The 60,948-nt window shown below is 34.6% G+C and overlaps 3 protein-coding genes, 1 non-coding gene and 1 pseudogene across 4 annotated transcripts; 1 reads left to right on the top strand and 4 right to left on the bottom strand.

The window, feature by feature from the left end:
* Positions 1-3,781: 3,781 nt before the first annotated feature.
* On the bottom strand, positions 3,782-5,744 carry LOC105784815 (trans-resveratrol di-O-methyltransferase). The gene is made up of 4 exons (XM_052622521.1): positions 5,730-5,744; positions 5,452-5,475; positions 4,413-5,201; positions 3,782-4,230 (listed from the first exon to the last, which is right to left on the bottom strand). The coding sequence occupies exons 1-4, from the start codon at positions 5,742-5,744 to the stop codon at positions 3,913-3,915; spliced, it is 1,146 nt and encodes a 381-aa protein (XP_052478481.1). The 3' UTR covers positions 3,782-3,912.
* Positions 5,745-10,133: 4,389 nt separating this feature from the next.
* Positions 10,134-14,426, bottom strand: LOC105784816 (trans-resveratrol di-O-methyltransferase). Its single transcript, XM_052622078.1, has 4 exons — positions 14,101-14,426; position 11,494; positions 10,793-11,277; positions 10,134-10,610 (listed from the first exon to the last, which is right to left on the bottom strand). The coding sequence occupies exons 1-4, from the start codon at positions 14,392-14,394 to the stop codon at positions 10,293-10,295; spliced, it is 1,098 nt and encodes a 365-aa protein (XP_052478038.1). The 5' UTR covers positions 14,395-14,426; the 3' UTR covers positions 10,134-10,292.
* A 23,666-nt stretch (positions 14,427-38,092) lies between these two features.
* On the top strand, positions 38,093-39,218 carry LOC105778232 (probable O-methyltransferase 3; annotated as a pseudogene).
* A 6,832-nt stretch (positions 39,219-46,050) lies between these two features.
* LOC105778231 (probable O-methyltransferase 3) lies at positions 46,051-47,912 on the bottom strand. Its single transcript, XM_012601893.2, has 2 exons — positions 47,069-47,912; positions 46,051-46,886 (listed from the first exon to the last, which is right to left on the bottom strand). Exons 1-2 carry the CDS (start codon positions 47,846-47,848, stop codon positions 46,569-46,571), a joined length of 1,098 nt encoding a protein of 365 aa, XP_012457347.1. The 5' UTR covers positions 47,849-47,912; the 3' UTR covers positions 46,051-46,568.
* Positions 47,913-51,237: 3,325 nt separating this feature from the next.
* On the bottom strand, positions 51,238-51,344 carry LOC128034218 (small nucleolar RNA R71). The gene has a single exon (XR_008190349.1). It is a non-coding gene; the product is annotated as a small nucleolar RNA R71 (small nucleolar RNA).
* Between the last annotated feature and the right edge of the window lie 9,604 nt (positions 51,345-60,948).

The following is a 60,948-nucleotide window of genomic DNA, read 5'->3' as shown; positions in this document are numbered from 1 at the left end:
AATCAGCAAGCTAATTTATCAAATATAACTTGATATTTAACATTTTCAAAGAGTTTTTTGAGTTTAGGACCTGCTTCTTATTTTTCGCTTTCTCGCAGCACACTAGTGAATCTTCCAATTTTCCTTAATAATTCCTTAAACGAACCTAAACTAAAATTCAGTATAAATTGAATCAATTTACCATTAAACCATCCCCAAAACACCCACTTATGAGTTCAAACCAATCGTTGAAATTATAACTATTTTATGAATCCAAACTAGTTAGATTCCTTACACTGTAGCGATATGAACTATGCATACAATCATTCTTCGGCTTTACAAATGATTTGGGGTGTTTAGGTCAGCACATAATTCAATAATCTACTGGAAAATAAGTAGCTAATTGATAATTAAATTCATTCATTTAATCAATTCATAACCTTTACTCAACAACTATGTCGAAATAACGAACTAGTTATCCTTAATTATATTTACACTTCACGATTTGTGGGATCCGATTGGCTAATTCATCAAGAACATCTCTTTATAGTAAACATGTGATTAAACACTGATTAGGAGGGTTCAAGAATGCAATTTAATGCTGGAAAAATATGGGCAAGACCCAAGACACAAAACAGCCCCCTTTCTTACACATAGGCGCACGCACCACCACCTATGGTGGCCAAAATTGAGGTTGAATTTTAAAATGGTTTGAGATCTCATTAAAACCTGGAAAAAATACCTTTAAAAGCATTTAAAATCCCCTAAATTCCAAATTTGGAAATTTTGGTTTTTAATTGACAAGATTAATCAAGAAATTGAAGAGAAAATAGATCTTACCCAAGCTAGTTGAGAGAAACGGCAATGACACTTTCTTGGCAATATTTGGGATCGTTCTTGGGGTTCAAGATTTTAGATTTTGGGATGATTTAGATGAGGATAAATGGAAGCAATATAATAAAGAAGATTGTGTCCAATCTTGACGCAAAAAGAAAAAGAAAGAGATGATAAAATGTGAGGTGTAGGTGACGACATTAATGGAGGAAAGGAAAAAAATAAAATCAATGAAAGGGAGAGGAGGAGATGAATGGCTAGGGCAATGAGGAGGAGGATTAAAGGCTGATTATTTCTGAAAATTAACATTTATACCTAGGGTTACAAGGCTTGGGTGGCACACACATTAAAAACAAGGGATTTTTTGCCAAAAATTAAATTATTCTGTAAGGAAAGGGATTCAAACTTGAGACCTCATTTAATTTCCATACTTTCTCATATTTCTTTTAACCATTAGGCTTCTTCTTCATTCTTGAAATAACTTTGCAATATTTATTTTAAAAACAAGACATGTCACAAACTAAGGTTTAAGGCAAAATTTGCTAAATAATAAAAATTGTGAGAGAGAAGGGACTTGAACTTGGGTTTCAAGGAAGGTTTCACTAACACTTATCCAATAAACCAATACCTCATTTATTTCCTAAAAAAATACATAGATAATCTCAAAAATTAAGGCATGACCACTCTCTCTCAATTCACAAACCTGATTTTACTAACCCCCGATTTTTTGGATCTTACATTATTTGCATATGTATGCTACATTTTTTAGGTCTAGAGCAGGGGTATCGATAGTCAAGCTTAAAAATCAATACCTCTATTTTTTGAAACGTGCAAGAAGTCAGATTAGAGATTTGGTATCGATACCTTTGCTCGAGTATTGATACTTAGGGTCAAAATATCGAAATTTCATGACAAGTACCGATAATTTGGGACTTTGGGATTTTAGTCGAGAAATAAAATGCAAGTTTGGTATCATTTTTCCAAGTGGTATCGATACCACCTAGAGAAAATATTGATACCCAAGTGTTAGTATCAATACCTATGAACAAGTTTTGGAAATTTTGTTAAATGGACCTTATGCATGTTTAATTATTATAAGACTATTTGGTGTATGGTTAGAATGTAACATTGATACCGAACAAGTTAATTGACTTTAAACCTATACGAATACTAAAATGAAAGACGCTTTGTTTAGAATAAACTTTTACTTATTGTATATGACATGAGACGGTGGTGTGACACCTCCGTATTTGGGCTTGATGACCAAGCCAGGTATAGGGTGTTACAGAAATGCATGCCTGTGGTAAATTCTGATACATTCACTGAGCTTGTTTAAGCTCACACCCTCACTAAATCCTTGTAGATTAGGTGATTATATTATTCGTATGGACTTTTGGAATAAAGGCAATGTGGGTAGAATCTTGGCTAGTTTATTATGATTTTTGAATTCTAAAACTTTGGTTGTTTACTATTATAGTTTTATTCATTCTTTTACGGTTTTGGACTTCGTTTATGGGTATTTCGAAGCATGAGATTGCTGTGGATAATGCGTGTGAGGAAGATAATTTGATTTAGCATGAATATTTCTCTATTGTGGTTGTGATTTGGTTGATTTGCATAGGGGTATCGATACTCGGGGCATAAATATCAATACCTTGATCTTAAAATGTATGTGCAGGAAAACAGTAACTGAATTTGGTATCGATACTTTTTTACAAGTATCGATACTCAAGGTAAAATACTGATACCTTTGTTTATGTATCGATAAAACATTTTGATTCAAAATTGAGTTGAAAAACCAGAATGCTAAAATGGTATTGATTTTCTTATTAGTATCGATACCTGACTTCCCAAAATATTGATTCCTACTATTGTGTATCAATACCTACATATTTTTTTGGAAATTTGCTATATGGTCCCTAAGCATGTATTTAAACTATTTCAAATGTCGTATAATGTTTGTCTAGTCGCAATCACATCTGAAAGTGCTTAAACTAATAAAAATTGTTCTTGCTTGAAGCTATGTGTGCAAGTGGCAAAGTTACGATAATGTTGTAGTGTCATGTAACTCGAGTCTGGCGGTCGGGCTGGGTGAGGGGTGTTACAAAGTCTGAGTGCAATCCAATTCTGCATAAGTATTCATCCAAGAAAAATGTCTATGAGCAACTATTTTGAGTTAAGTGCATGTGTTAAGGCATGGGACTTCGCTCGAGACACCGGTGATAGGTGTGTATCCTTTTTCAAGTGACTCGGGGAGAAACCAAGCCTAAAATAGGGCCATATGGCCAACCACATGGGCATGTGGACCACACGTCCCCCATACGCGGCAATGCCCCCTTGAAACCCTAGGATGTGTCGATCTAATCTGGTTTAAACAATCATGGTTTTTGATGATCAAGAAACAAAACCAAAAAAAATGAAAGTACGGATTAATGATTATGTTATTTGCTTTTGATTTAAATATGAAAAAGGTTCGTGTAGTCTTTTGAAATTTAAAATTGCATCCAATAATTTTTTTGTTTGCAACAAATGTCTTGACAAGTGGCAATGACAAGTGGATCTTTTGATTTACATTTTGCAATGGCAAGTGAGATACATTTCTTTCGTAGCTGCTTTGACAAACATATTTGTAACATCTTAAAATAGGGCTTTGATGTGTCACCCTAAACTCGGCAGGAACGGTCCGACCTGAACTTGGAACGTCACATTAGTCACCAAACTAACTATCCATTTCAAACCACCACAAACACAGTAACCGACCAATCACACCACACAATTAATCATGGAATATTTAATAAAAATCTAATATCTTGCTTCCGTTGCGCTCTGATCAACAATCAACAACCACCAAACTATTAAAATTAGAATTATATGTGCATGGACTGAAGTAAAACAAATTACGGACAAAACAACCAAGTATAAACCTTAAGAGTTATAACAACAAGACAAGTCTATAAGAGTAGGACCATGACAACAAAACGACAACAATTCTTATTATAGGAATAGGCAACAAAGTTAAAATCCCAGCAAACAACTCTAGTAAATGATGTCAACAAAGAGCAATTCTTATTATACTCATAATGCAATAACCAAATGCTCTCAGGGGTAAACCTCAATGAGAGATGTCAAACCCACAATAGGAGTAATTTTGAAAGAACTAAAACCAGCTGCTAAAAATAGTTTAGCCCATTCTTCTTCCCGCCTCTCTTTTCCAGCCACCAATACCAACATCAACATGTCGAAAAAGAGTTGTGTTTTAGTTAAGCTTGAGGCTTCATCATTCACTTGCTTATTCTCCCTCACAACCATGTCAATTATGATCAACTTTCTTCCTACCGTGTCTTGGCTTGAAATGGCCTCTTTACATCGCTTCAAAATTGTCAAGCATCCTTCATCATTCCAATCGTGCAATACCTTCTGTTCAATTATCATTCATAATTAGCTCAAAAAACATAAAACATTAGCCAACCCACAAACTATGATTACCTTTGCCTTCAAATCTTTGAATATTATCATGTGTAATGGAATTTGTTGTGCATTATTTATAAAAGTAAAAATACCAGAAAAAAATAATGCGAATAAATTTAGTAAAGCTTAACCTTTAATAAAATTGCGTCTCCTGTTGGAAATGCCTCAAACATGTTGCCTCCAACATATTTCAAGTTCTTACTCCCTTGCAAGCCAGCAACAATATTAGGAAGATCAAACACAGTGCACTCCATGAGTGGAAATGTATCAGCAATGGCCTTGGCCGTAGTTCCTGTGCCACCCCCAACATCTACGAGGGAGTTCAATCCCTCAAATGCCCCTTTACACTTGTCAACTAGAACACTAGTAACCAATTGAGAATCACTAGGTAAGCCATCATTTATCAAATCTTTTAGCTGAGGGTCATGGGTAAAATAGCCCCACAATGTCTTCCCATATGCAGTAGCAAATGGAGTATGATCATCATTTTGGAACCAGGTCCCTAGAAAACTCCAAGGCTTTGTTATAATAGGATCCATTGTAGCCTTCAAAGTAGGCGTTACGCAGAAGGGATTATTCTTGAGCAAAATACGAGAAGAGTTGGTAAGAACATATCCTTCTTCTTGAGCATCAGTGTCTAGCTTTTGGCGTGCAAAGAAGGCCGAGTGAACTAGAATGCGCATGAGCCTATAAATGTCACATGCTTTAGCAGGGTTGAGCATCTGTAGCGCAGCAACCAGCTCGGTAATAGTCATGGGCTTGCCATGATCATGAATGATATCAAGGATGCCTAAATCAAGTGCACATTTTAGAGACATGAAGCTTACGAAGTTGAAAGCATGTCTCCAAATGTGAGCTTGTGCTTGGAGTGCCTCAATAGCATCCTCCCTATTAGCTGACGTCTTGTTTGTTTTTAAGATCTTTTTGTTTTGAAGTGAATTAGCATACGGCTCAATATGCTATTTATAGGCTATGATACTCCTGTTTGATTGGACAAGGTTCCATATCGGAGCCGACCTCTTAATCAATTTATGCATTTAATGACTAAAAGAAGTGGTTGATTTCATCAACTGCTGTAAAAAAAATAATTAAATCTCCGTGTGATGCCATATTGAAAGTGGACTTTCGATATGTGGCTCCAAGCTAAACTATCAGTACAAAGTACAGTACGGCATCAGTCCTGAGAGCATGGACCTGTTGTGATGCAAAATGATAAACAAAAATCAGAATACATACAAACCGAAAGCTATATAGCTTATGGTCAAACTCATGCAACTTGTTGTGCCCTTCAAAAGGAAAAGGTTTATATCAACATTTTTAATTAAAACTGTTAAAAATTGTAATATTAATATAATGTTAGAAGTTTTGGTCCTAATATAATTTTTTCTCAACCCATAGTAAAATCTCCCCAACATATTTCATGTCTAGAAGTCCCAAACTTTGAAAACCTGACCGCTATACATGCGCAAGCAGATAGCTATTGAGGCAAGTCAACCTATCTCCAGGCCATACAGGAGGACGTGTGTTCAAGTGCGCTGAAATGTATTATCCTCCAACTTATGTATTGAACAAAGATTATGAATAGTTCTAAGTATTATAACCAAAAAAAAAGACATTAGTAACTATTTAAAAAAAAGTTAAAATCTCGAAAAAGTGAATGGCAAAACTGGGAGCCCCCTTGTTAATTTGACAAATGCATTAAATACAATATAATCGCGAGTGAAATATAAGTATAAATATATGTTCTATCAAATACATTATTATAATAGAAATAGGTAAATATATATTTTTTTAAATTGTTAATTTCACAAACTTATTAAATACAATACAATCACAAGTACAATATAAATATAAATATAAATATAAATATATGTTCGATCAAATACAATATTATATGATACACATGACACACGCACAACGAATAAAGAATCGAAAACAATTGGACTAAATCGAAAAGAATATGACTTCACCCCACACATGGCACACGAACTACGTAGGATGAAGACTCATACATCGCAATTACATATGACTTAAAGAGGAAGGACATTGAATACAGTGTTGGCGATCAAGTCTTCCTGAAAGTGTCCCTAAGGTGAAAGGTGTTCATGTTCGATCGAAAGGGTAAGTTAAGTCCAAAATTCATAAAACCCTACCGAATCCTTATGAGAATCAACCCAGCTGCTTATCAATTAGAACTACCACCTGAACTGGATCGAATCCGTGACGTTTTCCATGTCTTTATGTTGAGACGGTACCGATCCAATCCTACCCATATTATTCCAATTAAGGAGATCGAATTGAGACCAAATTTGTGCTTTGAGGAAGAACTAATTCAAATTTTTCATTGAGACGTAAAGGTTTTGAAAAGGAAATAAATTCCTCTTCTTAAAGTATTGTGATGGAACCATAGGCCGGAGGAGACTACATGGGAACCAAAAGTCCATGTTCCGCCAACTGTATCCTCATTTATTTGAACTAGGTAAATTTCGAGGATGAAATTTCTTTAAGTAGGGGAGAATTGTAACACCCCAAAATATATAGGTTTAGAAGTAATAATTAACTAAGAAATGAATCTTAGTCTTAATGGTTAAGAGCTTAGTACACTCCCTAGAGATTCTCGGTTTAATCCACCTCTCTCCAATTTTTTTGTTTTAATTTTTTAGCAAAGTAGAATGAAAATCCCCTAGAATATATATTAAATGGAGCAAATACATTTCAAGAGTGAGCAGCAGCCAAATGGTTAAGCCTTTATATTCCATCCCTTGTTTTCAAGGTTCAAGTCATGCCAAACACCACCCCATTTCATTTCCCCTGTTTAATTTCGACAAGAAGAGTTACTTCCCAAATAATCCCTCATATTTTGAAAAATCTGGGTATTTATCTTTTCCTAATTACATTTGTATTCTTGTTCCTTTTTCAAACCAAACCAAATTTTATTTATTTTCTCTCTATTTAATTCTCCCGTTTTCTTCTCCATTATTCCATTTGTGAATATTTTTCTCCATTGTTGTGAAATATTATTTTCCATCTCGAACCTGAAAACAATCTTCGATCAACCTAGCCTTTCTATCAGTTTAGCGTAACGTCATCAATTTCATCTCTAATCTTGCTAAGGATTGGTAAGCACCTTATCTATAAATGGAACTTCAAAGATTCTTAATATCATTATCTTGAAACTGATTTTTCATCCATTATCAATCTTTTTAATGATTTCTTGTCGAAATTCACGGTAATCTTGATAGACCTTGATAACATTTCTTAATTCTTAATTAATGTTGTTTGAAGGACTCGATTTAGGTATCCAAGACCAGATTTGATCGAAAGGGATGTCGCTCGAGACACGACGACAGGTGTGTGTTCTTTTACAAGTGACTCGGGGCAAAACCAAGCCTAAAATAGAGCCACATGGCCAACCATAAGGGCCTGTGGACCACATGTCCCCCATCCGCGGCCATGCCCCCTTGAACCCTAGGATGATCACCTTTTACATGGCCTAGGACCCCCTACACGACCTCCCAAACAACCTTGTCACCCCTGATGCTTAATTTTGCATGACCCATATGGCCTAGCCACGCGGTGTGCATTCCATCCACACGACCCAAGGCCTCCGACATGATCCGATAACACAGTCGTCTGTACCCTATAACTAAGATTTTACCATTTTGACCCAGAATTCTATGTTTTGATCAGATGAATCCCTAAATAAGTTCTAAACTATTTTTAGTGTTTGAAATTATGCAATTGGGTCCCTGATGATATGAAATATGTTAGAAACCTTGATTGATCGAATTAATGCGGTGTTTATTTGTATATGTATATTTGCATAAATTACGAATAATATATGTTAATATTGTATCTATACTTGTGATCGTATGATCGACGTGACCTATGTTACTATTAATCCGAATACATGAAAAGCATGATTTTGCTACTGATTTGTCATGTATTAGTGCATTAATTGCTATCATACTTGATCTATATTAAATATATTAATTGCTATCATACTTGATCTATATTAAATATGGCGCATTGCATTGCATGGGATGAGACGATGTGATCGGAAGAAGTTTGGCAGTTTATCTGCATTCATCTATTTTGTGTGCATCCACAACCAAAGGCAAATTCCATCTACGGGTATTGCTGTGTATCCATAGCCAAAGGCAGATTCTAGTTGTAGGTTTATGCTGTATAAACTATAGCCAAAAAGCAGGTTTCATCTGCAGGACTTTTTGCTGTGAACCCACAACTAAAGGCAGATTCCAACTACGGGGACTTTTTTTGTGTCCACAGTCAAATGGAAGTTATTATCTGCGAACCAATAGTGGTTTATCCATATCCCGTTGTGTTGGAGAAAGGAGTTCTGGTTAACTCCCATTATAGTGTGTAGTGGTGAGGTAGGATCTATTGTGGTTGTGATTTGGTTGATTTGCATAGGGGTATCGATACTCGGGCATAAATATCAATACCTTGATCTTAAAATGTATGTGCAGAAAACGATGGCGAATTTGGTATCGATACTTTTTACTATGTGCAGGAAAACAGTAACTGAATTTGGTATCGATACTTTTTTACAAGTATCGATACACAAGGTAAAAATACTGATACCTTTGTTTATGTATCGATAAAACATTTTGATTCAAAATTGAGTTGAAAAACCAGAATGCTAAAATGGTATTGATTTTCTTATTAGTATCGATATCTGACTTCCCAAAATATTGATTCCTACTATTGTGTATCAATACCTACATATTTTTTTGGAAATTTGCTATATGGTCCCTAAGCATGTATTTAAACTATTTCGAATGTCGTATGATGTTTGTCTAGTCGCAATCACATCTGAAAATGCTTAAACTAATAAAAATTGTTCCTGCTTGAAGCTATGTGTGCAAGTGGCAAAGTTACGATAATGTTGTAGTGTCATGTAACTCGGGTCTGGCGGTCGGGCTGGGTGAGGGGTGTTACAATGTCTGAGTGCAAATTTAATGGTATCCAATTCTGCGTAAGTATTCATCCATGAAAAATGTGTATGAGCAACTGTTTTGAGTTAAGTGCATGTGTTAAGGCATGGGACGTCGCTTGAGACACCGGTGATAGGTGTGTATCCTTTTGCAAGTGACTCGGTGAAAAACCAAGCCTAAAATAGGGCCATATGGCCAACCACACGGGCATGTGGACCACACGTCCCCCATACGCGGCAATGCCCCCTTGAAACCCTAGGATGTGTCGATCTAATCTGGTTTAAACAATCATGGTTTTTGATGATCAAGAAACAAAACCAAAAAAAATGAAAGTATGGATTAATGATTATGTTATTTGCTTTTGATTTAAATATGAAAAAGGTTTAGGGTTTAGGGTTTAGATGTAGTCTTTTGAAATTTAAAATTGCATCCAATAATTTTTTTGTTTGCAACAAATGTCTTGACAAGTGGCAATGACAAGTGGATCTTTTGATTTACATTTTGCAATGGCAAGTTAGATACATTTCTTTCGTAGCTGCTTTGACAAGCATATTTGTAACATCTTAAAATAGGGCTTTGATGTGGCACCCTAAACTCGGCAGGAACGGTCCGACCTGAACTTGGAACGTCACATTAGTCACCAAACTGACTCTCCATTTCAAACCACCACAAACACAGTAACTGACCAATCACACCACACAATTAATCATGAAATATTTAATAAAAATCTAATATCATGCTTCCGTTGCGCTCTGATCAACAATCAACAACCACCAAACTATTAAAATTAGAATTATATGTGCATGGACTGAAGTAAAACAAATTACGGACAAAACAACCAAGTACAAACCTTAAGAGTAATAACAATAGGAAAGGTCTAGAAGAGTAGGACCATGACAACAACACAACAACAATTCTTATTATAGGAATAGGCAACACAGTTAAAATCCCAGCAAACAACTCTAGTAATTAATGTCAACAAAGAACAATTTTACCACTTCAACTATGTATTTCTCCACATTATTATTCTCATAATGCAATAACCAAATGCTCTCAGGGGTAAACCTCAATGAGAGATGTCAAACCCACAATAGTTGTAATTTTGTAATAACTAAAACCAGCTTCTAAAAATAGTTTAGCCCATTCTTCTTCCCGCCTCTCTTTTCCAGCCACCAATACCAACATGAACATGTCAAAAAAGAGTTGTGTTTTAGTTAAGCTTGAGGCTTCATCATTCACTTGCTCATTCTCCCTCACAACCATGTCAATTATGATCAACTTTCTTCCTACCTTGTCTTGGCTTGAAATGGCCTCTTTACATCGCTTCAAAATTGTCAAGCATCCTTCATCATTCCAATCGTGCAATACCTTCTGTTCAATTATCATTCATAATTAGCTCAAAAAACATAAAACATTAGCTAACCCACAAACTATGATTACATTTGCCTTCAAATCTTTGAATATTATCATGTGTAATGGAATTTGTTGTGCATTATTTATAAAAGTAAAAATACCAGAAAAAAATAATGCGAATAAATTTAGTAAAGCTTAACCTTTAATAAAATTGCGTCTGCTACTGGAAATGCCTCAAACATGTTGCCTCCAACATATTTCAAGTTCTTACTCCCTTGCAAGCCAGCAACAATATTAGGAAGATCAAACACAGTGCACTCCATGAGTGGAAATGTATCAGCAATGGCCTTGGCCGTAGTTCCTGTGCCACCCCCAACATCTACAAGGGAGTCCAATCCCTCAAATGCCCCTTTACAGTTGTCAACTAGAACACTAGTAACCAATTGAGAATCACTAGGTAAGCCATCATTTATCAAATCTTTTAGCTGAGGATCATGGGTAAAATAGTCCCACAATGTCTTCCCATATGCAGTAGCAAATGGAGTATGATCGTCATTTTGGAACCAGGTCCCTAGAAAACTCCAAGGCTTTGTTATAATAGGATCCATTGTAGCCTTCAAAGTAGGCGTTATGCAGAAGGGATTATTCTTGAGCAAAATACGAGAAGAGTTGGTAAGAACATATCCTTCTTGTAGAACCCAATTTTGCCCAGACCCGTACCCAAGAACCAAAACCAATTAACAAATCCCACTACCCAAACATAAAATCCAATTACAACCCAAACCCAAAACCCAACAAATTAAACCAAGCCCAAATACCCAACAAGCCCAAAACCTAAACTATTTTCAGCCAAAAAAAAAGACCTAGCCGCCGCTCCCTATCCCTAGCTTCAGCCACCAACCCTCTGCCACCTCCTGTCACCGCCGCGCCGCGCTGCACGTCACGTCACCACCTGCTCCACCTGCAAACACGCAAGCAAAGAAGGACAAAACAGCAGTAGAAACAATAGAAAAATTGTAAAATGGCTATTTAAAAGCCATTGAAACAGATCTAGGGGGATTTTTTTTCTTTAAAAAAAAAAACGCACACAAGTGAATCGAAACTCAGAAACCAAATTCTAAAGGTTGATTTCTTTTCTTTTTGCAAACTGTTCTTTTCGTTTTTTTTTTTTGCTATTCTTTCTATTTACTTTTTTTAAAAAAATCTTTTTAAAAAAGGTTACCAAATAAAAAAAAGAAAAAGGAAAGAAATACCTGAATCGGCCCTTGAACGGCCGGCGATGGTCCATTGCCGTCGTCGGATTCGGGCTCGAGAGGTTGCCAAAGACCGTGTTTTCTCCTCGACTTCCCTTTTCAAAGTTCAGGTGCTCTGAATATGCCTCAAATGCGCGGATCGGGGATGCCGTCGCGCGGCGCCGGCCTCCGGCCATGGCGGCGATTAGGAGCGGCCAAGAAAAGGGGTTGAGGGGATTTGGGATCTTCAGTTTTTTTTTAAAAAAAAAGGGAAGAAAGAAATGGGGGCTGATTTCTCTTTTTAGGGTTTTATTTTTTCTATTTATATAAGATTTTAAACTGTGCCGTTTGAAAGCTTGTCGAGCTGCACATTTTTGTCTTAATCGGCATTTTACGCAATTAGTCCCTCCAATTCTGTGGACATTCGGTGCACTCTTTTATTTTCACTTAATTTTGACCACAAAATTTGACGCCCGTTCCAATCTGATCCTGCACAAAACGATGCGCGTAAGGGACGGGGAATTTTCCGAATCAGTCCCTTACTTTTGACGCGCGTTTTACTTCAGTCCTCTTTGTTTTTTATTTTCGAATTTACCCGGTACTTTTGTCTTTATTTCAATCTAGCCCTTTTTTTAGCATTTTTGTTGTTTAATTAATTATTTTTATATTATTATAATTACTATTTATTATTATCAGTTTTTTTTCCTTTTATTTATTCATTACTATTGTTAATATATGAATTAGTTTTTATTATTTTAGCTTTATATATATATATATATATATATATGGATGTTACATACTCTTATTTTATAAGCTTAAAGTATATATACGCATGTGTATATTTTTCATAATTTATTTATACATATATGTACGTACCTATATATGTATTTGTATTATTATTTTATAATATTTACACATACTTCCATACTTTGTATATTTTATAATTTAAATATACGCTTACACATACTTTTATAATATATACAGATATACTCATATATATTTACATAGTTCGTATATACATACATGAACATCTTTTATGTTTTATAATTCTTATGATGCATATACATACATGCATACATTTCTACAACATACATATATACCTTTTATTTTGATAATTTTAAAATGTATTAATGCATACGTATTTCTATACATATTTTAAAATATATGCATACATTTTTATATAATATACATACTTTTATTTTATAACTTTCGTATACATATTTATATATATATGTACATATTTTTTATTTTTGTATATATATATATATATAATTGTATATCATCTATATACTTTATGTACATACATACATTTTCATATTTCCATAATTTTATGTATATACACACATGTATATCTTTTATATTTTTATAGTTTTATATATTTTCTTCGTTTGTTTTCATTATTTATTTATTTTATTTCCATTATTATTTTGAATGAATGTTTAATTTTAATCGTTTATATACTTGGTTATTTTTGTATGTTGTAGATTTGACTTTTTATTTATTTTATATTGTTGCCATTATTTGTATTATTTTTATACTTTTGTATTCATTATGGTTTTGTCTTGCATAACAACAATGTAATTTGGTCTCACATTTTTTACTACGATTTTGCGTTTTATTTTATTCGATATACCGAAGTTTGTTTTAAATAAATAGCATCGTGTTTAGATTCGAGAAGATCGTGCCCTAACTTACTGGGTTTCGATCTTCACAACACATCTAAATGCACGACTCTTTTCAAACTCAAGTTCTTAGTAATCTCGAGATTTAAAAAACACGTTCTAACTTACTGGTCGTGATATCTTTTTTTAAATCCGAGATAGCTAAAATATCTTTTAAATAAGTAAATTTTGGCATTCGTTCGTGTATCGGGAATTCGAGACATTGTATCCTAATTTACTGGATATGATTTTCTTTTTCACATGAAATATGCCCCTTCTTCCGAAATTTTCAATTTTTTAATACAATGATCGTATTTTTAAATTTCTTTAAAGTTTTCAGCTTTTCGACATTAAGACATTAAGTAATCAACTAAGGTACCAATTTTAGGCGTATCGAGGGTGCTAATCCTTCCTCGTGCGTAACCGACTCTCGAACCCATTTTTCTGAATTTCGTGGACCAAACTTGTTGTTTTAATAAAATCAAACCATTTATTAAAAACTACTTTTCGAGGTGATCCAATTACACCTCATAAAAAAGAATTGGTGGCGACTCCCGTTTCATTTTTCAAAACCCAAGTCGACCTCGTTTTCCGTCAAAAAAATGGTGTCAACACTTCTTCTTGAGCATCATTGTCTAACTTTTGGCGCGCAAAGAAGTCCGAGTGAACTAGAATGCGCATGAGCCTATAAATGTCGCATGCTTTAGCAGGGTTGAGCATCTGTAGCGCAGAAACCAGCTCCGTAATAGTCATGGGCTTGCCATGATCATGAATGATATCAAGGATGCCTAAATCAAGTGCACATTTTAGAGACATGAAGCTTACGAAGTTGAAAGCATGTCTCCAAATGTGAGCTTGTGCTTGGAGTGCCTCAATAGCATGCTCCCCATTAGCATTGCCCATATTCATCTTAGCTGACGTCTTGTTTGTTTTTAAGATCTTTTTGTTTTGAAGTGAATTATTATACGGCTCAATATGCTATTTATAGGCTATGATACTCCTGTTTGATTGGACAAGATTCCATATGGGAGCCGGGCTCTTCATCAATTTATGCACTAAAATTTAATGTTTAAAGAATAAGTGGTTGATTTCATCAACTGTTGTAAAAAAATTAATTAAATCTCCGTGTGATGCCATATTGAAAGTGGACTTTCGATATGTGGCTCCAAGTTAAACTATCAGTACAAAGTACCGTACGGTATCAGTCCCGAGAGCATGGACCTGTTGTGATGCAAAATGATAAACAAAAGTCAGAATACATACAAACCGAAAGCTATATAGCATATGGTCAAACTCATGCAACTTGTTAGAAATTTTGGTCCTAATATAATTTTTTTCTCAACCCATAGTAAAATCTCCCCAATATATTTCATGTCTAAATGTCCCAAACTTTGAAAACCTGACCGCTACCACATAGATTAGATATATATTCAATAATATGATACATGCGCAAGCGAATAGCTATTGAGGCAAGTCAACCTATCTCCACGCCATTTTCGCCCCCAAGTTCATGACTACCTCATTGATTTTTTTATTTTCTTTGAACAATATTCTCTCTCAATTTTAATCATAAAAGCAACATCGATGATGAAAAAAAACCATTTTTCATAAATATTAATCATAATCTCGTTTTAATTATACCAAAATATAACATTAAAAATATGCCGATTGAGTCTTAACTAGATTGGCATGGATATTGTTACCAAACAGGAGGGCGTGTGTTGAGTGCGCTAAAATGTATTATCTTCCGGTTATAGATTGAACAAAGATTATGAATAGTTCTAAGTATTATGTAAAAAAAGACATCAAGAACTATTTAAAAAAGTTAAAATCTCGAAAAGTGAATGTCAAAAGCGGAGCCCCTTGTTAATTTGACAAACGCATTAAATACAATATAATCATGAGTGCAATATAAGTATAAATATATGTTCTATCAAATACAATATTATAATAGAAATAGGTAAATATATATTTTAAATTGTTAATTTCACAAACTTATTAAATACAATACAATCACAAGTACAATATAAATATAAATATATGTTCGATCAAATACAATATTATATGATACACATAACACACGCACAATGGATAAAGAATCGAAACAAGCTGGACTAAATCGAAAAGAATATGACTTCACCCACACATGGCACACGAACTACGTGGGATGAAGACTCATACATTGCAATTACATATGACTTAAAGAGGAAGGACATTGAATACGATTATCGTGATCAAGTCTTCCTGAAAGTGTCCCCAAGGTGAAAGGTGTTCATGTTCGATCGAAAGGGTAAGTTAAGTCCAAAATTCATAAAACCGTACCGAATCCTTAAGAGAATCGACCCAGCTGCTTATCAATTAGAATTACCTCCCGAACTTGATCGAATCCATGACGTTTTCCATGTCTCTATGTTGAGACGGTACTGATCCAATCCTACCCATATTATTCCAATTAAGGAGATCGAATTGAGACCGAATTTGTCCTTTGAGGAAGAACCAATTCAAATTCTTCATTGAGACGTAAAGGTTTTGAAAAGGAAATAAATTCCTCTTGTGAAAGTATTGTGACAGAACCATAGGACAGAGGAGGCTACATGGGAACCAAAAGTCACGTTTCGCCAACAGTATCCTCATCTATTCAAACTAGGTAAATTTCGAGGATGACCTAGAATTCTATGTTTTGATCAGATGTATCCCTGAATAAGTTCTGAACTATTTTTAGTGTTTGAAATTATGCAATTGGATCCCTGAGGATATGAAATATGTTAGAAACCATGATCGATCGAATTAATGCAGTGTTTATTTGTATATGTATATTTGCATAAATTATGAATAGTATATGTTAATATTGTATCTATACTTGTGATCGTATGAACGACATGACTTATGTTACTATTAATCTGAACACATGAAAGCATGATTTTGCTACTGATTGGTCATGTATTAGTACATTAATTGCTATCATACTTGATCTATATTAAATATTGCCGCATTGCATTGCATGGGATGAGATGATGTGATCGGAAGAAGTTTGGCAATTTATCTGCATTTATTTGTTTTGTATCATCCACAACCAAAGGCAAATTCCATCTGTGGGTATTGCTGTGTATCCATTGCCAAATGCAGATTCTAGCTGCAGGTTTATGCTGTATAAACTATAGCCAAAAAGTAGGTTTCATCTGCAGGACTTTTTGCTGTGAACCCACAACTAAAGGCAGATTCCAACTACGGGGACTTTCTGTGTGTCCACAGTCAAATGGAAGTTACTATCTACGAACCAATAGTGGTTTATCCATATCCCGTTGCGTTGGAGAAGGGAGTTCTGGTTAACTCCCATTATAGTGTGTGTAGTGGTGAGGTAGGATCTATTTTGTTAAAAACCAAAACTATATGGCATTTTAAACACATGTGCATACAAAAATCTATTATTATATATATGTGTCTATATATGTTCATTGTGGGTAAATATGAAAATTTGGTTATTCTGAAAACTACTATTGTGAGTTCCGATATATTAATGGTGGTTGCTTTGAAAAATCGATACTTTGAATTGTTGCCTGATTGTGAATATTTTATGCGATATTATCTAATGCATCTTACTAACTGTTGCACTAATTTTCTCGTGATTGAACTCACACTAAGCGTTACAGCTCACTCCCCCCTTAAATTTTCATCCTTAAAGATAACCCACCAGGTTAGGAACGCATACGTGAAAATTAGAGTGTCTCGGCTCGGTTTCAAAATTTCAATTTATTAAGACTTATTATTTGGGTTATCCTATTATTATAGTTTTTGTACTACTTTATTTCGAACTATGGCATCGAACCTAGGTTTTAGATTTGAGATTTTATTTTGCATGACATTTTATTTAAAATTTTAAGATATTATGCTATAATCATTAATTTGTATGCATGAAGCCCGGTTTTCCTTAAAACCAATAGATATCATTTCTTTTGCTAGTAAATTGAAATTAAGATTTTGAGGAATAATAAAACGGTTTGTAATCGAATTTTTCTCTGAAATTAAACGAAGGTTTTAAAATGGCTGTTTTTAAACTTGATAACCACAGTAGGCCATCTCGATGGTGATGTTGTCTTCTAGATTACATCTAGCATCTAGGTCGAGTCGGGAGCTTACAACACCGGTGGGCACATCATTTTCTACTAGAACCGGTACATAACGGTGCCGATCTATTTCGATATATCATTTCAAATTTATCGATATATTAAAAAATTTAATATATATATATAAATATTTACAAATATAAAATAAATGATATTAAATAAATTTCAAATATAAAATATTCATCAATTATATAAAAATATTTATTAATGAACTCCATAAATAAAAATTTTATCATTCAAGAAATTTAAAATTAACAAGGAAAAGAAGGTGAATATTGATGCAGAATTTACCATAATATAATTAACAAAGATTATTAGATTTTCAGTATCTAGATTAGATTACTTATTAGGATATATTCAATAATATATATGATACAAACGTAAGCACTTACGTACTAAGTCGCGTATTGAGACACGGCAACCGTCCTCGCCGTTTTATCTTCATGAATTAATGACCTCCCACCAAAATATAATATTAAATGGACAAATAATTGCTGCTTACACCAACTAAGCTAAAATCTCTAATTATTTAAAAAAAAAAACCAAACAAACAACGGTGTTAGTCAACCGATGTTCATGGCCTAATTAAAGGGTAGACGGTCACCCTTTACCGGCATAATATCTCTTTCAGTGTCTTTTAGTTATGAATTATTTAATTTAAGTTTCTTTTAACAATTTTTAAATTTTAATCCCTTTAATTTTAAAATTTTATTTTGGCTCCCGTAATGAATTGTTGGATTAAGCTTCGATGGGGTTTAATCGTCAAATTCAATAGTTAATAAATTATTAATTTGAGATTTGATTTTTCATAATCAAGACATCCATTGTTGATAACATGTCACAAGTGCTTTCCATCGTGTAACTAAGTAATGTAAATTAGTTAAGAGCGGTTCATTGCTAGTTAAGTAGTTAAGGGTAGTTTTTTATTCTATTAGCGATACATTTCTAGTGTACAAGTATTGGATATCGATTGTATTTGTTAAGTCGATTAACGAATTTCCTCATATTTCATATCTCTAATATGGTATCAAAGTAGGCTCTTTTCTTTTTCCCTTCTAATTGCTCCGTTAGTTATGGATCTTGCGACTTTTCACACATCAATACTTGGAAGATTTAAAGCATTGATCACACTTTGACAATCGATTCAATCACAATATTATCTAACCTTTGAACACAAAGCCACAATAACGCTTTGTAGACATCAAATATCTAAATAGAACGAGTATCCCAATATACAATTATTTAGTATTTATACTATATTAAAGCTTTTTGCTTAGTTCATGTCACAAGTTAACTTGAAATGTCATAAAATCAATATGAGTATATGATACCAAATGCAATTAAAGATAATTATGTCACTAAACTTTAAATTGTAACCTATTGATCTAGTTGTTCACCTTTCCTAGGACTAGGCTAGGAAAATAATCGTTGTACAAAAAAGAAGAAGATATTTATATCACTACTATATAAAAGGCTTAGTTCAATGCACAACCTCAAACTATAACACTTCTTTTAGTTAGATACATTTTTTGTCAAATCCGATCTTGAAATTATAATTTTGTAACCATTATGGGCCCATACCATTATCACTGTTACAAAAAAACCCTTTAGCAAATTGGTAGTTGACACGTGGAATTTTTAATAATATAATAAAAATAATAATATTAGATATTTGAGCACCATCTCTGTCTAAGTGTTATGATCCAAACCTGCCCATTGTCCTCCACTTATGCAAAGATTCATAAACAAAAGTATATGTTCTTTAATTGGAGTACCAAGCCTTTCCTTATAGTTCATCAATTTCGTAAGCTTTTGCAACATAGCAAGAGGGTGTCGGGACACAATCCTAAAATCAAGCCCTAACTCGTAAACTACCATTAGTGTCGCGACACAGGCCAGTGGGTGTCGCGACACCGACATGACATGAGGAATTAATTAACCAAGGGTGCTCACACAACAAACTTCAATGCAAAACGTCAGCCGAATTAGGTCAATGATTGATGACCAACCCTAGGCCTATAAATAGAAGGATCTAAACACTTCATGAATAGTTTTTATTTAGCTTTGTATTCAGTTTAGTTTTTCATTAAGTTTTCATTAGTTCGTGCTTCTGTTATTAAATTATCAGGATTTTTCTCATCTCTACTCTTGATTTCTTTTATAATGTTTATATTTTACTATCAATTTCTTTGCATGTGTTAAATCCATGGGGAACTAATCCGGTAAGGAAGATTAACGAGTGGATGTGGGATTCATTAACTTCTATTTAGAGATTCTTAGCAAACCAGTTGGTCGGGGATAGGAAGAACTTAAAACCCTAGGCTTGATGACTTTAATAAGTCATATAGGTGGGAATGAACCCAAAATCAGTATTACCTATTCGTTAAAACCTTACCCCCGTTCGGTCTGGACTGTGGCATCGAGAGATAAGTAGTTTTTGCCGACACATTAGGTTAGTGGAAGACAGAGAGGCCTTGTGGAGAACCCTAAGTAGAAGATAATTATGAACACTAAAACGAGTTAGTCTTCCATCATTAGAATTGATAGAATCTGCACTCTATTCCAATTCTTAATTATCTTATTTTTATAAAAGATATTTTCTCATCACCTTAGGATATATTGTAATATAATTTAATTTAATTACTAACTTGACCCATCAACGTAGAAATTAATATTAGTTTAGTCTCACCTCCCTAGGGTACGATTCTCGGATACTTTCATACTTTGTTGTAAACTATATTACAACCTAACCCATATACTTGTGGACACCGCCTTAATTCCTATCCTTAATAGCAGTATTCACACCTCTGGTGTTGGTACGTCGAGAGGCAGTTAGTAACTAAGTCACACAATTATTTTATTTAAAGTGACTAAATTGAGAAAAAAGTTAGAGTAATCAAAATAGGACAAACCCTATTTGATTTTTAGTGAATCTAGTAGAAAATTCTAGTTTTTAGAAAAGCTAGTTTTGAACCTACATTTTGGTTTGAATTAAGACGTTTTTTGGCTGCTAATTGCTTGTATATGTTGTGTGGTTATATATCTAAAGCTTTGGAACTGTTGGGGCCCTTTTTGAGTAAGGCGAAAGGTGAGCAAAAACTAGTTTGAGCTTGCGATTTTCAAGTGAAAATGTGAACGATGAGTGTTTTGGAATCACTGCTTGTAGGCACAATTCATAGTGTTAAACGAGAGCTTAGGAGTAGCCTAAACCGCTATCATAAGTTTCGAAAGTAAGCCTTCCTATCCCATTTGTTTCTTTTTTAATTGTGATGAATACGTATAGTGAGTTGTGATAATTACTGCTAGTTTTGCCCTTTTTTAATTTTGAGTTAAAACGTGATTTTGAAGTCTTTTTCAACTCATTTTATCATGATTAGAAGGTTTTTAAAATCACCTTGAAGTTTCGTTGATAATTACTTACGTTTTAATGAATTTTGTGAAGATTGCCAAAAATATGTCGAAAAATTATGATAATATGAATTGGGTAGTTTTTAGTGGTTTAAGAGTTGAGGATTTGAAGCAGATGACTAATCAGATGAACATAATTCATTTTAGGCAAAAAGGTTAAGTGTAGACCGAGTTACGAGCATTCTAAGTTTGTTATGTTAAATTTTGGTTACATGAGAACTTAGAATAGGTTGATGCTTTAGTCGGTTTAAGTGAGTCCTTAGCTACAATCTGGTTGTGAACTTTGTACGGTTATTGTGTGTTAAGCCTCGGATTCATTGGAGCCTTCTACAAGTTAAAGGAAAAGCTAGTTGAGCTTTTGACTTCTCAGCAAAAGCATGGGGGTGAGTGTTTGGAATCACTATTCATAAACACGAGTCAAGTGTTATTGGAGAATTTAGTAGTAGCCTAAATCTCTATTCTAAATTCTGAGCATAAGTTTTCTTGTATCTATATTTGTTTTGTGGATTTGTGCTTATATGATTATGAAATTGTGCATGGTGATAAGAAGCTCAAGTATGTGATATGTGGATATGGTATCTGTTGTGAAAAGTGCAAATGTATACATGATATATATGTTATATGAAAGTGATAGTATTTTGTAAAAGATGCTAACATGCAGTGATAGTGCACGGATAATCGGTAAGTGTTATGTGTTTAATTTCTGATATTTTGGCCTTGTGATTTTAAAACCATTGGTGTAACACCCCTAACTCGTCTCTGTCGTCAGATTAGCATTACAGAGCATTACTGTTAGCTATGGATGCTGCGACCTTTGAAAGAATCAACAATCAAGAAATTTTTCATTCCATTTGATTTTGCTTCACATAAAGTAGCAGTGCTTATTGATAACAGTACCTTCTTGGCTTGGAAGTAGTATGTTTTACTGGTAATCAAAACTCACAAATTACATTCTTTTGCTGATGGAACAGTTCATATACCCTCAAAAGAAGTTATTGGGGCCAGTGGTCTTACTGTTGAAAACCTAGCGTATGCACAGTATGAACAACAAGATTCAACGTTGTTTGCTTGGCTTCTTTCCACAGGAAGTGCTTCGCTGCATAATTAGTTGACTGGGATTCATCTTCTGCGTTTGAACTTTGGGGGTGCTCTCATGCACATTTTTGGAACTCAATCCGCTACTAAAGCCATGAGGTATCGTTTTTTGCTGCATAATTTTAAAAAGAATAAGCTTTCGATGTCAGCCTATTTGGCTAAAATTAAACACCTTTGTGATTCAATGGATGGGTGTGATCAGCATATCTCTCTAGAGGAGTATCAATCAACCATTCTTAATGGCTTTCCTCCAGAATATGTCTATGTCATTTCTATAATAACGACGAGTCAAGTGCCATTCAATTTACAAGGCATAACGATGACGCGGTTGGATGCTGGAGCCCGTCAACAAGTACATCTATCTCAGGCCACGTTTTCAGCCACTCTTGTGATGGAGAACAAATCGTTATCATTTGCTTCTCCGTCTACTATAGCCATTCTTACATTTGTTGGACAACCACCGCCTCAGGCATTTCGGTCCAATAAAGTAACTAGGCTTCGTGGTCAAGGGCATGGGAGATCTAGTGGTGGAACATGGCCTCAATGTCAGATTACGACAAGGTTGATATCTAGAATGTACCCCAGAGCAGAAACTAAAAGGTACAATGTCCTTATTAAGGGAAAAGGTCTATCATTGGTGGCAGGCTGTTGAAAAAGGTACTTAGGTTGAACGTATCAAATGGAAATATTTTTTGGAAAATTTTTAAAGAAATTTTGTGGGTGCAAGATATGTGGAGGCTCGCAGACTTGAATTTCTTGAACTGAAACAGGATGATAAGTTAATAGCTGAATATGTGGCTGAATTTTTGAAACTTAGTCGTTATGCCCAGAAAATGATAACCACTGAACAGGTTAAAAGTGTGCAATTTGAAAATGGGTTGCAAAGTGATATTAGTATACATGTTGCCACTCATTAGGAAAGGGTATCTAAAAGTCTGGTGGAGAAAGCCAAAATTGCTAAGAAGATTAAATAGACAACTCATATTGAATGAGCGAAAAGTTGAAGTTTAGTTAAAAGATATTCGGGTAACTTTGGTTCGGACATCCGTCTTATTAAACGGACTAGAGAAATTAAACCACAACAAAAGGGAGCTGAGGTGAATGATAAAAATGAAAAACCCAAATATGATTACTGTGGTAAGCCCCGGTGAGTATTGGAAAAAGAAAGGTATCTATTATGTCTGTGGTTCGATGGACCACCTTATTAGAAATTGTTCGCAACGTACAGGTCTAAACCAAGCTCTAGCTCAAAATCAGACAGAAAACCAGAAGCTGACCCAACCACCTCCGAGGGGCTAAGGCCAGAACTGAAATAACAATGCCAGTGCCAACTAAACTGAGGCTAGACAACCTACCTTAGTCTACACCGTAAGAGGTCGTAAGGAAAAGGATAATGCCAATGTTATAGCATGTACATTTATTGTTAACTCTACCCCTTATTTCACCCTAAGTGATATAAGTTCCACCCACTCCTATGTATATTGTGAAATGTCAGAAAAGCTAAGTGTTAGGGTAGAAGTGACCACCACTACAGTAACTATGTTAAGCCCTTTGGGACAATCTGTCACCGCTAATAAAATCTATTAAAGATGTTCGGTAGAGGTTTCAGGGGTGGTGTTTCTTACTGACCTTATAAAGTTACCTTTTGAGGAGTTTAATTTAATACTAGGTATGGGTTGGCAAACTTAGATTGTGCCACAAAGAGAGTAAAGTTAAGAACAACCGAGAGTAAAGTTAAGAACAATCGAGGGCAAAGAAGTTGTCATGTTTGGGGAACATAGAGGCTATCTATCTAATGTTGTGGCAGCCACGGTTGTCGAAAAGTTAATTTGAAAAATGTGTGAAGCTTACTTAGCCTATGTATTAAATGGGAATACCAATAGTAATGCCTTAGAAAGTATTTAAACTATTAAAGACTTTCCTGATGTATTCCCCTAATAATTACTAAGAATACCCCCAGATCTTGAAGTAGAATTCAAAATTGAAATTATGTCTGAAACCAATCCCGTATCTATAGCTCCTTATTGTATAGCCCCAAAAGAATTGTATGAACTGAAAATCCAACTTCAGGAACTTTTGGATCGCAGGTTTATTAGGCCTAGCATGTCACCATAGGGAGCGCCAATCTTTTTTGTGAAAAAGAAAGATGGAACCCTTAGACTTTGCATTGATTACCGTAAGAAACAAATATCCTTTACCTAGAATAGATGACTTGTTTGACCAGTTTAGGGGAGCCACAGTGTTTTCAAAGATAGGCCTAAGACTAAAGTATTTCTAGAAGTTAAAGAAGAAAATGTACCTAAAACTGCCTTTAGAACCTGTTACGAGCACTGTGAGTTCCTTGTAATGCCATTTGGTTTAACCAATACCCCATTCACTTTTATGGACCTTATGAATTGTGAATTTGAACCCTTCTTTGATCAATTTGTTATGGTAGTCATTGATGACATCTTAGTTTATTCTAAAATCAAACTTGAATATAATAAACACCTTAGGAAAGTCTTACAAATCTTCGTGAAAAGAAACTTTATGCCAAGTTGAGTAAATGTGAATTTTGGCTTAAAGAAGTTATGTTTTTGGGACATGTGGTATCCACCAAGGGTATCTGAGTAGATCCCAAGAAAGTGAAAACAATCCTTGAATGGAAACAACCAAAAAATGTTTTAAAAATCCATAATTTTTTGGGCTTAACAAGGTATTATCGCAGATTTGTTGAATGATTCTCCGTAATAGCTGCCCTTCTCACTAAACTACTTAGAAATGATGTTCCTTTTAAGTGGACAGAAGAATAGCACACTAGTTTCAAAAAGCTCAAAATTGTTTTAACTCAAGCACCCGTGTTAATTCAACCTGAATTTGGGAAAGAATATGAGATGTACAGTGATGCGTCCTACATAGGCCTTGGTTGTGTGTTAATTCAAGATGGTAAGATACCACCTATGCATCAAGACAATTGAAAACTCATGAATGCAATTATCCAACTCATGATCTAAAATTGGTCGTAGTAGTTTTGGCCCTAAAAATATGGAGACATTACTTGTATGGGGACAAGTGTTACATCTATACTGATTATAAAAGCCTTAAATACCTCCTTACCTAAAACGAATTGAACCTTATACAAGGAGATAGTTAGAGTTGTTGAAAGATTATGATTGTGTGATTGATTACCATTTAGGGAAAGCTAATGTTATGGTAGATGCCTTTAGCTGAAAGTCGATGACTGAATTAAGAGCAATATTAGCAAGGTTAAGTTTGCATGACAATGGAAGTGTGTTAGTCGAGTTGCAAGGTAAACCTTTAGACATAACCTTGTTACCCCATATTAAGCAGATAGAAGAGAGTAAAATCAAAGATTTCACATTGAATGATAATGGAGTATTGTGTTTCCGATGAAGGTTTTGTGTGCTCAAAGATGAATAATTAAGACAAACCATGCTTCCAGAAGCGCATGCTAGCCCTTATGACATGCATCTCGGAGGAACAAAGATGTATTAAGACATCAAGGAGTTATACTAGTGGCCAGGTTTGAAATGAGATATAATAGACTTTGTAGTTAAGTGTTTGACTTGTCAGCAAGTGGAAATGGAGCATCAGTTTCCTTCTAGGCTATTGCAACCTATTAAAATTCCACAATGGAAGTGGGAGCACATAACGATGGACTTTTTTAGTGGGTTACCGTTAACATTGACTACGAAAGATTCAATTTATGTTATAGTGGATTGGTTAACTAAGTTAGCTCACTTCTTACCAGTACGCAAAAATTATTCCCTACAGAGGTTAGCAAAGTTGTACATCTCCAAAATAATCAGATTGCATGGAGTACCCTTGTCTATTTTTCAGATCAAAATCCCCGTTTTACATCTCAATTCTAGAAAAAACTACAAGATTCATTGAGAACACGTTTATATTTTAGCACTGCTTTTCATCCGCAGTCTAACGGTCAAATCGAGTAGGTAATCCAAATTCTAGAAGACATGTTGAGAGAATTTATTATTGATTTCCGAGGCAGTTGGGAAGATCATTTACCCTTAGCTGAATTTTCGTATAACAACAGTTTTCAAGCAAGCATCCAAATGGCTCCATATGAAGCCTTGTAAGGACAAAAGTGTAGAACCCTTTTGAGTTGGATTGAACTGGGAGAAAGAAAATTTCTATGTCTCGAATTAGTTCAAGAGTCCAAAGGAAGAATAAAGCTGATATAGGAGAGGTTTTAAGCAACTTCCAATAAACAAAAATGTTATGCAGACCTTAAAAGAAAAGATATTGAGTGCAATGTGGGAGATCAAGTCTTTCTAAAAGTATCACCATAGAGAAAGGTGTTAAGGTTTGGTCAAAAAGGGAAACTCTGTCCTTACTTCATAGGACCACACCAAATCCTTAAAAAAATTGGTCCTGTGGCTTATCAACTTGAGTTACCACCTGAATTGGATTGTATCCATGACATCTTCCATGTTTCCATGCTAAAACGTTATCGTTTTGATCAATTGCATATTGTGCCTATTGAAGAAATTGAGGTACAATATGATTTTTCCTTTGAAGAAAAACTCGTTAGAATTCATGAAAAAGATGTGAAAGTTCTGAGAATGAAGCAAATTCCTTTAGCGAAAGTGTTGTGGCGAAACCATGGAGTTGAGGAAGTTATGTGGGAAACAAAGGATTCATTTCATCAACAGTATCCTTACTTATTCAAAACAGGTAAAATTTCAAGGATGAAATTCCTTTAAGGAGGGGAGAGTTGTAACATCACAAATAATAATGTTAGATTTTTAGTACTTATTAAGAATTAAATCCTAGCCTAGTGGTTAATAGCTTGGTAGAAAGTATAGAGAACTAAGAGTTGTAACATCCCAAATAATACAACTAGGCTATTTGCCCATTAGACCTCAAACTCTTGCTCAACCCAATTTTTTAAAAGTCTCTTCCTAATTAACTAAAATTCCCATTTGTTATTTTAGCAAATTAAAAACCTGACCTCTACTTCATAATCTCAAAAAACTCTCTCTTACAATTTTGTTCTCAAAACCTTACAGCTGGAAAAAGAATCTTTGAATTCTTGAATCCTTGCAATCAAGCCCTAATCTAGCGTCTTCATCAAAATCATTGAAGTTTGCAGTACTTACTTGTCAAATCCTTGTAAAAAAATTAGTAAGTATCTTGTTCCCTACCAATTAGGACCTTCCAATCTTGGGTAACAACAAACTTTAACAGATATTTCAATATGTTATTGAATCTTTAAAGTTTTTGTCAAAACTCCCTCAAATCTTGAAAACCCCTTATTGATAATCTCGTTTTGCCAATTGAAAGGCCATTGTAGGTGTTTGGATTGAGCTTGAACGTGGGGTAGTTGCTTGAGATCCCGAAAAAGTAAGGTGGGTGACATTTTATGAAAAATCGGGTCAAAATTCAAAACTGCCAGGTATACACAGTCTACCACAGGGGCTTGTGGCCCACCCATGTAGGTTACACGGTCCCTCACAAGGCTATGTTCCCTTGCTTTCCCTTGCATTCATGCTTTGTACATGGCTTGGAGACTTGCACACAGCCTGGTCACACGGCCATGTGGCTCCTACAACTCACCCCCTTTACATCGTACGCGGCCTATTCCTACACCTTCACCTTTACGCATCTCATAGGGCTTGGGGCTTCATACACGGGTTGGTCACATAAAGTGTGGCCCCTGAAACCTAAAAATTACAGCTTTTCTTTATCTATATTTATTTTTTAAAACTCAGCCCTTGATTAGGTTTTTAATGGCATCTAGAGAACTAGATTTTACAATTAGGTCCCGGACTAGGAATAGAATGGATAAACACATGAATGAATGAATTTATGATTTAAATATTTATGGTTGATGCCATAAATTCGTGAATGATTTTATGGTTACCAATAGAATATAATTTCTTAGGAATGTTTGTTTAAATTTGTGAATGATTATATATATTTACAAACTGTTATACATGCCAAATAAATGTTTCTTATGCCTCAATGGTTGATATATTTATTGCCGTATTTATGCTATGAGGTAGAATGTTGAATGATCAAACTGAAAGATCTAATTATATTGCATATGCATGGGGGATGTTATGAAAGGTGGAAGAACGATAGTCCATACTGCATAAATGAATGTTCGCTACGGATTCAAAGTCTTAGTAGATTCCAACTATGACTTTATTTACTGGCCATCCACGATCCCTCTAGAAACTTTTATCTGGGAGTAGTTGTGGATCTTCAGCCGAACGACAACTTTTGTCTACACCCAAAAGAATGTAGTGGTAAAAGTCCACGAGATGAGTAAAAAGGTAGAAAGGGTTCTAGGGAACTCCCTGTTTGGAGAGCTAGTGATCAGGGGTGAGATTAATGAATGTTAAAAGAAATGTTAAACGAATGTTGCATTGCATAATATGCATCATCATTGAAAGGCACCTGATGAAATGACTGAACTGATAAATGTGCATATACCCACTGTGAATGATATTATGACTCTCTAGTAGAATTGTTCAATTGAATTCGATTGAGTGTTAATGTCTGCTTGTCTAGAGTGACAGAAACTGAATTATCATATTGTTAAGGTTATTATGTGAATTTGATTATAATGATTGACATGCATGTTCAAATATTGAATTGATCTATTGTAAAATGTCTCCCACTAAGCCTCTCTATCTCACTCTCCTATTTTCCATCTTTTCAGATACTCCAACGGGCTAGAACGCGGGCTTGACATATGGAGGGTCCCAGCTTGTCATGGACTTTACCTAAGAATATTATTATTAATTCGGTTCTCAATATTGATATTGTCATTATTATTGTTTATGGATCCATGGCATGGGATATAATGTTTTAAAAACTGATAATTTAGGATGCATGATATGGATTATTAGGAAGTCTTGAAATTAGTTGAAATGTTATTTATATTTATTATTAGGGTTTTACGATGAGATTGAGTATGGTTCTTATACATACATGATAAAAACAGTGTTATTTATTTTAGAATATGTTAATTATTCACAGCTGCTATAATTTTTTGAAAATTTCGCTGGAAAATTTAAGTGTATAAAGTAGGTTTAGATTTGAAAATTGATTTCAAACAGTATTACATTTTGTCTGTAGATGTGTTTTCAAGGCACGCATGGATATATTTTCTTCGCAAGAAATCTGATGCGTTGCAAATGTTTTTGAATTTCAAAACTCATGTTGAACTTCAGCTAGGTGTCAAGATCAAAAAACTTCAGACAGATGAGAGAGGTGAGTTTCGCAGCTTTACTTCATATATCAAGGGTTGTGGTATAGCTCATCAACTCACTTGTCTGCACACATCTGAGCAAAATGGGTTGGTGGAAAGGCGTCATTGGAAGATTGTGGAAACTGGTTTGGTTATGCTTGCTCATGCATCCTTACCTTATCTTATTGGACTGATGCCTTTTACTTTGAGTATGTCATGAATTTGCTTCCTACAAACGTGTTAGGTGGAATATCTCTGAGTGAAAAGCTTATTGGTCAGAATCTTGATTATAAGAAGCTTCATGTGTTTGGGTGCTTATGCTCTCCTTTGCTGAGACCATACAACTGTCACAAGTTATAGTATAGGTCCACGCCTTGCACATTTCTGGGCTATGCACCAAATCACAAAGGTTATAAATGTTTGGATAAGAGTAGTCGAGTGTACATTTCTCGACATGTTCAATTTGATGAAGAGGGCTTTTCCATTTGCCAAAGTTTCAATTTGGAAGTATGATAGTTCCAGTATTGTTACTACTCTTCCAATTGTTATGTTTCCCTCACCTGTGAGTACTCATCCTATGGTTTCTATACCAGCTCCTTCTGAATATTCTATGCAATATCCTTAATAGGACTCTACTGTTTCAGGCTTGTCCGTATCAAAATCAGATGACAGTCAGCATACTCAGACTATAATTCCTTCTACTAGTTCAATGATGCAAGGTTCAACTCAGAGTAATATTCATCCTATGATTACTCGGAGCAAAGTTGGGGTTAACAAGCCAAAGGTTTACACTGCTACTCTTAGCTCAGTTGAGTCGATTGACATTCATGAAGCTATGGCCATTCCCAAATGGAAGGATGTTGTTCATGATGAGCTACAAGCTCTAGTAAAAAAATAATATTTGGGATTTATTGTCGACACCAGCTAACCGATTCCTTGTTGGCTGCAATGGTTGTTCAAGATAAAAAAGAACCCAGATGGTAGTGTGGCTCGAAACAAAGTTCGTCTAGTTGCTCAAGGTTTTTCTCAAGCTGTTAAATTGGATTATCATGAGACATTCAGTCCTGTGGTCAAAGCAAAAACAGTTCGAACTATTATTGCGCTAGTTGTGTCGAGAAAGGATAAACTACACCAAGTTGATGTCAATAATGCTTTTCTAAATGGTGATTTGGCTGAAGATATATACAAGAGACAATCACCTAGTTTGGGGGCCTTGGATGTCAATGGGAAGCCTTTAGCTTGTCGACTGAACAAAGCTATCTATGCTTTTAAGCATGCATTGAGAGCATGGTTTGAAAATTTAAGGGGTTTTTTAGTTCAACAGCTGAATTTTTAGGTTCACGAGCTGATTCATCATTATTTTTCAAACAAACTCTATCTGGTTGTATTTTTCTTCTTGTATATGTTGATGATATAACCGTGACAGGTGATGTATGCTCCGAGTTAGATGATGTGATTCAATGTTTGAACCAAACATTCTCCTTAAGGATTTAAGGGAGTTGAAATATTTTCTTGGCCTTCAAGTGGATACAAATGGAGATTGTATGCATGTGTCTAAGCAAAAGTATGCTGGAGAACTCTTGGAGCGAGCTAATATGGCTAATGCTAAATCAGTTAATACACCTATGGTAAAATCCCCTGCGCTCACTTCGTTGACTGGTTCTCCACTTGAGGATGGTACCAAATATTGGCAAGTTGTTGGTAGTTTGCAGTACGTATGTCTGACTCGACCTGACATAGCATTTGCTGTTAACAAAGTCAGCAAATACATGCATTGTCCACATGATGTTCATTGGACGGCTGTCAAACGGATCCTACGTTATATTCGAGGTACACTAACTCATGTTCTGGTTTTTCAGCCTTCGAATGTCTCCTTAACAGGTTTTTCTTATGTTGATTGGGCTAGCTCTCGTAAGTCAACATCAGGATTTTGTGTGTATCTTGGCAACAACCTCATCGGATGGACTTCTAAGAAGCAAAGTGTTATATCTCGATCCACCTCAAAAGGCGAGTATAGAAGTCTAGCTAATGCAACATCCGAAGTGACATGGTTTCGTTCTCTGCTAGATGATATAGGTGTGAGGATTAAAGGTACACCAATAATTTGGTGTGATAATTCTAGCATTACGTCTTTGGTAGCAAATCTAGTGTTACATGCTCGTGTCAAGCATGTTGAGCTTGACTTACGTTTTGTGCGTGACAAGATGCTTAACGAACAACTTCAGGTCAACTACTCCTTCGAATGATCAAGTTGCTGATGTGCTTACCAAACCGTTAAACATTGGTGCTTTTTCTTGTTATTACATAAATGTGATAGTTGCTGATGTTTTTCAAAGCGAATATGTAGGGGGAATATCAATAGTAACTAAGAAATGTAAATCAGTTAAGAACAGTTCAATGTTAGTATATTCTGTTAATGATTATTTTTGGTGTATAAGTATTGGAGATCTAATTGTATTTGTTAAGTCAGATTAATAAATTTCCTATTTTCATATTTCTAATACTTTCGAAGCAATAAATAATTGACTCCGCGAGGTTTAAATTATTTTATTACTATAATATGTACGTTTGAAACAAATAAAACAGTGATTTAAAAGTTTTGTGAAGCTTTTAAATTCTACTAAATATACTACTCACGTTATCAAAAATAAATAAGTGAATTGACTTTTTCAATGCACCAAGTTGCTTAAAATCAAAGCCATGCACATTCTGACAAAAGAAAACCCAAAAGCCATATATATTGATTGAGGACTTGGACGGTCATTATAATTTCTTAACCTGTCAAAAATCTGATACTGTTTTTTTAACTCGTTTTTGAAATTAATAAATAAACGATAGATGTGATAATATTGTAGCACCATATTCGAATAAGAGTATCACCATTTTTTTTTTGTATTTTATTTTCTATTGAAAAAATAGTAAATTATTCCTTGTACATTAGATAAGTGAGTAAAATAGTTCATTGTTAAAATTTGGTGTTTAAATATAAGGTATAAAAATAAATTTAGCCTCAACCTTTACATTTTATTCAATATGGCCCTAATCTTTTATTGGTATTAAATTAGAAATTTTTGAAATTAGTAAGGGTAAAGGGTAAAAAGCCTTTGTAACAAATTAAAAAAATCAATTAAGTTCTTGTAAAATTTAAAATTATTTTAAAAATCATAAAAATATAAAAAATTCCAAAAATGTTGTACAATTTTAAAATTATAAAATTTTAATTAATTAATAATAATACCGACCCATTAAAATCTAATGGTTATAAGATTTTTAAAAATTTGACCCTATTCTTTTATTGAGATGGTATTGTTATTTTTAATAAAACTTTATAATTTTAATTTTATAACTTTTTATAAAATTTATTTATAATTTTAAATTTTAAAAGGTTTAATTGATTTTTTAAATTTTACTACTAAAATCTTTTGGCTTTTAGACTTATTCTTTTCTAAAAATTTCTGTTTACTTTCAATAAAAGAGTAGGGTCAAATTCAATAAATATGTAAAAATTGAAGGCTAAATTTATCATTATACTATATATATAAACACCAAAATAGACATTCAATAGTACAATTTTAACGGAGAGACTATTTTTCTTACTACAGGAATATTTTACTATTTTTCTTCTAAAAACTAAAATACAATTTAAAGTATAGTAAAAACGTATTATAATACTTTTACCTTTTTCTGGATTTTGGGTCTTCAAAATTTTTTGGTTTTGTTTCTTCTTTATCAATAAGATTTCAATCTTGCAGCCTGATAAGAATGAAATGTTATCCGATAAACAAATAATAATATACGTGATCATATTTTAGTTTGCTTATAAAGTTCAAGTCAATTTATTAAATTTTTAGTGAAGATGATTATTTTCATTCAAACGGAAACAACCATACAACTATATCCTAAATTCGGCCTAAATATTTCGGTTGGATTTGGATATGTTACGTAAAATAATTATAAATCTAATTTTCGTATATTTTAAAAACATCATAAAATTTTGTTACTTAAAACTCGTTTTATTAGAAAACATATTTGACATTACTATTTAATTGAAAACATTATTTGTTTACATTTCTAAATAAAACGGATACTTTGCAATGGAAATTCTTAGGTCATTATATTTTAGAAAACCAAGTTTATTTTCTCGAAATCGATTGTTTGCAGGGAAATAGACATTTTCGATAAATAGTTTTATCAGTATCATGCAGAAGTAAAAAATAAAATCCAAAACCAAAACGATCCCAAAATATCCAAACAATCCAAATTTTACAAAACACTTAAACCCAATTTAAAATAGTTAGGAAGAACAAAATACTAATATAACCGAGCTCCTGTCGCACCGACCCTCCTAAGTCTATGAGTTACCTAAAAGTGACAAACAAATAGAGAATGAGTTTTTGTAACTTAGTGTGCAACAACCAACTCAAACAGATAATTATTACCAGACAATTTAACAGTACAGAATCTTAACAAAGCAATTCAGATACAAACATACATATATAATTCCTGCCCCCAACTGCTATACACCATCTTCAACCATCCCAACACACCACATGGGGTTTGAAACACTTATCCAACCCTACACACCACTTACTGTCGTTAAGACACTTACAGAATATTTGCAGCAGTGCTGCCAGTGTAGAGGGCGAGATGTCACCTCTCACAGAAACACTTCCTCCACATAATATTTATAGCCCATCCTAAAATCAAATATGATCAAGGCAAAAATCATACATAACATATCAGATACAAATTAAATATTTTGTTCTCAATTTTAATTATCATATGACATCCCAAATACACTTGTGGATAGCAGAAAATAAACCAAAAAATGACCAAATTTCATGTTTTATAATATATTTAATCACATATCGACCCTACGGAAGGCCTATAGTCGATCGGAATGACGGGCACGACCTTAGGGGAAAATTCTGAATTTTAGGCATTGATGATATGTTTTGATGATATAAATTGTGGTACCAATGAGGGTACATTGGTTAGTCACCTAAGATGATTGTTTTGGCATGTTATGAGTATGTTTGATCGTATTTTGAATAGGTTAAATGATTGGTTTTTGAGTTGCTTAATACCCAAGAAAGTAGGAAATGGTAAACTTGTTGTTTAAGGTACATTTTAGGTCCAAACGGCCAAACACACGGGCATGTGTCACATGGCTTGGTGACATGGCCATGTGTCATCTGTTGAGTACTGAGGATGCAAGTCAGATAGCACACGGGTGTGTGACATGGCCGTGTAACCTTACTTAGTGAGTTACACAGGCTGGGACACGGTCGTGTGTCTCAAATTCAAATGTTATACAGGTATAGGCACGGGCTGGGATACAGCCGTATGTCCCTATTTCGATTATTACACAGCCTGAGACACGGGCCTGTGTCTCAACCGTGTGAGGCACTCGACCTAAATACACGGCCATGTGACCCTTATTTTCAAAATTTTGTGAATTTTTCCTAGGGTTTTCAAATGATTTCAAATTGGTCTAGTTTTTTTTCTAAAGTATTTTTAGGGCCTCGAGGGCTCGATTTAGGGATAATATGTGTATGCATGAATGATTTAAGTTATGTTTATGCTATTGAATGAAATTAATTGTAGAATTTATAATTGTACGGTCATGCTTGTAACCCTAATTCATGACAGAGAGGGGCTAGGGGTGTTACACTGTTAAAATTAGGATGCACGATGGGACGATTAGGACACTCTCAAATGTCAGGTATGGTTCCGGTTTACAAAAGAATCACATCTGCTTGTGTATTTTAGACTCAAAAGGTTACAAAATCAACATTGAGTCAAGCGTCATTAAGGTGTCTTGTGGGGCTCTTGTTTTGTTAAAAGGTAAAAAGACCAATAGTCTTTATATTCTGGAAGGTTCTATAGTGACCGATGAAACCAGACGTCCCTCGTCCATTGCAGAGTCGAAGTCAACTCGTTTGGAGTGGAGGCAACTTGGTCATAGGAGGGAAAAAGGTATGATTGTTTCGTTGAAGAAAGGTTCTCTTTTGGATGCAGGTTTTGAAAAGTTAAGGCACTCTGTTAGTGAAAGTCAGACTCGAGTTAGTTTTGATTTAGCAATAATGCTAGAAGTCTTCCAGCTTCTAAGCATAGATTCAACTTAATTAATTCCCTACATAGTTCAACATAGACTCGTGGCGAGATTTGGCAAAGATGACGTTGTGAAAATACGAGTCAAGGTGGAGATTTGTTGAGTATGCCTTATATTTCAGTCAAATTTGAGAGGTAATCTCTCAGTTAAACTTTGTTTATCTGTTTTAGTCGAACTTTGATTAGTCTATATTATTTTATTATTATTTGACCTACAAATTTAGCCTATAAATACGCTCTTTTATAACCTTAGAAAATACACCCATTAAAAAAGATTAGAACTCATAACACTTTTGGAGAATTTAGTATTTACGTTTTGAGGGTTCTTTGTTTTGGGGTTTAATTTTTATCTCCATCTTTTATACTCTTCGTTCTTTTGCCATTATAGTAAAATTACTTTTGTCCGTGGTTTTTTATCCTCTTTAAAGGGGTTTTCCCACGTTAAATTTGTGTACTCAATTTCTCAATTACTTCCGCTATTTTTTATTTGTTTGTTTCTTAATCGGGACAATCCTACATATTCATATAAAAGAATATGTATATTTGTATAAAGAATAAGTATAAATAATATATATACTAAAAGCAAAAAATAAATTAATGTCATTACTCAATCACTTTAACAAGCATGCGGTTAGATAACTTTTTATATACCGTAACACAATAAAACACAAAATATTATTAGGTCACAATAAGATATTAAATTTGCAAAGGTTTTAAATTAAAATTTCTAACCTCCAACTCTTATAGCATAATTTTAATTCAAATTTTATTATCATGAAATATGGAATCTCTCTTTTTTTATAAGACTTTGCCAAATTTAATGTTTTAGACATGCTACAGGCATGAACACAATGCATTCATATTTATCATAATGTTTATTAGCATCATCTTTTTTTAGCCTTGTACTTTACCACAACTAATAGAATTATAATGTCAATATAAATTGTGACAATTTATAATTCCGTTGTCATTCCTTTTATATGAGAGGTCCATAATGTCATTAACTCAACAAAAGAAATATAATTTCTATAAAATTTTGTGCAATATTCGCTTGGGATTATGTCAAAATTGTCAAATTTCAAATTAATTTCAATGATAAAAATGATCAAATGTGTATACACATTGTTCCCTTTCATTTTTTTATGAAACCTTGGAAAATACACAATCAATATGCATGTGTCAAATGATTTTGAGTATCACAAAAATATTTTTGTTCTCTTTGAAGGGCTATTTGGAAAACTTTAATGATTCTCTTATTTAAATTTATCATTCCACTTTATAGGAGAGAAAAGAATTATTATAATCACTATAATTAATATAGTGATTATTATACCCATAATAGCTCATCAAAGACCATGCTCATAATCGCAATTATAACTTTGTCATTTTAAGATTGATTATGTAATGCTACATTCACTTGAGAGAATGAAATATATCTAATGATAATTTTTTTATCATAATTTTCTTTCAAAACTAATCCATAATTTTAAAGAATCTTTTACACACTTTCTTAGTGAGGTTGTAGCAAAAATTCACTATACAATTCTCAAGCATGTATAAATTTAAACTCCAAACTAATTATTGCATATAATACACCTTTACAATAGATAAGAAGATATAAGAACAATAATATATTTTAATCAAAATTAAAACTAAACCAATCAATTCTATAAAAAAAAACATATACTTCACGTAGAAATTCCAATTATTAAACTAAAGAAGGGATTGATAAATTCATAGAAATGCAAATAGAGAATTATATAAATTTAACTTCTTAATAGAAATCGAATCAAATTTCAAAAAAAAAATATTAGACTTACTTAGGTAGTTGTGGATGAGAAGTATAGACTATGAGCATTCTTTGTAGTGAAGAGAAAGTGGTCGTCCCCAAACAAATCTCAAGCAACCACACACGATTTTTTGAACCAAACAATTAAATTCCAATGCTTAGAGCCCAACAAAATTTTGCACAAACTAAGAACCTATTACTCGTTAACAAAATTGTGCTGATAATGTATTATAAAACAAAAAGAAATATAGAATGAACAAGAGAGAATAACAAAAAAATGAAAGGATTATTCAACTTTAACTTTGGTATATATAGAAGACTTATACATATTTTCTATTTTTAGGGCCCCAACCACCATAAGTTATAAAACTCTAATAAATATAATTAAAGTTCCTTATAAATTTTAGGGTACGAGAGTTGCAAGAAAATGAATTCTTGGGCATTATGGGGCTGCATGAATATCTATTTTACAATAATAAAAATATTATACTAATAATATCAATTATTATTTAAGAGAAATGATATTTCTTTAATTTCTTAATTATTTTGTTTTAAAGGTTGATTGAAGACAACATTGGATGGAAGATCAATTCGCCTTTGCAATATCTTTAATGATATTTCTTTATGGTAGCGTTGGGCTCATTTACTATTATTACAATGAACAGATTTAACTCTATTATTGAGACGTTACAGCATGGGAACCAATGACCACGAAAAGGCATAAAAATATTCTAAAAATAGAAAATTTCAGTGTTGTGCGGATTCAGAGTAAAGCCATACTTGCAGATATGTTTCACGGTCTATAAATAGCAAATTCCAGTGTTACGTGGGTTAAGAGCAAGGCCAAAAGACCTTGGCTAAGATGGATATGGTGAATGCGAACGGAGAGCATGTTAATGAGCTACTTCAAGCTCAAGCTCACGTTTTGAACCACATTTTGAATTTCATAAATTCCATGTCTCTCAAATGTGCAATTCATTTAGGTATCCCATATATTATTCAAAATCATGGCAAGCCTATGGCCATTACTGATTTGGATGCTGCACTACCAATGCTCAACCCTACCAAGGCATGCAACATCTACCGGCTCATGCGTATTTTAGCTCATTCGGGCTTCTTTGCACAACGAAATTTATGCAATGATGCTCAAGAAGACGGTTATGTTCTTACGAATGCTTCTCATCTGCTACTTTAAGGATAATCCATTAAGGGTAACACCTTTTTTGAAAGCTATGTTGGATCCTATTTTAACAGAGCCTTGGTATTGTTTAGGCACTTGGTTCCAAAATAATGATCATACTCCATTTGATACCACACACGGAAAGACATTCTAGGACTATACCAGACATGACCAAAAGCTAGATAGTTTGTTTAATGAAGGCATGGTTAGCAATGATCGATTGGTTAATAGCATTCTTATTGACAAGTGCAAAAAGGTGTTCGAGGGATTGAATTCTTTGGTGGATGTTGGAGGTGGTACCAGAACATTGAGCAAGGCCATTGTTGATGCGCTTCCACACTTGGAGTGTATTGCGCTTGATCTTCCTCATGTTGTTGCTAACTGTTGGAACTTTTGGCAGGAAAACAAAAGACAAAGAAAAAAAAAAGAACCGAAGCAAAAATAGAAAGAAACTTTGCAAGAATGATAACTGAAAAATTCACCTTGATTTTCATTCAAAATTTGAAAAATATAAGAAAGTTACAAAAGAGTTGGATAGTTACCTAATGACTTAATTGCTCCCACTAATACATGAGTAATACTAACTTAAATTACACACAAAAGTAAGCTGACATATCAGCTATTACATCAATTCAAATCATAAACTAATCCTACTAACTTTGTGAACAAATTACAAGTAAACTAAACAAAGTTACATAGGAACAAAATAAACTGTTGCATTCGGTTCAGTTTCAATGCTGCACTTCAGCTGGAGCTGCTGCTGGTCTTGTGCTGAGTTGCTGCTGGTCTTTTGTTGCAGTTTAGGCCAATGCTCAACACTCCTCCTTAGACTGTATGCAACAAACACCAATTTTGCTTCTTAAAGTTTCAAGTCTAGTAGCTCCTAATGACTTAGTCAGAATATTAGCCAATTGAATTTCTGAGCTGCAATGAACAAGATTGATTTCTTTTAACTGTTCAGCCTTTCGAACAAAATGAAATTTGATCTTCAAATGTTTAGTCTTTCCATGAAAGACTGGATTTTTATCTATGGCAACAGCTGATTGGTTATCAACCGTGATTTCAGTTGGTTCAGCTTGTTCATCATTAAGATCATACAGGAGCTTCCTAAGTCAAATGGCTTGATTAACAGCAGCAGCAGCTGCAATGTATTCTGCTTCAGCTGTGGACTAAGCAACAGTTTGTTGCTTCTTTGATCTCTAGCAGAAAACTCCTGATCCAAGGGTAAAGAAATAACCAGAGGTACTCTTCATGTCATCGACAGAGCCAGCCCAATCACTATCAGAGTATCCTGATAGCTTAAACTCCTTTCCCTTCTCAAACTTAACTCTATAGTTCAAGGTCCCCTTTACATATCTGAGGATTCTCTTAGCTGCTTTGAAATGAGTCACATCATAGCAGTGCATAAATCTTGATAAAAGACTAACACCAAACATAATATCAGGTCTATTTGCTATTAAATAGAGCAAGCAACCTACCAGGCTTCGATATTCTTTCTCATCAACCCTTTTCTGATTTCCACTACTAATCAGCTTGTCTCCTTGTGCTACTGGTGTGCTGACTGTTTTGCAATTCAACATGCAAAATCTGTTGAGAATCTTTAAGGCAAAGGCATGTTGGCTAATGAAAATGCCTTGATTAGATTGGTTCACTTCCATACCAAGAAAGTATGTCATGACTCCCAAATCTGTCATTTCAAACACTTCTTGCATTTGCACTTTGAATTCACTGATCAATTCATCTTTGCTTCTAGTCACAAGTAAGTCATCCACATAGAGAGATATAATCAGCAAGGTCTCACTTTCTGACTTTTCCACATAAAGTGTAGCTTCACTAACACTTTTCTCAAACCCTAGCCTAGACAGGTATGTGCCAACCCTGTCATACCAGGCCCTTGGTACCTGCTTTAGGCCATACAGTGCCTTTTTTAACCTGTAGACTTTGCCTTCTTTTTCTAGGACCTTAAACACATCTGGTTGCTCAATAAAAATCTCCTCCGTGAGGAAACAATTCAGAAATGCTGACTTAACATCTAACTGGTAGACCATCCATTGCTTCTGAGCAGCCAAGGCAAATAGAAGTTTAATTGTGTCTAGCCTTACTACTAAAGCAAATGTCCCCATGAAATCGATGACATATTGCTGGCTGTAGCCTTTCACCACAAGCCTTGCTTTGTGTTTGTTTAATGAGCCATTAACATTGTACTTGGCTCTAAACACCCACTTGACACCTATAACTTTCTTTTGATCTGGTCTGTCAACCAATTCCCAAGTGTCGTTCTTGTGGATCATGTCTAATTCAGCTTCCATGGCCTTCTTCCAACACTTGTCCCTGGCAGCTTCTTCAAAATTTGAAAGGTTCCACTATTGTAACATCACATCTTTGGTAGATGTCAGCAATAGTTCTGGTACCTCTCATAGGAGCATCATCAAAATCTTCATTGCTAGGCTCATTTTCAACTGATTCCAGGCTGTTGTCAAGTTGATTTTCTTTAATCAACTTTGCATCTGCATCATTCTAGCTCTAAACCTTCTCCTCATCAAACCTTATATCTCTACTCACTGAAATCCTTTTTGTTGAAGGATTAAATACCCTGTAACCCTTTTTTGTACTGCTATACCCAACAAATATCTTTGGAACAGCCCTTCTTTCAAGCTTGGTTCTCTTCTCAGCTGAAATGAGGGCATAACAGACACAACCAAACACTCTCAGATGTGAAACAGTTGGCTTGAGTGCATGCCAAGCTTCAAAAGGAGTCTTGTCTTTGACAGCATGAGTTGGCAGCTTGTTGAGCAGGTACACTGAGGTATTGACTGCCTCAACCCAAAATTTGCTTGGCAACTTGCTCTGAAATAATAGACATCTGGCCATATCAAGCATAGTTCTATTCTTCCTCTCATATACTCCATTTTGCTGAGGTGTATAGACTGTTGTTAGCTGATGATGAATCCCAACTTGTTTACACAATTTCTGAAACCTTTCAAATAGGTACTCAGTGCTATTATCAGTTCTCAAAGCCTTAATCTTACAGCCAGTATGGTTTTCAACTAAAGCTTTAAATTTTTTGATTGCTTCAAACACTTCAGATTTCTGCTTCAAGAAATAAACCCAACAAAACCTGGTCAGATCATCAATAAATAGCACAAAATACTTGTTGCCATTCAAGGAAGGAGTCCTCATTGGCCTACAGATATTAGAATAGACCAACTTAAGTTTGTCTCGAGCCCTCCATGCCTTATTACCTAGAAATGGCAATCTAGCCTGCTTACCAAGCTGGTAAACTTCACATACAGTGAATTTGACTTTAACCTTGTACATATCTTCAACCAAGTTCAACTTATGCAACAAGTCAAGTGATCTATGGTTGATATAGCCTAGTCTTTTGTGCCGTAGGCCAGCATTGTCAACAAGACTTCTGTAAGCCTTCTTCTCGAGTTGATTCACATCGAGCATAAATCACCTATCTGTCATTGCTACTGTGAGTAACTCCTAACCATGTGAGTCTTTGACAATGTAGGAGCCATTTTTAAATACCAGTGAATACCCTTTTTTCACTAACTGACCAACACTAAGTAGATTCTTATCTATGTCAGGCACAAAAAACACATCAGAAATTACTTTGTTACCTGACCAAGTGTTGATCACAACATCTCCTCTACCTTTGGCTTCAATTAGATTCCCATTACCAATTCTAATCTTGTAGTAAAACTCCTATCAAGGTCCTTGAACAGCTTCTCATCAGTTGCCATGTGTCTTTACCTAGGGTACATTCTCAGGATTCACTATATGCGGCTCGGTTCTAAAGAAAGGGTACCTGAACTTACAAATTCCTCGATCTTCACCCATTATAGGCTCATATAGACCGAGTTCAGTTTAGGGGAATACATTTCCCTATGGCTGCACGGAGATGAAAATCTCACGAAGACATAGGTACGAATGTATCCCGAAAGCGATCCACTATCCTGCACGGAGGTGAAAACCTCACGAAGGAGTAGCTTCTCACTCCTACTTAAAAGGGTGTGACCCACGACCATGCAATGCAATGTGTGAAGATATAAAAAAATTAAAATACAAAACATGATGAAAACTATAACTCAAAACAGATGAAATGCAATGAGAGGATCATATGTTAAAAATCAAAATTTCAATTTTCGACAAAAAAGACAAAATTAATCAATTTATGGCTTGACTCTCTTATGCTTCCCCAGTGGATTCGCCAAGCTGTTGACACCATTTTTTTGATAAAACAGGGGTCGACTTGGATTTTAAAAACATAAACGAAAACGTGAGTCGCCACCAATCTTTTTTAATGAGGTGTGATCGGGTCACCTCGTAAAGCGATTATTTTTAATAAACGGTTTAGATTTATTAAAACAGTGCTTTTGGTCTGCAAAATTTAGAAAAAATAGGTTCGGGAGTCGATTACGTACGAGGAAGGATTAGCACCCTCGTAACGCCCAAAAATTGGTACCTAGTTGATTATTTAGTGTCTTTAGTGTCGAAGATTGAAAACTTTAAAAAATTTTAAAAATACGATCCTAAAAATTTTGAACGATATGGGTTGGAATTTAGGATTCTCTTGTTCCGAAAGAATATCACATCCAGCGCATTAGGATACGATACTTTAAACTCTCGAAACCAAGATCACCTTATGGCTTCCAAAACCTATACTTTGAGACTTTAAGAGGGTATTTGACTATTTGGCTAAACGAAAAATTGTAACCCTACACATTAGGGAATGCTTTTATTTTTTTTATTCCCGAGAAAACAACGTGTCATATCCAATGCGTTAGGACACAAAGTATTGAATTCCCGATAATGAGCTTTTATTTATATTTTTTTATTAAAGAGCATTCTTGATTATTTAGATTTAACGAAGAAAATTGGAACCCAATGCGTTAGGGCTCAATCCTCTCGAAGATTCCAAATATCGAGTATTGTCTTTATTTTCAAAATTTTCTCTTTTTTACGAATTTGGGTAAAAATTATATATGACGGAATAATAATTATGATAATGTAAGTAAAAATAATACGAGCAAAAAAAATAAAACAAATTAATTATGTATATACCAAACAAGTAAATAAACAAATAAAAACTAAACATTTTTTAAAAAGAGAACATTGGACATATAAACAAATAAATAAATGAACATCAAGTAAAACAATAATAACAATAAAGAAAATAGATAAAAATATATATATGTAGAATTATAAAATATATATATGTATGTATATATATATGAGTTATAAAATAAAAGAATATAGACATATAGACATATATATTATAGAAATGTATATATACACATATATAACAAAACTTGAAATAAATAAAAATAAAACTAAAAAGGGACATAAATAACAAATAATAATACTAATATAAGAAGACACATATATTTGATATTTAAATAAGTAAACATAAATAATAATATAATAACAATAACAAATTATAGTAATAATCATAATAATATCTAATTTATTATTAATAAAATAACCAAAATAATACAACAAACAGGCTAAATCGAATTTTGAAAACGAAATTCGGGGTTTAAAATGCAAATAAACAAAAAATGGGTACTCGGGGACCAAAATATAATGCGCTCAAAGAACGGAGGGCTGATTTGGAAAATATCCCAGGCTCTATGTGCAACATTTTGGCGCGGACTGAAGTGAAACATACGAGAAATTATGCGGCCGAATTAAAAAACAAAACGGGACCAAATTGCACTAGGGCGCAAAAGAGGAGGGACCTAGTGCGCAAATATCCCCCTTCACCGCAGGAACACGCGAATCCTGAGGGCGGACGGGTCAGGTCGCGGGTCAGGACCAAAACGACGTTGTTTTGGCACCTGACCCCTAGTTGCAAAACGGCGCCGTTTTATTTAGTGTATTTAAGTAAAAAAATTTTGAAAATCAGTACAGCCACCATTTAAAAAAAAAAATTCAAAACCCCTCCCCTTTTTCTCTCAACATCCGGCTCTCAATCCCCTCGGCCTCCGTTGTGCAACCTCTCTGCTCGCCGCACTGCCACCGTATCCGACGGCCGATGAAGTGCAAGAACGGGCATTCAAAGCCCTACCCCGGTGAGTTTCCCCTTTTCTTCTTTTTATATTTACCGTATATAAAAAGAATTTAAAAAATAAAAAATAGGGATACACTATCAAAATATGGATCTTGTTCTAAAATCAAACAATCACCTTGAGATTGCTGTGTTTCTTTTTATTCTTTGTGTCTTTTTTTATTTTCTGAAATGTTCGAAAAAAAAAAGAAAAACTGAACCCCCCTTTATAATCGGTTTTAGATGGCTTTTATAGCCATTTACAACACTTTTTTTTTTAATCTATTTTCTCATGTTTCTCTTGCGTGCTTGTTCTTCTTTGCAGGGCATGGTTAGCACCGCAGGAAGAAGCGGCGATGGCAGCGGTTGTTAGAGGAGTTGATAGCTGAGGCTAGGGATAGGTTGCGGCGGCTAGGGTTTCAGAAAACTGAAACCCTAGTTTGACTATTGGGTTAGTGGGTTTTGGGTTGTAATGGGCTGGTATTTTGGGTTTAAGTTTGGGCTTCAATTGGGCTAGGGTGTTTTGGGTTAAATTTCTTGGATTGTTAATTTTTTAATTTTTTTTGTTTTTGGGGGTTTTATTTATCTGGGCTTAGGCAAAAATGGGCTTGTACAGTACACATGGCACATCATATGTCACTATTCGGTTATTCCGTCAACCACCAATTTTTAACCGTATAAATGGATGAAATTTTTAACAGAAAAGATCAATTTGCTCTTTTTGTAGGTGATAATGATGATGTAATCATCTGACAATTTATACAATTGCACATTAAACCATAGTTCACGTATACTTTTTGAGATTTGTCGCTAAAAAATAAAAAATATATAAATATCTATAATATATACGTTTTGTCAATAATATACTTTACACTTTTGTCATTCCAAAATTTAATGACTCTTTTTACCAATGATGAAGTCAAGAGCTTTATTACTTAATTATTTTTAAAATCTTTCAAAATCTAAAACTATAAAGAATATTGTGTTTTCTCTCATCATCTTCTTTTATTTTTCTTATTTCTTTTAAACCACTCTAAAAATATGTAGAAAGCTTCTAGCTGTCCAGTTTATCTATTTCACACCGTGCTTATAATAGGTTTTAGTAATACAATAACTAGATTAGGGGTTCTTTTTAAAAAAATTTATATTGATTTTGAGGCTGGGTGTTAATTTTTTAGGGGTAGGGGTAGTTGGTTTTCTTTTTGCTCAATTTGGGATAGATGAAATTTGGTCTCAAAACCATAAAAATCGGTTGGATCGATTTTCTTTTATCAATTTATTTAGTTCATAGTTGGTGGTCTAATAATCAATTTTTGGATCGATGCACTAGTTGATTCTTAGTCTAATCAGTCGATCTAATCTGGTTTAAATAATCATGGTTTTTGATGATTAAGAAACAAAAGCAAAAAATGAAAGTATGGATTAATGATTACGTTATTTGCTTTTGATTTAAATATGAAAAAGGTTCATGTAATCTTTTGAAATTTAAAATTTAATCCTATAATTTTTTTGTTTGCAGCAAATGTCTTGACAAGTGGCAATGACAAGTGGATATTTTGATTTACATTTTACAATGGCAAGTGAGATATATTTCTTTCATAGCTGCTTTGACAAACATATTTGTAACATCTTAAAATAGGGCTCTGATGTGGCGCCTCAAACCCGGCCAGAACGATCCGACCCAAATTTCAAACGTCACATTAGTCACCAAAATGACTATCCATTTAAAACCACTACAAAACACAGTAACCGAGCAATCACACCACACAATTAATCATGAACTATTTATCATGATTCCGTTGCGCTGCTCTGATCAACAATCAACAACAAGACCACTAAACTATTAAAATTAGAATTATATGTGCGTAGACTGAAGTAAAACAAATTACGGACAAAACAACAAGTACAAACCTTAAGAGTAATAACAACAGGAAAGGTCTATAAGAGTAGGACCATGACAACAACACAATAGGAATAGGCAACACAGTTAAAATCCCAGCAAACAACTCTAGTAAATGTTGTCAACAAAGAACAATTTTACCACTTCAACAATGTATTTCTCGACATTATTATACTAATAATGCAATAACCAAATGCTCTCAGGGGTAAACCTCAATGAGAGATGTCAAACCCACAATAGGAGTAATTTTGAAAGAACTAAAACCAGCTGCTAAAAATAGTTTAGCCCATTCTTCTTCCCGCCTCTCTTTTCCAGCCACCAATACCAACATCAACATGTCGAAAAAGAGTTGTGTTTTAGTTAAGCTTGAGGCTTCATCATTCACTTGCTCATTCTCCCTCACAACCATGTCAATTATGATCAACTTTCTTCCTACCTTGTCTTGGCTTGAAATGGCCTCTTTACATCGCTTCAGAATTGTCAAGCATCCTTCATCATTCCAATCGTGCAATACCTTCTGTTCAATTATCATTCATAATTAGCTCAAAAAACATAAAACATTAGCTAACCCACAAACTATGATTACATTTGCCTTCAAATCTTTGAATATTATCATGTGTAATGGAATTTGTTGTGCATAATTTATAAAAGTAAAAATACCAGAAAAAAATAACGCGAATAAATTTAGTAAAGCTTAACCTTTAATAAAATTGCGTCTCCGGTTGGAAATGCCTCGAACATGTTGCCTCCAACATATTTCAAGTTCTTACTCTCTTGCAAGCCAGCAACAATATTAGGAAGATCAAACACAGTGCACTCCATGAGTGGAAATGTATCAGCAATGGCCTTGGCCGTAGTTCCTGTGCCACCCCCAACATCTACAAGGGAGTCCAATCCCTCAAATGCCCCTTTACACTTGTCTACTAGAACACTAGTAACCAATTGAGAATCACTAGCTAAGCCATCATTTATCAAATCTTTTAGCTGAGGATCATGGGTAAAATAGTCCCACAATGTCTTCCCATATGCAGTAGCAAATGGAGTATGATCATCATTTTGGAACCAGGTCCCTAGAAAACTCCAAGGCTTTGTTATAATAGGATCCATTGTAGCCTTCAAAGTAGGCGTTACGCAGAAGGGATTATTCTTGAGCAAAATACGAGAAGAGTTGGTAAGAACATATCCTTCTTCTTGAGCATCAGTGTCTAGCTTTTGGCGTGCAAAGAAGGCCGAGTGAACTAGAATGCGCATGAGCCTATAAATGTCACATGCTTTAGCAGGGTTGAGCATCTGTAGCGCAGCAACCAGCTCGGTAATAGTCATGGGCTTGCCATGATCATGAATGATATCAAGGATGCCTAAATCAAGTGCACATTTTAGAGACATGAAGCTTACGAAGTTGAAAGCATGTCTCCAAATGTGAGCTTGTGCTTGGAGTGCCTCAATAGCATCCTCCCCATTAGCATTGCCCATATTCATCTTAGCTGAGGTCTTTCTGTTTTGCTATGAATTAACATACTACTAAATATGCTATTTATAGGCTATAATGCTCTTCTTCGACTGAACTAGATAACTATGCTCATGTGAGGCGGCCTCTTCCTCAAGTTATGCTCGAAAAATGTATTTAAAAAATAAGTGGATGAAATGATTAAATTTTTTCTAGAAGTTTAAATGTCCATGTGATGCCGTATGGAATTTGACTTTTTATTGGTGCTTTCAAGCTAAAAAGTTCAAAAGTACACTACGGCACCTGAGGATGAACCTGACCAATTGTAAAATGATAAACAAATACATAAAAAAACAAAGTTTAGTCAAACTCACTCAACATGAACCGTACCGACTGACAAATAAGTAAATATATTGTTAAAAGATATTTTACTAAAAATATTTTTTGTATTTTCCTGTGTTTGTTTCACAGAAAATACTTTGATCAACGGAAAATGACTTATAAGACAACATAAAATAAACACTTTTTCTCCTGTAAAATGACTTATCCTTTTGACAATCGAAAGCCATTTTCTGGAAAAAAAAAAAAAGCTCCCTTGTATTTTTATATAAAAATTAACTTGAATCAATGTTAATATTTATTATATAAAGTTTATTTTATTTTTAAAATTATTAAAATTTTAATATAAAATAGTATATTTTTAATATTATTAAACATACATATTTAATTATTTATATTTAGTCATATAATAAATTATTAATATAATTTATTATTTTAATAAATTATTTAATATTTAATTTTATGTTAATAATAAATTTTAAAATAATAATTTTAAAAATATTCTTCATATATTATTAAAATATTCAATATTAATATTTTAAAATAAATATTTATTACAATTATAAATATATTAATAATAAATATTTTGTTGTATAAAGGTTGAAATATGTCATAAGTCTATATATTCTTCACAAATTTGCAATTTAGTCTCTATACTTTTATTTTTAAGAATTTAGTCCTCTATTTTTAGATTTGACAATCAAGTCCAATTGTTGATATTTTATTTTTTTCAATTTTGTTGATATCACATTTTTAAATAAAAAATACTCATTTGGTGGTCATGTCACTAAAAACAACGTAATGAACTTAAATTTAATAAGATATTTTTAATATATACAAAAACAATGTAAAATATAAATTTATATATAAAAATAAACTCAATTAAATAATGAAAAGATATGAAAATATCAAATATATGTTTTTCTTATTGAAAACAACTATTATGAAATATTTTAAAAATCTATCAAACAATGTAAATATTTTACAGATTCATCCAAATACCACAAAATATTAACTTTTCCAAGAAAATAAATCATTTTCCAAAAATCAATTTTCGGAAGCAATTTTTAGTGAAACAAACATACCCTAAGTTAAGAAACACTCATTTTCATGTCAGTAAGTAATAAGTTGTAAAAGTAACATATTTTAATCTCATTCTTAATGCTTTTTTGGATGATTAATTATGTAAATTAGTGAATTTGATGCTCCTAATCCTTTAAATTCATGTTTCTATACTTAGGAGAGCATTTGAGAGTGAAAGGAGCGAAAAACGAGCTAAAATTAGACAAATAGAGTTGTTTTCAAGATCCACACGGCCCGGGCATTTCCACACGGGCTGGCCACACGCCCATGTGCCAGCCCGTGTTGATATTGCACCTTGCTTCCCAAATACGCGGAAAAACTCAATTTTTAGGCTTTCTGAGCATTCTAAAGTCTATAAATACCAATTAGAAGAAGACATGATGGGGCACTCAGAGAAGGTTGAAGAAAAGACTTGAAGAACGCCATCGAAATCAACTCGGAAGCTGATCTCCTTCAAGATTGAAGATCTCTATTTAGTTTCCTTTGAAGTTTTATTGAGTTTCTTTATGTCTTGTTGTTATCCTAATTTTGAGATGTTTTCATTCTAGATTATGAACTCAACTCCCTAGATACCTAGGGAAGATGAAACCTACGATGAATCTTATTATTTGATTTTGATTTACATGATAAATACTTGATTCTTGTTTTCAATTATGTATACTTATTTTATGTTTTAATATTTTCAGGATATTAATTCATGTTTAATGTGCTTATTTCAGTGGAGCAAAAGTCCCTGTTTAAAATTAGATTTAGTATAATTGAGTGGAGTTGCATGCAATCCTAGAAATAGGATGATATAAATCTACCAGATTAGAGTCAAATATAATAGGAGAATCCATAGATTGAGTTAATGCGACAATAGAGGTTTTAATTAGAAAGAGATTTCAATTAATCAACCTAAAGTCATTTGTTCTTACTCTCGAAAGAGATATTAACATAATTTAGGGATTCCTATGGATAAAGACACAAGTGAATAAATCGTTTAATTTAGATTCAGAATAATAGGAGAAGTCTAGGTGGATTCTTTCTTGGATATTGTCTATCTCATTAGTTATCTTCAATTATTTTCCTATTTCATTCTTTGTTGCGTTCGTAGTTAAATTAGATTAGTAAACTTAAATTAAAAACAATCACTTCAATTTATTGGTTAAATAATAGGAAAATGGTCATAACTAGTACTTTTAGTCATCCTGGATACGATATTCCCTATTCACCATAACTATACTATTGTTCGATAGGTGCACTTGCCTTTGTCATAATTATAGTTAGTTTAGTGACCATCAAGTTTTTGGCGCTGTTGTTGGGGACTAAAATATTAGGAACACTTCATTTTTTATTAATTTAGCAATTTATTTTTATTTTATTTTATTTTTGTTTTTAGTTTAATTTTTTTTTCTAATTTTTCTTTTATTTGCTTCTGGCAGGTTCCTTTAGTTTATGACAAGAAGAAACCCGTCGAGACCATTATTGTTTAACAGCAAAATTAAAAGTACATCTCGTAAAAATCGTAGAGAAGCAAGGTAGAGTCGACGGAGTATAATAGACGAGCAAGAGGACGTTATTATTATTACTGAGGAGATGGGTGATAATCAGAATAATCAGCTACCTCCTATAGTTGCTACAAATCCAGATCCTGCCCCTCGTACAATGTACGATTATGCCAAGCCCACTCTAGCTAGGCTGAATCAAGTATTGTGAGACCCACTATTGCTGCAAATAATTTCGAACTGAAGCCGAACACTATTTAGATGATACAACAATTTGTTTAGTTTGATGGTTTGCAAGACGAAGATCTCAATACTCATTTGGCTAATTTTCTAGAAGTCTGTTATACTTTCAAGATTAATAGCGTTTCTGATAACGCCATTCGCCTACAGTTGTTTCTTTTCTCGTTGAGAAATAAAGCTAAATAGTGGTTTTACCATGAGGTTCTATAACTACATGGGAGCAAATGACTGAGAAATTCCTACTGAAGTACTTCCCACCAGCTAAGACGGCCAAGTTAAGGAATGATATCTCTTCCTTCTTTCAAATCGACTTAGAGACCTTATATGATGCATGAGAGAGGTATAAGGATTAATTGAGACGACTCCCTCACCATGGGTTACCTCTATGGCTACAGGTTCAAACCTTCTACAATGGTTTGAATCCCTCAACTAGGAAATTGATCGATGCAGCAGTCGGTGGTAATCTGAATAATAAAACACCTTAAGTGGCAAGTCATGAGGACAAAGCCGATGAAAGCAGCCAGTGTTTTCAACTTGGATGCAGTTACCATGTTATCAAATTAGGTAGAACTTTTAAATAAGAAAATTGATGGTTTATGTGTTTCTGCGTAGGTACATCTGGTGATGCAATGCGATGCAAATGGAGGTGGAATAAATCATCCAGAATATTTACCCTTCGGTCCTAGCATGGAGAATGAGCAAATAAACTATATGGGTAATAATTCTAAACCTCAAAATAACCCTTATAGTAATAACTATAATGCAGGATGGAGGAACCACCCAAATTTCTCATGGGGTGGTCAAGGAAACCAAAGACCACAACCCCCTCCGGGCATTCAACAATCCTATTAGCTAGAGGAAAAACTAAACCTTGAATAGATGTTAGCAAAATTTATTTTGGTGTCAGAGACCCATTTTTAAAACACGGAGACAGCTTCAAAAAATTAGCAAACGTCAATTCATGGGCTCGAAAATTAAATTGGACAGCTTGCTAAATTGATTTCAGAAAGGCAACAAGGTAGTTTACCTAGTAATACCGAACCCAACCCAAAAGAGCATGTGAAAACAGTTACAGTAATGAATGGGAAAGTGTTGGCTGAACTTGAAAAGAAGCTGCATCAGGAATCTGAAAAGGCAAATGATAAAGGGGTAAATCCTGAAGTAGTTCAACCGCATGTACTTAAAGATTACAAACCACAAATCCCATATCTGAAAAAGTTGAAGAAAGACCGCATGGATAAACAATTTGGTAAATTTCCTAAACTTTTCAAACAGTTGCATATTAACTTACCTTTTGTTGAAGCTATTTCGCAAATGCCCGCATATGCAAAAATTTTAAAGGAGCTATTAACAAATAAAAGAAAGTTTAAAGAGCTATCCACTACGGAACTCAATGAGGAATGTTCATATATTCTCCAAAATAAACTACCAACCAAGCTGAAAGATCCAGGAAGTTTTACTATTCCTTGTTTTATTGGTAGTTTAATCATTAAGAAAGCATTAGCTGATTTGGGGGCTAGCAATAATTTGATACCTTATAAAACGTTCAAGCAGCTTGGCCTAGGGGTATTATTGAATATGTCTTTGTAAAAGTAGATAAATTTATATTCCCCTTTGATTTTATTGTACTTGACATGGATGAGGATGTTGAGGTACCTTTAATTTTAGGTCTCTTTTTTTTAGCTGCTGCTAGAGTTATCATTGATGTGGGTAATGGTAAACTTGTGCTTAGGGTAGGTGATGAAGAGATTATCTTTAAAATCTATGATACTATGCGATTTTCTAGAGAACAAGATGATTCTTGTTATTTTATCTATTGATCTTGTTATTCAAGATTCATTAAAGGAAATCGTTCATAGGGAAACGTTGGAAGTGTGTTTGGTTCAATGAGAGGAGGTCAATGGTGATGATGCTTTAATAGGTAAGACAAAAATCAATTTAGACTCTAATGAGCCTTGACTGAGACAGACAAAGTATGAGGACATTAAGGTAAGCAAGGAGTTGAAATTAAAACCTCTATTGAAAAACCTCCCAAGTTGGCACTGAAGCAATTACCAAATCATTTAGAGTATGCATTTCTTGGAGACAATTCTACATTACCAGTGATTATTGCTTCAGATTTAAAGCCAAATGAGAAAGATGAGTTATTGAAAGTGTTGAAGGAACATAAAAGAGCTATAGCCTGGAAGATTTCTGACATTAGAGTGACCAGTCCTTCTTTTTGTACCCATAAAATTTTAATGGAGGATGAATACAAACCATGTGTGCGAGCTCGAAGATGGTTAAATAATAACATGAAGGAAGCCGTTAAGGCTGAGGTAATTAAACTTCTAGATGTTGGAGTTATTTATCCTATTTCTGATAGTACTTGGGTAAGTCCTGTGCAGGTTGTTCTTAAAAAGGGAGGCATAAATGTTGTAGCTAACGAGAAGAACGAGTTGATTCCAACGAGAACAGTCATGGGATGGAGAGTTTGTATTGACTATAGGAAGTTGAATGATGCCACGAGGAAAGATCATTTTCCTCTACCATTCATAGATCAAATATTGGAAAGATTATCTAGCCATATGTATTATTACTTCCTAGATGGACTCTCTAGCTATTTTCAAATCCAAATAGCTCCCGAGGACCAAGAAAAAATGATATTTACTTGTCCATATGGTACGTTTGATTATCAAAGAATGCCTTTTGGATTTTGTAATGCTCCTACTACTTTTCAACATTACATGTTAGCCATTTTTTATGAACTTGTAGAAGACATTTTTGTGGTATTTATGGACGACTTCTCGATATTCAGTAATTCTTTCCATCTTTGTCTTAACATTTTAAAAAGAGTTTAAAAAATGTGAGGAAACAAACCTTCTACTTAATTGGGAAAATATCACTTCATGGTTCGAGAAGGGATTGTGTTGGGCCATAAAATTTCTAGTAAAGGGATTGAGGTTGATAGAGCTAAAATTGAAACCATCAAAAAATTACCTCCCCCTAGTTCAGTTAAGGCTATTTGAAGCTTTTTAGGACATGATGGGTTGTATAGTAGGTTTATTAAAGATTTTTCTAGAATAGCTAAGCATTTAATGAATTTGCTAGAAAAAGATCTGCCCTTCGATTTTAGTTAGAAATGTTTAAAAGCATTTAATACTCTTAAGGATAAATTAATTAATGCCCTGATTGTGGTTGCACCTGATTGGAATTTACCTTTTGAACTAATATGTGATGCAAGTGATTTTACAGTAGGTGCGGCTCTTCGACAACGAAGAGAAAAGCATTTTCAGCCAATTTATTATGCTAGAAAGACGTTGACAGGTGCACAAGAAAATTACACTACTACAGAAAAAGAATTGCTAGCTGTGGTTTTTGCATTTGATAAATTTAGACCATATTTGATATTATCTAAAGTTGTTGTTTACACTGACCATTCAGCTCTCCGTTATCTCCTAACTAAATCATATGCAAAACCTCGACTTATAAGATGGATTTTATTGTTGCAGAAGTTCGATTTGGAAATCCAGGATAAGAAGGAAGCTGAAAATCTTGTAGCAGATCACCTTTCCAGACTAGAGAATAAGATAAATGACTCATTTCCTGAGGAACAACTCTTGGTTATAACTGATTCTGAAGTCCCTTGGTTTGTGAATATCGTAAATTACTTAGCTGCTAACATCCTACCTAAAGGGTTGACACAGCATCAAAAGAAGCGATTCTTTGCCGATATGAAAATTTATTTTTGAGAGGATCTTTTTTTTTGTGTATGTGTAGATCAAGTAATTTGGAGGTGTGTTACAAAATCAGAGTGAGTAAAATCTTAGAACATTGCCACTCAGGACCAACAGGAGGACATTATAGTGAGACTAGGACAACGCATAAAATACTTGAATCAGGTTTTTATTGGCCCACACTATTTAAGGACGCTAATAGGTATGTTGTTTCTTGTGATAGATGCCAGAGAATAGGTAATATTTCTAAACGTGATGAAATGCCTCAGTCTTATATGCTCTCATGTGAAATCTTTGATGTCTGGGGCATTGATTTTTTGGGCCTATTTCCTAGCTCTTTTGGTATAAATACATCCTAGTAGTAGTCGACTATATGTCAAAATGGGTAAAAGTTCAAGCTTTACCTACCAACGATGCTAGAGTGGTAGTTCAATTTCTTAAGAAGCTCTTTTCTCGATATGGAACACTTAGAGTGATTATTAGCGATAGGGGTACGCATTTTGTAATGTTCAATTTGATAAAGTTCTTAAGAAGTATGGGGTGCATCATAGAACATCTACCTCGTATCACCCTCAAACTAGTAGGCAAATTGAAGTTGCGAATCAAGAACTCAAACGTATCCTAGAAAATATTGTAGAGTCAAATAGAAAGGATTGGACGATAAAAGTAGATGATGCTTTATGGGCTTATAGGACTACTTATAAAACACCCATAGGAACATCTCCTTACAAACTTGTATGTAGAAAAAGTTGTCATTTACCACTTGAACTTGAGCACAAAGCATTCTAGGCAATAAAATTCCTAAACTATGATCTTAAACTTATAGGTAAGAAGAGATTGATATAGCTAAATGAGTTAGATGAGTGGTGAGGAAATGCTTACGAGAATTCACAACTATATAAAGAAGTGACAAAGCAACGCCGCGATGCTCATTTGAAGCAGCCCAAATAATTCACAGTTGGAGATCTTGTTCTTTTATACAATTCAAAGCTCAAGTTGTTTCTTGGAAAGTTGAAATCAAGATGGTCAGGCCTATTCGTAGTACAAACTATTTTCCCATACGGTACAATAGTGGTAACCCATCCAACATATGGCACATTCAAGGTAAACGGTCATCGACTCAGACTTTATTGTGGTGACGAATTTAGAGTTGATAGAGAGGAGCTTTGGCTCTGTGAACCTTCGTAATTGTGCGTGCAAGGTAAGTCCAGATCAGACTTTAAATGAGCGCTTCTTGGGAGGCAACCCAAGTGCTAACACTGCTAATTTTCTTAATTTTATTTCATGTTTTTTTTCAAAAATTAAGTAAATAAAAAAAGTTTGCTTTTTGACCCACATGGCCTGGACACACGGGCGTGTCCCAGGCCGTGTGCACTATAAGAGGTTCGACAGTGAGTTACACGGCCTGGCGACATGGCCGTGTGAACCACAGGGCCTAGACACATGGGCGTGTCTGTGGCCATGTGGATCTTGGGACTTAAATTCTAAAAAATTTGATAGTGAGTTACACGGCTTGGCGACATGGCTTATAGATACTGAGACTTAAATATTCAAAAATCGATAGAGACACGGCCTACAATAGTCCACACGGCTGTGCGACACGACCGTGTGGCACACACGGCCTGGACACATAGTCTGTCCTAGGCCGTGTGAAACCTGGTTTTTTCATTTTTAAATTAAGTCAGAGAGATACATAGGTAAGACACACGGCCGCGTAATAGACACGGCCGAGCTACACAGGCCTGTGGAGGCTCACACAGGCGTGGAAGAAGAGAAGGAGGTTATACATGGCCAGGTGACACGATCGTGTGTGACACACGACCTAGAGACACGGGCGTGCCTGTGCCTGTGTAAAGACTGGGCCTATATTTTTATCACACATGGGCTAAAACGCCTTACACGAGCATGTGACATGGCCGTGTAGCGCAACACGGGCCTTACACGATCGTGTCCCCCATTTAAAACCTTACTTTTTTTATTTTTTATTTTTTTCACTATGTTTTTCCCCAACTTCCCTACCAACCCTAACCGCCGCTGTTCCCCTTTCCCCTTCACACCATCCAGCCACCAACCAACCCCACCGCCATCGTCGTCCCTTCACCTCTCCCTCACCCAAGTTGTCCCTCTCTCCTCTCCCTTTTCTTTCCCCTTTCCCCCTTATTTCTCTCCTCCCTCACCTCTCCAACACCCTACAACCAGCCACAGTAGCCTCTCCTTACGACCCTCGCACCTACTCCACTGCAACCTGAAATAGCTCCCTCACCTCACCTCACCACCCCTTCCCTTTTTTTCTTTCTTTCTTTCTTTCTTTCTTTATTTGTCTTTAATTATTTTTTTATTTGTTTTTAGTTTATTTTCTTTTGGTAGTTCTCATTTTTACTGTTATTCTTATCATTTTTTTTCATTACGTAATATTCTGCATTTATTTATTTAGTTAGTTGATTTTATTTTTTATTTTACCATTGTTTTAGTTAGTTCATTTTTACTTTATTCTTTTGCATTCCACTATTCTTGCTATTCTTGCTTAATCATTTTTATTCTTGTTCATTCTTAGTTTTATTTCTTCGTACTACTTTTTTGTTTGGTATTAGCATTTTGCTTATTAGTTTTATTATGATCAACATCAATTTCTTTATTAGTCCTATTGTTGAGCTTCACTTAGATTTTTATTTTCTATTAGCTTGCATCTATTATGTTAGTTTGTATATTTAATTTAATTTGATTGTTATTGCAGATTCATCATGACGAACACACAAAGCAAGTCCAAAGTCGCCGTCCTCGCTTCAAAAAAGTGGAAGACCCCTGGTGCGACCTCTTCCTCGAGCGCCTCCACCGAGGCTCACCACCCTTATATCTGATTTTTAGTGGGTTTACGGGAGGACTTACTTCAGCTATGACCACTCAGCTTAGGCCGCTGTATTGATTGGGCCACTTTGGAGTAGGTCCAGTTAGCTGATCATGTTCGCGTCTTTATTACCACAGCCCTGTGGAACTGATTCTTCTCTATCAATGAGCCCACCTGTATGGAGCTGGCTTTAGAGTTTTGCTTGACATTTACTCTACAGCATGTCATGACGACTCATGACGAGCCGGGCACCATCATTTTCTGACTCGGTGGCCTGGTGAGCCATGTGAGTGTCCTTGAGTTCGGCGCTGTTTTGGGACTATACACTAAGGAGTTTATGAGTGCTAAGAACTTCCTCTGCCTACATTAGTACATCCACTACTTGCCATCTCATTGTTGGGTAGATCTTACGGCAAGTACGACACCTTATGATGCGAGTCACTCGAAGGCAACTTCTCTCACTCTAAATTTATGGTATATTCATACCCTTTTAGCTCATACTTTGACTAGTATGAGAGAGAGCACCAGAGTCATCAGTACTACTGATGCCTATTTTCTATGGAGTATGGCCATCGGGCATTTTTTGAATTAGTCATCGCCCTAGCCTCCCGCCATCAGATAGATCACCACAGAAAGGGTCCTATCTGTTTAGGTCCTTATGTGACTCGACTCGCTCAACACTTCGGTCTCTTCGACACACCAGAGCAATCCTCTACACTTACACTTGCCAGCCAGATGTCCCCACAGAAAATATCGAGCATGATCCATATGAGGATGATCAAGCGGCTTCATGGAGTTAATCCTCCTCACTACCGTTTAATTTACTTTGACTCTGAGAATGAACCCGAGGGCTTCACTGATGATGTCCCGTTCCATCACGAGGACTCACCTTATCCTCCACCTTCTAGCCACCGTCCTGTTTCTTCTGCTGCTACTTTAGCAGACCTTTCCTAGTGGTTCGCTCGGTTCAAGTAGCAATGCTTTCAAAGGTACAACAGTATTTGTAACACCGCTAACCCGGCCTAGACGTTATGGCCATATCTGATGTGTCACATTGAAGTGTCTCTCAAAATTTAGACTTGTTGATAAAACTCGTTTCTTAAGTTTGGAAACCTCTTTAGTAATGTTTAACGAAACACTTAACCAAAGGTTTGCCTTATTAACTGCTATTATTATATTAATTTGATTTAAATTGCGGAAGCATTTGAAAACTCTAACGTTTAAAGTTTGTGTCTTTGAAAATAGTGATTGTTTTGAAAATTCGTTTTCATCTAACTAGCAGTATAAAATATGTAAGCCAAAGCCTAATTAAAATTTAAAACCCAAATTAAACGCCTTATTACAAAACAAAACCCAACTTATAATTTAAAGTAAAATAAAAGCAAATGTAAACATCGACAGTAGTTGTGTGGCCACCTTTGAGTCCCTCGTAGCCCCGAATCGTCTAAGGTTGAGGATTACCTGCACAGTTAAAAGGATAGGGTGAGTTTACGAAACTCAGTGTGTAATCCCCTACTAGCCAATCACTATGCAACATGCAGAATCAGTCTGGGCCTGAGCCCTATACAGTATTAGTACAGAGTAGGCTTTAGCCCATTACAGTAACAGTATGGGCCTTAGCCTAATACAATAATCAATACAATGCCGTAATGCAACCCATCCCAACCCAGTCAACACACCACTCCGTAACACTAACACACCATGTGGGGATAAAATCGACCCACCCAGCCAACACACCAATATCACAGCAAAGGTGCTAGTAATAGTGATGCAGCAAAGCTGCCAGTAACAGTAATGCAACAAAGCTGCTAGTAACAATATATGTGGCACAGCCACCAGTACAGTATACTTCCCCTATATCAGAATCCCAACCCCATGCAGTATGTCATGTCATAAATCATACGTGTATGCAGTATGTCATACTCAGTAATAGTCATATATATAACATAAAGTAAATCGGTCATACACATATTTCAACTCCTAAAAGTATAACAGTCATTTTCCCCTTCGAGGGTAATTCGATCATTTTGCCCTTCAAGGGTAATTCAATCATTTTACCCTTCAAGGATAATTCGATCATTTTACCCTTCGGGGGTATTTCGATCATTTGAGGCCTCATACGACCTAAGGTTATGAAAACGCTCATGGAGGCCTCTACAGTCCAACACTGTGTTTCATGGCCTCAATTTACCACACGAGCGTTCGTATGCCCATACGGTCTCGGCCCCGTCTTTTTCAGCTTTTTGACTTTTATCGATTTTTAGTTGAGAGAGGGTGTGATTACACACCTGTTTACGAGAAGAGTGTTATTCCCCACGAACGCCCACCTAGAATCAAACAAGACCCAAAGTTAGATCATTATTGCTAAGGTAAAACACACTCTTAATAAGACTTAACCTAAAGCACTCACCTTACCTTAATTGAATGTTGAGGCCAAAGATTGACTATTTCAAAAATCTTGCAAACCATCACTCCTCGAAGGAACCCCTGAGACCGCAACGAGAAACACCAAAAGAGGAAGAAAACAACCAAAGGCAATCAGGGGTTAAGGAAGTAGAGTATTCAGTTTTGAAAAAGAAAAAATGAGAACAAAAATACTCAAACGAGAAATATGACCACTTACTGAAAGTCAAAAACTTGTAGTATAGGAACAGCAAGAAGCAGCATAGAGGATCAATGCAAAGAACGATACAATAAATGGGTAATATTTGGCTAGAAGGTAAGAAAGGAGAAAACTTAACAGAGACAAACTGATGAAACAAAGAGATTATTTGGCTAAAAAGAAAAAGAGATGAGAAGAAAGGTTCGGTAAGTAGAAAAAGAGAAAATAAAAAGATAGAAAAGGGAGGCTTCGGTAAAGAGGGAAAAAGAGAGAAATAAAAATAGAAAAGAACAGAAAAGTGATCAAAACCCGAGAAGAACTTCCATACCTTGGCAAAATTCAGCACCAAAACTAAAACGTGAAACCCGAAACTCACTGAAAACAAAGTAAACTAAGAGAAAAACTCTAAAAAGAAAACAAAACTAAGTACCTTTAGTGTTAAGTGACTAAATTCAGCACAAAAACATCCCCCAGCCGAATTCTCAAAGTTGAAAAAACCCCCCAAACAGCACAAGACTTGAACTCAGGCTTCTCAAACACTCCCATACACACCCAAATCACTTAGCCATTAAACAAAACAAGTAATTTGTGTCAAAACACACAAAAATTAAAGACTTGAATTTTGGGGTGTTACAGTATTGACGCGAAATTACAACAAATTTGTTAGCATCTCCATATATTGTAACAGCCCGTTTTCAATGAAATCGAAATAGTTACTTCGAGACCATAAATCTGATGTGAGAATATTTTTTAATATTATTTTAATATCTACAGTATGTTAGCAAGGTTGTATAAAAATTTCGTTAACAATTTGCATGCT

The sequence above is a fragment of the Gossypium raimondii genome, chromosome 10 (assembly GCF_025698545.1).
Source record: "Gossypium raimondii isolate GPD5lz chromosome 10, ASM2569854v1, whole genome shotgun sequence".
NCBI classification, from domain to species: domain Eukaryota; kingdom Viridiplantae; phylum Streptophyta; class Magnoliopsida; order Malvales; family Malvaceae; genus Gossypium; species Gossypium raimondii.
Note: the sequence above shows the minus strand (reverse complement) of the source record. Positions and strands in the feature narration are given on the sequence as shown.

Bases quoted from the DNA above. Each gene is read 5' to 3' on its own strand.
- LOC105778231 (XM_012601893.2), bottom strand. From the start codon at position 47,848: ATGAATATGGGCAATGCTAATGGGGAGGATGCTATTGAGGCACTCCAA. The intron at 46,887-47,068 runs GTTAAGCTTTAC...ATAATTGAACAG, and splicing joins GAGACGCAATTTTATTAAAG to AAGGTATTGCACGATTGGAA.
- LOC105784815 (XM_052622521.1), bottom strand. The intron at 5,202-5,451 runs GTACTGTACTTT...CAAAACAAAAAG, and splicing joins ATGCTCTCAGGACTGATGCC to ATCTTAAAAACAAACAAGAC. The intron at 4,231-4,412 runs GTTAAGCTTTAC...ATAATTGAACAG, and splicing joins GAGACGCAATTTTATTAAAG to AAGGTATTGCACGATTGGAA.
- LOC105784816 (XM_052622078.1), bottom strand. From the start codon at position 14,394: ATGAATATGGGCAATGCTAATGGGGAGCATGCTATTGAGGCACTCCAA. The intron at 10,611-10,792 runs GTTAAGCTTTAC...ATAATTGAACAG, and splicing joins CAGACGCAATTTTATTAAAG to AAGGTATTGCACGATTGGAA.